The following is a 72089-nucleotide window of genomic DNA, read 5'->3' as shown; positions in this document are numbered from 1 at the left end:
ACACGTAAATAATTTATTGTATATGTGTCACATATCTAGATAGTTGGAACCGAAATATAATGATAAATAAATAGGAGGGAGACTCAGTAAATAGATCACAAATAGATATAAACAAGCAAAACATGTAATATTCGAAACTGAAAAATAAATTTATTTATGAACATATCCTCCATCAACATTGAAACACTTGTCCCATCGCTTTACCAATGCATTGAAACCCAGATAATAGAAATCTTTTGACTGTTGTCTCAGCCACTTCCGCACCTCCTCTTCAACCTCTTCGTTATCAGCGAAACGTTTTCCATCAAGTTATGTGCAGCTTTACGCAGCAAACACTTCCCACCGTAAACAGAAAGCATATCTTAATGAATATCCTTTTCCCTGAGTTCTTTTGCCCACAAAAAAAAATGCACAACAGAACGTTGCTCTACGGTAGTACGCACATCAAGCACAGTCGTCATTTTGACTACTAAAATCAGCCTCTGAACTTGAGCACGGGCGTCTGCTACCGAGACTGTAATGAAGCTGGATTTTGCTGCTACCCATTGAGACAAATAGAAAACCTGTTACTTCTATTACAGCTCTTTGACTTCCATTTGTTGCTTATTTACTGACTCTCCCTCGTATATCGAATTTAATATATCGCATCTTGTGTCTTAATAAATTATTATAGAGGACAACATGTTTCGGCCACGTATGTCCATTTCAATGGACATCCTATTACGTATAAATTAAAAATCTATACGAGTTGAATGAATTCATTTTTTTTAAATATATTTTAGATTTTAGCAATCAGAATATTACATAATTCTATAAGCTAAAGTGCTGATTACTCATTAGATATACTAATGACTAGTGGCATGAACAGGTTGATATCCAGCGAAATCACCTGTATAATCTATAATTAGTATCTATACATTAACTTAAGAGTAGTTCACTTGGCCACAGTTTTTTGAGTCTTTTGTTGCTTACTGGTTCCAGGAGTTGTTCCATGAGCTGATTGGGGTGGTTTTCTGTGGAGTTATGATGTGTGATGGCTTTCTTGCGTATTGCTTCTTGTACGGGTGGTACCTGTATATCTGTATGTAGTGTATGATTTGTTACGTACCAGGGAGCATTAACAATTTGACGGAGTATCTTGGATTGGGATCTTTGTATGATTGCAACATGAATTAATTCATGAATTAATTAAAACAGATGGTAAGAAAGGTAACACTATCTCTGTAACAGACCATGGAGGTCCATACGGTTGTGAGAGGTTGAGGCTGCCAGATTTTCTAGACAGTAGACTTACAGATTGTGGTGAGGTTGTCAGCCTTACGCGCCGGCCGCCCTTTACCCCCAGGAACATTTCTGGTACACGTTTCTGTCAGAGGCTGAGTCAACGCCAGGACCATAGTGCGGCTGGAAGGATTAGGTCAATTGAAAAATCAATGACGTCATTATATAAGCAAGTGAAGTATGAGTGTGGTATATATCGTGCTACTTTGCATCGTGTTTTATATATAGGTATATTTTAAATAATTCATCTGACTTATATAGTTAGTACATGTAAAGTTTCCTTCCACAATTGGTTGCTCCAAAAATAACCTGATATGGCCCGAATATTTCCGGCTTTATTATTGTTTATTAAGAAACTTGTTGCACCGGATTTTATTTTAATAATTATTTTAATGTAAATAGTATGTCGTCAGTATTGGCCTCCATTAAATGTGGACTTGAGGCAGAGGAAATAATGCGAAGTTGGAGAAAACTGCATAAGGACGAAATTCGCAATTTACATTCTTCTCAGATGTTATTGTGATAAACCAGAGAAGTTTAAATGTGGCACATGTAGTCTGAACACTTGAAGGGAAAACCCACTTGGTAGATGTAGACGTAACAATTAATATGTTGTTGGACATTAACCATCATCTTGTCTATTCTTATAAAACCGTCCTGTTTTTTTTTAAAAACACAGCGTTTCGGACACCGGATTCTGTCCCCGTCCTCAGGTGAAACCTACTCAGTTGGGTGCAATAGACAGAGCTAGCCCCTATCCCCGGACCGGTACTTGAGAATGATAATGAACCTTCTGGCTTCATAAAATACAGATAACTTCTAGAATGAATAAATAAATGTTAATAACACATACCCACCAGGCCCAGCAATATAACACACGCAGTCACAGGAGCAAGACACAACACAAAGCACAATATACACAAGAAAGTAGGAAGAATACTCCAATAGAAGAAGATAGGTGTGACTCGCGTATTGAGATACGACATAAGGATGACAAATCCTTGAACAGTTTTAATATTTTTAATATTTAAAATTTATCAATATATATATGACGAATATATATTTTAGTTATTTTAGAATAAAGACGACAGGGCATGCAATGCAGTAGTTCGACGTACATCAAAAAGCACCTGAAGATGGCACTTTTGTGATGAAACATGTAGTGCAACAGAGAAGAGTAAGGTGAATAAATGTATGCACTGTAAGACGGTCAGAATAAATAATGAAAATAACTGTTAGCTTTTCAAGGTTTCCTTTCCAGGGACTAAATTACATAATTACTTAGCTAGTAACCTAATTTGTAAGTTGATGTGTTGTATGATTAATGACCTCAATTCAGTAACTACTGGACACTGCAATGGAGGTGCCGCTAGGTTAGGCTTATCGGGTCTCAGAGTCTTACTACATGTAGAATTCGTAGAGGTGGTAGAGGCGAGGTGAAATAAACGTAGGGATTAGAGTGGGGCACATCTGATATTGCCTAAGGCTGCAGTCTCCGGACGTATCCATTACATAGGAGCCATGGTGCATATCCAGTCACAAACACATATACACAACGAACCAAATATTTGCCCAAACAACAATATTACATTACATATCCGTCTCCATCCGGTACAAGCAAACGCAAACAAGTGCAGTTCTGAGTATTTGTCCGCAGTTTTGGAAATTAAACTACTTCAGAATTAAAATGAGAGTGTGTTTATAATATCAAAATTGAGTAAGGGGTTTTTAAAAATGTTTGCAGTTCTATTACGCCTAAAAGTTAAAATATATAATTTTATAAATTTTTTACTGCTGTGAAGCTTGGTTTCTCGCCCTGAAAGAAGAACAAAAATTGAAGGTGTCTGAAAACAAAATCCAGAGGACCGAAATAGAAGGTACATTGTGAAAAATACCTAAAAAAGGTGTTTCATAATTATTACTTTTTATGAAAAATTATCATTTCAGCCATGTTATCATCATCATCATCATCATCATCTAGTGTTAGTCTTTTTCCGGTACCAACCTTCAACTGGGAATTATTCGCGTCATCTCTTGTATGGCCTAAGTATACTTTTTTACGATAAATGATATAATTATATAAACTCCGTCCCAAGTGCAAACAATATATTATGTGTCCTTGATCTTGCTCCTTTACACTACATGTTTCGGCCTCAGACGGCCATCATCAGGTGTATAACACTCACGTTGCTGTCACAACGCACCCAGCCCAAAATTTAACATTTAAAAACACTTTAAAAACACACACGTAGTAAAGATTAAAAGCGGCACGCACACAGGAAGACTACATAGGATAACACCTGTACAGTGTGGAAACAAGAACTAGCCGCTGCAGCACTTTAGACATAGGGCGAGTAACCCTAACAATTTTAAATTTTAAAATTTAGAGAAAATTTTTAAAGGATTTTAAAATTAGAACTATAAAGATTTTATAGTGCTACTACAGGAAAGTCAAAATTAACGTGTGTAAAATAATCTACAAACCTGACAGATATCAACGAAGTAGATGTTGATAATAACAAGGAAAGTGTTTTTAAATGTTAAATTTTGGGCTGGGTGCAGTGTGACAGCAACGTGAGTGTTATACACCTGATGATGGCCGTCTGAGCCCGAAACATGTAGTGTAAAGGAGCAAGATCAAAGACACATAATATATTGTTTGCACTTGGGACGGAGTTTATATCATTATATCATTTATCGTATAGAGTGCAACAGGATGCTTAAATATAATATACTTTTTTACATTTCTGTGCATACTGGTAAAACCATTCAGCAGGTTTGCTTCCGTTCTTGTCTCCCTGACCGTAAAACAAACTTGTTTCAGACTCTCAATTATTTTATTTATAATATTTATTTTTCTTAGATTATTTGCTTTCAAAAACGGTCTGACCTCTTGGAAATTACAGCAGCCCTTAGGAACCTCACTTGATCTGACTCAATTCACGTTTTCTGTTTTTTAAATGGAGTTCAGCATTCTGATTCGTATAACAAGTAAAGATATTACACAAACAAACAGTCTAAAGAGAAAATAACTTCCTCACGATACTCCATAATACAGTCATGAAGAAACACTTGTAATATAATTAAGCCTACGAAGCTGCTAATTAAGTGACCGTCTTCATCCTAAATTTACATTCTCTCCCCTCGTGCACTGAATCATCCCGGTCCTTGCTCTGTTGCTCGGCACGAAATATATCTCACAAAATAACTTCCCACATATTCGCACTTAACAATATTACACACTACGTTGACTGTTCAAAGTCATATATTTTGGACGTCCCTTAAATGCCAGTGATATGACGAGAGTTTTTATAGCTTTTGGACTTTTTACTTCACAACAAACCATTGTTGTGACACTTCGTCTTTGGCACGACAATAGATGTATTTTGTTACTAAATCTTTGAAAATTTAACACAAAAAAATTCTTATTATCTGTTGTATCTTGAAAAGTATTTACGACCTGGCTTTAATCCATTGATTTAGTGCTTACGCCCATACACAAACACACACAGATACAAGTATTCTAGGGCGCATAGTAAAACCAGATCTTAAGAGATTGGGCGATAAAGAATAGCAATAAAATATTCATATGGTATACGCGACTAAAAGCTTCCCACATCTAGAAGTTCAAAAGAAAAAAAAATAGCCTTTGGCTTTTAAAAATACTGAAAAGTCTGTAAATTGTGGGCAATTCCATTACAGAGATCATATGACGTGAAACTTCGAAACTAAAAACAGAGTGGGAATGATACTCATTATTCTCTTCGCGAAAAGTTAATCTTACGTAAGTTACAAAACTTCCAGGTCATATTCACAGGAGTTCATATATACCGATGGTAATGTTCCCTAATAAAATATTCAAAATTCTTGGTAATTTCTAGGAAGTGATGCGCATGATTTGAAAAGTTTTCTGAGATGAATAACTTTACAAAATAATGTTTCCCGAAAATTCTTAAAACACAGAACCAATGTTTGTCCATTGAAACCACGCATGTCATACGAAAGTCCATAGCATTGAAATGAAATATGCTTAAATAACGTTCTCTTCCCTTGTCTCTGCCTGTTTCTGGTGCACTGTTCCTTGATAAATTCACGTCAGAACTGGTGGCTCATTCTAAGGGAGAAATTGTGGTCGAGTCTACTTCTTGCTTCAAATCGGTCTATCTATTTTCCAGATGTTTATCAGATACAGGCGGGGGCACATAGTAGTGTAGTTGGTTCAGGCACTATGCTACAAGCCGGAAGGTAGCGGGTTCGAGTCCTCGTGAGGTGGATATTTCAACTACCCTAATCCTTCCAGCTGCACTATGGCTCTGTGGTCGATTCAGCCTCTAACAGAAATGAGAAACAAGAATGTTCCTGGGGGTAAAAGGCGACCGGTGCTTAAGGCTAATTAAAAATTCGCTTAGTGGATTGTGGAGTCCAACTAGGTCCACTCGGCAAGGCGGCCACTGATCGGCCTGTTGTTGCCTGCCCCGAGTGATTATGATGATGAAGAAATTTTGGTGGAATGAAGATTGACAGGGGAAACAGAAGTACTCGGAGAAAACCCGCCCCAGAGCCACTTTGTCCACCACAAATCGCACTTGACCAGACCCGGGATCGAACCCGGGCCGCCGCGGTGGGAACCCAGCGACTAACTGCTTGAGCTATGGCGCGGTCTGCTTAATGCTGACAGTCTTACCGTCATTTGTGAGCCGATTGTCTAGAAAATGTGGGACCCTATGGGCCTTCACGGCCTGTTACAGGGATGGATTTACTTTTCTTTTACCTTATATCAGAAACAGGTTGTTCCATTCAAAACGTTGCATAAAGAGGAGCGGCGTTATAACTGTTCTTCCCCTTTGGTACTACAGCCCCAGTGGGCCTAGGCCTACCTCCATGAACTTCTCCGTTCACTTCGGTTTTTCTAGATCTTACACATTCGGTAGGACTCCTTGGGCGGGTGATCAGCTCGTCGCAAGGCCTCTGCCTGTACACAAACACAGAAAAACGCACACACACAAACTAAACATCCATGCCTTGAGTGGGATTCGAACCCACGATCCCTGTTTCCAAGAGGGCGAAGACAGTACATGCTTTAGACCACTCGGCTACCGTGACCGGCCATCATAACTTATTCTTTTCTAGAAATATAATTTGAATGATTAAGTCAAGGAGAATGGGATTTGCAAGTCATGTTGCACTTGTGGGAGCGAATAGGATTGCATACAATGTTTTGAGGGGAAAGTTTGAAGGAAAGATACCACTACGAAGACCTAGACGTAGATGGGAAAACAGTATTAAAATAGACCTTAAAGAAATAAGATGGTTTGGTATTGACTGGATTCATCTGGCTCAGGATTCAGACCAGTGGTGGGCTCTTGTGAGCACTTAGATTTACATAAAATGTTGGGAAATTCTTGAGTAGCTGGGCTACCTTTGGGTCCCTGCAGTTCGGAGTTTCTCTACGTATTCAGCTGCTGTACAGCTAACTTATGCAGTCCAAACTGACGTTACACTGTGTCTCAACTCAACTACCGACTATTTATCGTTATTGTCTCACACTCATGAGGTTCAGAGTTCAATTCTTGGAGCTCTACTGACATCATGTATTTATATAATTCCTCCGTTGTTGAAGGGCAGATTCTGGGATAGTTGGATAGTGTGTTGTAACACATAAGGACCACTGCCTTCCTACTGTATAAGTAGCGAAATTAAATAAACTAAATTCTAATATATATATATATATATTCATGATTTTCATACGATATAAATAAGGATTTACAACTGGCTATTTGTGACTCCTTCATAATTTCATAATTTTCAACCCTCTAGCCTATGTATCTATACTTCGGAAATGTTGCATTGTTAGAATACGCACAGAATTATCTGTTGACTGTGGCCTATCCGAGATATGTATTATCCGGGTAATTCCCTGTAGCGTAGGGTAAAGTTGCTTAAATAATTAAGCACTACGCTATGAAGATGTATGGGAGGGGTGGATGGGGGACAAAGGAAAATCTCAAGATATTCCTTCTTGTTACTTGTTTGCTTTGTTTAGTCTCCTCAGCATTATTCTCCGAAAAGTCGGCTATTTTTTATGAGACTACAGTCCGTAACTTCATAGAAGCTACCTCTTCGAGAAACTCAAATTTCATATAGCCTATTCGCATTCATTTTCCCATTTCAAATCCAAAATTTGAGACAGATTGACCCTGTTCCGAATCAGAAATATTTTTGTTCGATTTGAGGTTAGAAGTAACTTTGAATTTCTGAAATATAAACTTAGTATGTAGCCCGATAGAAGTCCACCGACTTTTACGAGGAACACACTGCCTCTATCTTCAGGGTCGAAGATTATGTCACGCAAGGAGCCTACATGAAGAAAGCGGCAAGCGCTTGCGTTCTGTTTGTATCACACTTCATGGCGTTACATCATAGATTATAATACTTCTTATTATTTTAATAGATTTTCGATATATATATATATATATATATATATATATATATATGCTTGAGTATGCTAGTGGGGTAGGACTAAGTCCCTTATACTGCGGCCACTTCTAGCCTATTGTACCAGCCCCAGATTGACAGGGGAAGCCGAAGTACTCGGAGGAAACCTACCGCAGCGCCACTTTGTCCACCTAAAATCATACTTGACTAGACCCCGGAATCGAACCGGGGTCGCCGCGGTGGGAAGCCAGCGACTAATCGCTTGAGCTATGGCGCGGCCTTATATAGAGCTTACTTGAATCTCTCTTACTCAGTGGCTTTAGTCCGCAAACAAACTACACCGACCGAGCGACCACCGATTGTCGGCGAAGTTAGTGCCAACTTTAGCGGATAGAGGATGTCGCATGGTCAGCGCAACGAATCCCCACAGCTGTTAATTTCGGTTTTATAGACCGGAGCAGCTACTTCCTTGAAATAGCTCCTCAATTATCCCCACAAGTCTGAGTGGATCCCGTTCCAGACACAATACTCATAAAATCTGGTAGCGCCGGGGATCGCACCCGGGACCCCTGGATCTGTAGCCAGGAACTCTGACCACTAGACCACAGAGGTTGTTTGAATCTGTCTTATAGTCTGAATAAACAATACGTTATTATAAAAGATAATTAGATTTAAATATTCCTCTTTAAATCACAATGGTTTATATATGTACCACTTTTCTTAGCATTAAGAAATTCAGAATTTTACCACAGAGTTATTTAAGGGTTTTGATTCCTAGAATAAGCTGCGANAAAAGATAATTAGATTTAAATATTCCTCTTTAAATCACAATGGTTTTTATATGTACCACTTTTCTTAGCATTAAGAAATTTCAGCATTTTACCACATAGTTATTTAAGGGTTTTGATTATTTCTCAGTACATCATTGGTCAATTTATCTTTGTGATAGACACTCAGGTGTGTTTTCAATGAAGTAAGAACTGACTACAAATTGTACTGCTCAAAAAATACGGATGTAAATTATACCTATATGTCTCCATAACAATACCATGCCGTTTCTTTAACGTCACAGTGATGCATAATACGATTAGATTCCAGCTGTAAATCAAGTCTGCCACTTTTCCAGACGACTCTCTGTTAAAGTAAAGTTTCACCTAAAACTTGATACACAAAGTTCTAAGTTTTCCAATTAACCTGGAGGTCTCGCATATTTCAAGGTGCTTCTGTGTTATGCCCGCCCCTCCCCTACCACCGTCCTGTCGTCTTGTATTGTACAAAGACGAATACGAGGACTTAGTTAAGACTTAGTCCTGGTGTGAACTTCCACTCAACTTCTACTCTGCGCTAAATCAAGACGTTCGGAAAATAAGGACGTATGTCCTTTTGTCAGTTAAACTGCATTATTTGCTGTTTCGGCATGCGTCACCCTCAATTTGTACACACCTTTAAAGTAGGTTACTGATTTTAGGTTCTCACTATCGTTAAATATCGTTGTCATTTCTTTTTCTTCTTCTTCCTCTTACTCCCACTTTGTAGCATAGGGCTCATTTCTCAGTTTCATTGACCATTGTTACAGACGGTAGGACTCCTTGGACGGGTGATCAGCTGGCACCAAGGCTTCTACTTAAACACAGAACAACACAAACACAGAATAAACCCGTACATACACCAAACATCCATGCCTTATGTGGGATTGAAACCCACGTTCCCGGCTTCCGAGCGAACGAAGACAGTACATGCCTTAGAGTGCTCGCCTACCGTGACCGGCTGCTAATTATGCTCTTGGGTTGTTACGCCGTGTGGTTGTGGGCGACGTTGCGGTCGTTTCAGAGTCACAGGCTGCTTGCATATTCAGTGACAAAATAGACACTGAAGATAGAGACAGCATGTACCTCCGAATCATCGACAACATAGCCACAACCGAACGGTGCAATAAGCCAAGAACTGAATTAACATTTAAAGGAGATGCTATTTTCTTGGACAAAAATAGAAGTATCAATATATATTTATATGTATGAGAAGTTATATAAATATTTATCAGACTGTTAAATTCACAAAAGAAGATACATGTAACAGCACTCGGTTGTAATCTTGGCTGGATTGCAATTAATCCTAAAGATGATTTTCGTGATCATTCTCAGCTTATATTATTGAATTCCTGAAGGGATTATACCGTTGAAACGCCCAGGCATAGATAAATCGGTAATTAGTGGTGGATATTCGCTTTGTAGGTCAGAAATATTTTAACCACCTGACCGATAGGTTCTGAAAAGTGACACATATTAACGGAATAAATTGTAATATAATTAGAAAAGTACTGAAAGAAGAAGAAACATGAAGAAATTCGATTCAGAAATAGTAATATGTCCGTTGTAGTGTCTTGCGTGTGTTAAAAACACATGAAAACGAAGACTTTCTGTTACTGCTTACCTAACACGCCACACTTTGTGGTTATTTGATTTTTATTCCTATACAAAATTATATCGCATTAAGTGGAGGAACTGTTTTGGAAGAGACTATGGACCTGTCGTCTTGACAGATACTGATGATGGTGACAAAAATATAAGTAATACATTTCCAAATTTATAACCTGAAAAAGACAGTAAGTCCTGCGAAAGGTTCTACTGTACTTAATTTAGCACTTAGATCTCAGTAAATTACTTACCATGAATTTTATGTGATGATGGAAGATTTTGACTATTATTACGTTCTTGTGTACGATTTTAACTACGAAATTTCAGTTAATGTAATTATGATACCATTTTGATTTTAATGATTCACAAGAGTATTATGGTTTATGTTATATTTAAAAATCTTGTTTATGCTTGTCATAAATAATTACGCCTATGAATTATTATATATATATTTGGAGAGTGTAAGACATAAAATGCCGGTCCTCGGAAAACTCGCTACGTTTTTAGTGGCTCCTGAATTATAAAACGCCAAGAGCCCCTTTTGTATTCATTACACAATACATTTTCCTAAGTGTCTACAACATCAAAACCACACGGCTTAATAAATTCGAAGTGTTTAATTTTTTTATTTGTAGTCATATAACCTCATTAACTACTTTAAGTGTTTACTTTTTGAACATACGTTTTCGAATTGTTTGAGTCCATGTTTATAACAACGTAAGCCCTTCTGTTTCAGTCTGTTTGTTTTACGATCCCCAATTAGGAACTAATTCAGACAATCTACATTAGTTTATGTTTAGAATTAAACTAAAAGAGAAGTGTAATTGTTACTACGTTCAGCGTATGGTACTGAAGCAAATAGTTGTCTTTTTTGTTTAGAAATTTCCAAATCTGTAACTTTGCTGTTGTTATGGTGACGTCACAGATCACGCGCATTGTTTGACTTGACTAACTTTGAGGGACTACATCTCACAAGCGCAGCAGTATAACAGTACTTCTGCTGGTAAAATTCATCCAAGCGTTAAGAGTACACAAACTCCAGACCCAAACGCAAACAAAAGGAGATTACTAGATGTCTGATGTTGTGTTATCTGAGCTTGTAATGTTCGGTGGGAGCTTCTCTGTCTTTCTATGCCTTGCCTCAAAACTTGTATTCAAATCTGGGATCTAAATAATTTGGTAAACTATGTGATAAAAGTAGACGGCTCGTGTTTCGGACACTTTTGATCATGTAATTCGCAATATTCTATTCCTTTTTTATAAGTTTAAGTTTTAGAGTTGCTGTTTATGAAATTTCTGGGTTCAAGTTGGATTTTTGAAAAAAAAATTCCAGGAATCTTATCACACTTATCTCGCGATATTGAAATTAGCGTGAATTACGAAGATAAAAGATGAAGAATCACTCACTAAGCCTTGCTCCTAATTAATGCTGTGGTTACCTTTTGAAGAGAATCTATTAGTATCTTAGCTGATCAAGAGATTAACAAAATTTTGTGGAATTAGAGAGATAATTATTGTGTTGACAATAGTTTACCTCTGCCGAATATTTTGAGGCATGTATTTATAAAGGACAAACCGTTACACTATATTAATACTATATACACATGTAGACTTCCATATAGCGTAAATACTTTAATAAATAAAGAATATTTCCCATTCTCCCGCACATGTTACGGCCACTATTGGATGTCATCAAGAGGAAAAACCAACATTATGAAGACATTAATGTGCCCAAGTTATTACAATATCACTGAAGAGACTAGTGGTAAGTGTGGATGTTACAACTAGGTAGATAAAACCGATTTAATATATTCCGAATCAGTGGCATTAAGTCCACACATCATTTATTTATGATATATTTTAATACTAAACTTCCATTAGCGTCTGGATCCCCCACGTGGTCTCTGCTCTTCAGAATTTCCAACTTAAACTTTGTAAAGAAGTGACCTACACCCGTACTCATTGCATGGGACTTCATTTAATCATCATAATAATATTCTATCGAACAGTTCAAACTGCGAAACTCTCAACAAAGCCTGAATATACCGCGACAGTGTTTGAATAGGCATTTCTATCAGGTTTGTGTATATTTGTGTACTGTCACGAGCCTACATGCCATAGTATGTTACTGAATACTAATTATTTGGAATTGTTTATAATCCCCACCCACACTTTCATTCTAACAGCATGCAAATAAATTACATTGAAAGTAAAACAGGAAATGTTAAAATATTTTAAGGCTCTTTTGTTGAAACCTGGGGGAAAACAGCAATGAAAGTTAGTTATATTCTGAAATTATTAAAACGTCAGCGCAGAGAAATAGCAGTGAAAATTAATAAGCATTATTATATACTCTAGGCAACATGCTACAAGCCTGAAGGTAGCGGGTTTAAGTCCCGATGAGGTAATTGGATTTTTTTTCAATTCACCTAATCCTTCCAGCTGCACTATGGCCCTGGGGTCGACTCAGCCTCTAACAGAAATGAGTACCAGGAATATACTTGGAATATTCTTGGGGATAAAGGGCGGCTGACACGTAGGGCTGACAACTTAACCGCCATCTATGAGCCGATTGTCTAGAAAATGTGGGAACCTCAACATCTCACAACCCTATGGGCTTCCACGGCCTGTTAGAGGAATAACTTTACTTTTATTATATATTCTTTGTTGTGGCAAACCTTAGTACTCCTGGATGTTTGAATATGCGATGACTTTCTGCATTATTTTTACACGCTTAAATTCCCCCACGCTACCCTGAAGATGAGGATGTATGAAGCAAAATTATGTCAGTTGATTCGTATGAATGTAAGAACTCTCTCTTCTTCACAGCGACCAGGCCGATTCCGGGGCCAACCCAGCCTCCTACCCAATGGGTACCGGTGGCCACTGGTCGAAGTAAAGCCTTCCTTCTCGAACGGGTATGCAGAACATGTGAAGGTATTCGTGATGGGAGTTTGTTAAGCGTATTGACAAAGATTGTTTAAATTAGGTTTACTTCGAAGTACAAGCACTGCAATAACAAGAAATAAATTGCATTAAAATATTACCAGACCTGATTTGGCATCAACCACCATTAAGAAACGCAGAAATAAATTACAGTGAAACTACAGCAATCTGACCCCATTTCAACTCGACCTCCATGTAATTCAAAGTGACTAACAACAAACAGTTGACACCTCCAAAAGTTACGAATGTTATCTAATTATTTTATATGCTAACAGTAAAAATGGATTTTTGTGAAATCTGATATTATATGTTAATGTACATACTCCTTTTTATGCCGGAGAGACTAACCTGGTTATATGATTGGTGGATACATTAAAAAGTATGAATTTTTACATATTTTTTTTGTTTATATAAAAATTTGTCTATGGATTAATTTTTTTTTAATTGAAATCCAGTAATTCGAAAGAGAAGACGGTCCGGACTCACCAATATTTCAATTAGCTTAGATTTTCGACGTTTCCTTCCATAATGCATTCCTGTTTGTGTGTAATGATTTATGGTATTCACGCAGAATTTTGTTGGGAAAGGCAGAAGGAAAGAGACCACTAGGAATACCTAGACGTAGGTGGAAGTATAATATTAAGATTAATCTTCAAGAGATAGGCTGGGATGATATGGATTGGATTGACTTGGTTCAGGATAGGGACCATTGGTGGGCTTTTGTGAATACGGTAGTGGGCCTTCGGATTCCATAAAAGTTTAGGAAATTCATTAGTGACTGCGCAATTGGCAGCTTCTCAAGGAGTGCTGAGCTCCATGGACAGTGTAGAAGTTTATAACCCTTAGATATACAATATGCTGTTAGGATCACTCTTGACTTTCTTAAGCCTCGCGATAAAGAAAAGCAACCATATATGAGTTATATAGAGAACACTGTAGGTTACATCCTGGTACTCGCCTAGAGAGACCAGATAAAGCCGTGCAACATAAAAATTGACCTGTGGTCGTTCTGAAGTTTGCATAATTTATTTGAAATCTCTTGTTAATCTATGGTTAAATAAGTTAAAGTTACTTCAGGTAATTTGAATTGTATGAAAATGTCCAAATTACACTAATATACAGTGAGTTTGCTGGACTGTTTTTCAGGAAATCCAACTTGTGCGTTGCTGATCAGTGCAAATTGATGGGAGTATCATCCAACTTCTCCGCCTGAGTGAACACTCCCAACGAATCTCACTGTACTTTCACACACGGTTATAGAAAAATGCTTCAACTTTAACTTTTACATTCTCAGTAAAGAGCTTTACATTTCCCCCTAAGTTTAATCTACGAAGTTGAAGTTCATAAGCTACTTTTCAGAATTTAATAAAGTGTTTCGTGTTTTCACTTTCGATTCTTTGTATGAAATTAAATAGATGATGGTTCTCTCGTCTGCTAAGCCCACCACGTTCATCTTTATTGGGATAGCTTAAATGTTAGCGTCAGAAAGTACATTTCTTGTACTTTCTTTTGGCCTCGTAGCCAAGGCTTTTAGATTATTCAAAATGAGAGCTTTCCGTATTCAAGACTGAACTAGTTCGAGCTTTTCAATTACCACACGTAAGCTTGCGAACTATAACAGGCTGGTGTTCTTGTGGTGAGGGCGAGAGATAAGCAGTTATAATATATACTCCCATCAGATTTGATGAAATATTGATTTCCTGGAGCAGCGTTCTCCTTGAGAAGCCTATAGTCGCACAGCCAGTCAAGAACTTATCCACATTTTCTTCAACCTGTATTTTATAATCTCTGTATTCAGGAGAATTTGCCATTGGCTTTCTTCTGAGCCCGTATCTTAATTACGAGGGTCGTACTGAAAGTCATGAGCAACAATTTTTTGTAAAGTAACATGCTTTATTATTGACAAACCAAATACACCACCTCAATATACAGACCTTTCTTTATTTTTCCACATAATCGCCACTTCTTTGTACACATTTCTCCCAGCGTTCTGGGAGTTTGAAAATTCCCCTTCTGTAAAATTCCGTTCCAGCCATCCGAAGACACTGACGCACTGTTTTCTGAATTGCCTCCCTTGTCTCAAAACTTTGTCCACGCAGCTGATCCTTCACAAATCAGAAAAGATGGTAGTCGGAGGGTGCCAGATCAGGGCTATAGGTGGGGTGTGGGAGAACTTCCCACCCCATCTTTGCAATTGCTTCCAATGTGAGGCGAGCGGAGTGGGGCGAGCATTGTCATGCAGGATGATGATGTTTCGTCCCGGACGTTTATCGGGCAATGCACGACGGAGCTTGTGCAGCGTCTGTACATAACGAGCAGCATTGATGGTTTGCCCAGGTTCCAGGAATTCGGCCAGAATAAACCCCTCTGCATCCCAGAAGACTGCGCCTATCACCTTCGCAGCTGATTGCACTGTCTTTGCCTTCTGTTTTGATGGAGAATGAGAATGGTGCCATTCCATACTCTGCCGTTTCGTTTGAGGCTCGAAATGGTGAAACCAGCTTTCGTCAACTGTCACAATACAGAGCAAAAATCATCGCCTTTGTGTCGATATAAGACATAGCAGGTATCGAAATCTAGCTACTTTTAGTGAACTTCTAGCTTTATTTTCTTATTTTCAAAAAGTGAAAAGAGTTCCGATAGGGTCAAGAATTTTCCCTTCTCCATGTCGTCCAGACCGGGTATGAGGTCCACCCAAACCTATCCAATGTGTACCGGGGGCTCTTTCTTCTGGGAAGGGCAAAGCGGCAGGGGCCTCAAACTGACCACTCAACTCCAACTAATGCCGAGGTAAAGAAAATGTGGATTCATACATCCACTCCCCTACCCTCCTTCACAGCGAAGTGCTTAATTAGTTAAGCACAGGAACAGGAGGCTTAGTCATCAAAATAGGGCGGTTGAGATTGCTGGGACAGCTTTTTAGAATGTAGGAGCAGAACCCTTGCGGGAAGTTAACTCAGCATAAACCAAAGGAACTCGACGAGTAGGCAGACCTGCTGTTAGGTACCCGGAGTCAGATGAAGATTTGAAGTCAATGGGGTTTAGAAATTGCAGATGATAATTCATAGAATTGGGACCAATGGCGAGCAATTGTAAAAGAGGCCAAGGTCCTGCATGGACTGTAGCACCGGCAGAAGAAGAAGAAGAAGAAGAAGAAGTCTGATGAGATTATCTTACTGAGGCCTCCCCCCCCCATCTATCTATTTATCCCCTCATAATTCTTGAAGTTTATGATATCACCTTGCTCTCTGTCTCTATCCTCGTCCAAATTTTGTTAGATTGTTTATGAAGTCACCTTATATTCTGTGTGTCTGTTTATCCCCCTATTTTCTTTGCGTTCATATCATTTCAAGTAGACTTATGAGATCACTTTGCTCTTTGTGTGTCTGTGTGTCCCACCTTAATTTTGGTGGCTTAGATAACCTTACCTCCTGTCTGTCTGCCTATCTGTGTATCCCCCAAAATATTGTTAGGAGATCTCCTTGCTGTCTCTATGTATATTTGTGCCCCTCCTCCACAATTTTTTAGTTTTCTATGTGTCCGGTGTCGTATCGAAGGAAAGTATGCGATAATTTTTCCCGCAAATTCTTGTTTACTAACTTGCAGGGAAATATACGGCATAGAGATCCATTTCTGTGCTTTCTTTCAACTCAACTGGAATCAGCACGAGTTGAAAGAAAGCACAGAAATGGATCATTATATCTCGAAGTTTCGAACCGTCTCTGTGATTGTAACTTTTGTCGTATTGTGACGTGCCATCTAAACGCCGGACTATGGAGCATATTTTTCGATCCCGGGTCTGGTAAAGTGGGATTTGTGGTGGACAAAGTGGCGCTGGTGCGGGTTTTCTCGAGTACTTCGATTTCCCCTGCAAATCTTCATTCCACCAAATTCTCCATCATCATAATCACACGGGGCAGGCTACAATAGGCCAAGCAGTGGCCGCCGTGCCAAGTGGACCCAGTTGGTCTCCACCCCCACTAAGCGAATTAATTAATTAAATTAATGGAGCATATTTCAGCGTTCGTTGCTGGTCAACGGATAACATTTCCAAGACATCGGAATGGAATGCAGCATTGGAAATCTAACAGTGAGCTTCCACGGTTACAACGAATTGTTCAACAACGGGAAAACCAAACTGTTGAGAAAAGTGTTCCATAAGAGGTCCGCAAAAGGCCTATTTAAGGAGGTTACCTGTGGAGGTGGGGTCGAGTACCTCCACCGTGACCCTGCGAGTCGTAGGAGGAGACGAAAAGGGAAGTCTCAAATGTGAGACAGTAAAATATGGTCGCGAGTACCACGGGACTGCGACCCGAGATAGACTGCGCTGGCAAGTGTTAGCATCATATACAAAAGACAGACCCGTCCTCTCGTCAGAGAGGGCGCCCCACAAAAACAAGACCGTAACTGTCAAACAGTAATAAATATCTGGTCATGGGCCCCAGATGTGGCTGGACACCAAGACTTACTGGTTGACTGACCGACCGTCAGTCGCAATGTGACTTTGACAGACAGACAGTTGAGTTCTGGAAGTTTCGAAGAACAGTTCAGTTTATAGTTGACCTTAGAAGAGTAGTCAGTCTTCAGTTGGCTTTCAAGCAGTAATTGTGATTGTGAATAATTGTACTTTTAAGTGTAAAAGTGTGCGTCCAATAAATATTCGCTCAAATTCGGAAACCCACATGAATTTTTGCCGCGCTACCTTGGAAACACGCGACAGCATTAATAAAGGCTCTAATGGAATATGTGATTGCGCATGCTCAAGTTTCGCAGTTGAAGTATAATTTCATCGCCATCATATTTAGAAACCTTCAATTGTGTTGGATGTCTTGCACCCGTACGTCACTCCCTTACAATTTAGTTCGCTTAAATCTCGCTCGTCACGCTACGCATTTCTGAATCGCATCTTCCTTACTTGCTTTTCTTCCTATCTGCCCGTCAATTCTTGTAGGTTTTCAGATCCTTTCTTTTTTCCCCTATTTATCGGCAGCTCGATGTCGCCCTAGTGGCGCTTTCACTAAATTATATTAGGGAGGAAGGGTGTCACGATGAGGGAGGGGGCTGGCAACGGAAGGGGAGAAAGAAGATGAGGATAAAATACTTTGTTACTTCTTGATCAGACTTCAGATCTGTCTTCTCTCATATTTTTAAAACATTTAATAAATGTTATTTTTATTTAGAAATGCTTGACTTTTTAATTGCAGGTATGAGGTAAATAATTGGTGACGGTCTGGGTTTTGATCTCCTAATTGAGCAGTTTTTTATCATCATCATCAACTTCTATAAGTCTATATACTCCTATAGTCCTTTTTCGCCACATAAATGCATTTACTTGTTTACTTTGGCCGCGCCATAGCTCAGGCGTTAGTCGCTGGCTTCCCACCGCGACGGTCCGGGTTCGATCCCGGGTCTGGTCAAGTGGGATTTGTGGTGGACAAAGTGGCGCTGGGGCAGGTTTTCTCCGAGTACTTCGGTTTCCCCTGCCAATCTTCATTCCACCAATTGCTCCACAATCACCCTCACGTATCATCTGGGGCTGGTACAATAGGCCAGAAGTGGCCGCAGTACAAGGGACTTAGTCCCACCCCACTAGCAATAAAAAATAATACTTTACTTTTCTCACCTATTAATGATAACTTTAATTTTTCATGGAATTATTAAGTTATTGCTATTATACAGACTACCTTATTTTGTATTTTCTTTGTTAATTTTCTTGTGTCGTACGTAAGCATGATAACAGTCTAATTGGCCTCTGAGCTGTTAAATTTGCACGTACATAAACAAAAATCAAACTGAATTATTATTATTATTATTATTATTATTATTATTATTATTATTATTATTATTATTATTATTATTATTATTAGATTTTTATTGCTATTTAGATTTTTTAATTAAATTATTACTATTGCTTTGTTTGTTTGTTTACTTCTCTGCATTACTGTGTTTTTCTTCCAGTGCTTGCCTATAATTTGCCTTTGATTTTTTGTTGTGTTTGTCCATAATATAATTACTTGTATCTACACTGTGCTGCGTCTGTAATTGGCCTTATGGCTATTGACTCGGCACATAAATAATAAATAATTTAATTATTTTTGTTTTTGTTGCTTCTGCCGTTGTTAAACGTACTTTATGGTTAGGAAAGGTCTGCAGTAAATAAGTGGATTTATACTATGAAAGTTAGGTGAAATAGTATTCTAACAAAATTTAAATGACAGGAAATAACTGTAGGCTTCACCAGCTTTTCCCTTAGTTATGAACACAGCATGCAATATAAATTAATATTAATATGCAGGGTTTGAGGTCGTCACAGCAGTGGTTATGAAGAATTCTGTCTCCTGAGATATGACGCCGTGTAGTCAGTTTAACGTCAAATTTCCTGCTATCAGCTGTGTCTCGGGTTTCATGCTTGGCTTATTTTTCGACCCTGAAAATATATGCGACATGTTCCTCCGAAACGTCGGTTGACTTTAAACGGACTACACTGCGTTGTATCCCAGAAGAAAGCCCCGTTAATAATAATATCAATTCATCTAATTACTCAGAATAATGAGATGAGTAAGTAGTTATTTGGAATGAATCGGTCGTGGCCTATTTTATGAGGGTCTTCTGTTGTTCGCCTTGAGGGAATAAGATAAGGCGTCAGTCGGGGTATCAGGTATTAGAGGTGAGATTCTGGCTGGGTATTTCTCTCCCAGCAGCACGGCGGTACAGCTACACTACCCCCCCTCGCTCCGTGTGGCCGATAACCTTGTTTCAGGGAAAGGTTTTAGCGGCCAAATCACTTCATATATATTCGCATAATGGGAGACGGTTTTCGACTGTGTATGTGAGTTATCTGTCTATGTGTGCATGTTATATCGTCCTCATTCCGGGATATTTTCTTCTTGTTTACACAGGTGACAGCTCTGTACTTGAAGCTGTGCCATCTGTGAATAAAGATATAAATTAATTCAGTGCTTTAACGGAGAAAGGAGGAAGTATGATAAAGATGAAAGGGGCGAAGGAAAGGAAGAAGTGAATTGATGATGAAAACACGAAAGAAATTATTCCCCGTTGAATTTAAACGAAGTCTTCCACTAACAGATTCATAATCATAATTCATAGAAACAGATTAGAGTTAGTTTCCTGAGGATGAAGACAGTGTCTAGTCTAGGACAATTTGTAATATTAAACTTTCAGTTATTTTATTAATATACAGCCAATAGTAACTTTTAGATCTTACTTAATTATTGGCATTTTCTTTTTCTGTTATTAGAAAACTTATTTAATAACTAAACAGTGAAAAGTCCTTTATGAAAAGCATTATTGTCGTTCACCGCCGTCAGGAAATCCAAGAGTTCATTGCTGTACTGAGAGTCATCGACCTGAGCACAATTTCAATTGAATCCAATCCACATTCTCACATTCTCTATCATATAAATGTCCTTCTTCCATCTGAACCTCAATATTGAAAGTCGTTTTTCTTTATATGTTTTCCGTCACAACGTGTGTACAAAGAAAATCTTATATTCTGTTTAGAGAAGTATTTATTTGAATAAATCAAATAGCCAATTTTCACGGAATGGAATTTGAAAGTCGTGCAGCCCATCTAGTCGTCATATATATTTAGCCAAAAATGTGTGCCGTTTTGTCGTTGCTCGTGAATACTCGTACAAGTTCCTTAAATTTGTATGTTAAATTTAAAAACGGAAACGTATACTTGTCGCAAAGTTACTTTAGAACTGTAAGTAATTACGGTAACTGTATAATTAAGGTTCTTTTCGATATTGTGACGACGTTTAAGTGGGATTAGCAACATTATCTCCGAAAATATTTCTAAATTACAAAAATATAAACATAAAAGTAAGACGTGTTGTTTATAATAATGCTGTCCAAAAACTTGTCCATTCTTTTACGAATTCTGTTTTATAATTTTCTGCAACATTCATTTTACAAAGAAAAAAATATTTACATATTCAACTTTTAGTATCTGAAATAAAGTGTTATGGCATACAGACTCGTCTGTAGGCAGCGACCACGAAACGAAGAATGACACAACATTCTGTGCTATTTAACAGGGTTTAATAAGCAAAATAGACGGCCGCGGCTAGGTAAACACGATCCCACGTAAACGGATACGCATACAACTATAGAAGAACTGTTGGAAACGATGTCTTCTGTGCAGCTCGTGCCGAGATGTTATAAGCGGGACTGTTTGGAACCACGAGCTCAGTGCTCAGTTGATACTCAGGAGGTTGGTTTGCTATGGCTGCATAGTCAGTTGCTAGGAAGGCAGGCAGTCTGAAGGGAGCCGCCAATCAGAGAGGAATAACCACGGTTGGAGGCGTTACCAGGAGACATTCAGTGAAGACTGTAACAGACTGAAAACACTAATCTCTGTGCTTTAGTGATATGTGAAGCGTGGAGACCAGCGATGGCGCTATAATTAAATGTAATTACTAGTTGTATGTTAAACTTGTAGATAATTCCAATATCCATTCCAAAACCATATCGAGAATCACTTTAATATGTGACAGTATATTATTTCATTTCATCTAACAGTCTTAAACAACTTGCGATTTATTAACACTATGATTTCAGCGAATTATAATATGTTAATATTTATGTTCTGTCACATGAAAGTAAGTCATCCGCTAGTTCGTTATATTCATATACAGTTCCAACAGATTATGCCACTTGGAAGCTTGGATTCCTTCTAGCCTCCTGTCCAATGAGTACCGATGGCATTTCCCAGGGATTAGAGCGGCCGGGACGTGAAACTGACTACTCACTTCCATCTAGTGCCGAGGTCAAGAATGGTAGAGCTATATGTTCACTCCTCTATGTGTCTTTTTGGCGTGATGCTTAATTAATCAAGCACATGTACAACTTTACCTTTACTTTCGTTCTACACTGATCTGGAACACATGCCCATTCGAAATACGCCACTGGTACCTCGTTATGGCATCCGTTTCATTTCACTTTCCTCTCATTTCGCTCCCGCTGGTCCAGACGTAGAGACTGCACCACCAATCGGAGAAACAAAGCTCTTTCTTGCTTGCCCCTCTGTCTTCCGTGTACGTGGTAAAATTAAATGCAAGCATTTCTAGACGACGCTGACAAATATGTTGCAACGTCGCACTGAATAGAAGGGACTTTTCCTTCTCTCTCTCTCTCTCTCTCTCTCTCTCTCTCTCTCTCTCCCACCCTTTCCGTCTCACTCATTCGTTCTATCTCCTTTTTGTCCTCATTAAATACCACTTCTTCAACACTGGATTCACTTTACTGAGTATAAACCACTTTCCTCTGTCTGTATGCTTGGCTGCATGTCTACCCGTGCACCATCCTCCATCCCACATCTCTCTTGTGCCCAGAAATGTAATATGCCAAGTTCATATAGCATCCTTTTTGATATGCTATCACTTACAGAACGCGTATACTTTTTGTATTATATATAGCTTAAGTTCTGGATTCGCGAGTTAGAATTTTGAAGTATGACTTTCATGTGCCACACTTTTTTTTAAAAAAGAATAAAGCTGTCCTTAACAGAAATATTTCTAGGAAACGCTGCTGGAGGAAATGGATGCTTAGGGACTAGTGCCTGTGTGTTCACAATCTCAATATAATTACACTGGTCACTCACTCATGAAGATGAGCCATTCTCAAGAAGCTGCCACTTGTGTAGCTACTCAAGAATTTCCCACCATTTTATGGAACCCGAAAGTTCATTACCGTGTTCACAAGAGCCCTTCAGTGGTCCAAATACTGAGCCAGATCAATCCAATCCATACAGTCCCAATCCTATCTCTCTAGATAAATTTTAATATTGACCACTCACCTAGTTTTGGTCTTCCTAGTGGTCTATTTCCTCTCTGGTTTTCCCACCAATTTCCTATATGCATTCCTCTTCTCCCCCGTTATAATTACACTAGTAGAAATTTATATTGCATTGGTTACTTCGCTTTAATTTACGGTAGATTAATTAGCAAACTCTTCTTCGCCTCTTGTGGATTATACAGAGTTACTACAAATGATTCATTCCATTTCAAAACACTATTCGTCGCCCCGTGCTTTTCCGTTTACACAGACAACCAGTATCCTTAAACTGTCAATACTACCGCAGAATGCTCTGTTCACATGGTGGTTCTTTTCTGTTCTCTGCGCTGAATGCACGCTGCACTGCAATAACAGACGAACATCTCGCATATTCCAACACACAGAAACTCTTTTCCAGCTTCGTCGCCATTTTGTGAGGCGCTGCATTGATGCTGCCAACTGGTGTATCACGTAGAAAACTTGGTGAGTTTACGGTTCTTTTCATGTATCAATCATATTTGTATGTATAATGCTTTGGTACCCACCTTGACACCTTCTGCCTTACAGGCGTGCAAACCGAGTCGTCTGTTGGATTGGTACCCACTTGACACCTTCAGCTCTCAGGCATTCCAACCTACACAACTCATCCTTCCTTTTCTAAACAGCCTTCCACATACTTTGTATTTATAAATAAATTCAGACTCTCCTAACTCGATAGAGTCCTCATTTAAACGCTAGTAGTAGCTAAACTGGCCCAGAAACTTCGAGGATTTTACGGCTCTCAATTATTAGTTGTCATTTCCACAAGAGTCCGCCATTAAATCTCGTGTCTAGGGAGAAGAGTCAGCAAATAGTCCACAAAATTGGTATAAAACTTAAAATATGTGATATTTGAGGCTGGAGAAAACAGTTATTTCTCGACATGTCTTCCACCACCATTGATACACTTGTCCTATCGCTTTACCATTGCGTCGAAATACGCAACATAAAAGTCTTTAGGCTGTTCTCTTAGCCACTACTGCACCTCCGTTTCATCATTCGCGACTTTCGAAATTCCATGAGAGAACCTCAAGCAGGAAATATTTCTTTATATACGTCCTCCGCACTGAGTCCTTCCGCCAACAAAAAGGCACAACAGAACCCTTCACTTCGGTAGCACACACCTTGAAGCACGGTCGCCATTTTGATTAGTGAAACCAGCGTCTGAGCATGCGCATGAGCGTCTGTTACGTAGATTGTCATGAAGCTGGATTGTGCTGCTACCTAGTGATACACATAGAAAACATATTACCTCTATTACTGCTTTTTTACTTCTATTTATGTTCTATTTATTTACTCTCCCTTGTAAATAATTTAATTCTGTTTATACGTTTTTAGTATCCACTTTAATATTATCCTACAGTTTTCCGCGTTTATCTTCCAATTGATATCTTTCTTTCAGAGTTTGCGACTGTATTTATTAACGCTTTTCTTGCATCTCGCACACATGGTATATGCTCCACTCACCTCATCAAACTTGACATGAGTATCCCAGTATTATTTCGTTTGAGAATACAGACTATAAACGTCGCCATCCTCTTAGGTCACTTCATCTGTCTTAAATCCAAAGACACTCATTCACAAAGGAAATGAATCTATATTCTTTTCGTAGTCGAGAAAAGTTACAGGTTGTTTAAAATATTCGTTTTCTCAGAATTAATTCTGAGTCTTTAGATCCTAAACGCTCCTAATTCGTAGAACTCTCTTGAGAAACCATTTAACGCGTGTCACTGAAGAAAGAAATCAGGAGCTGATGTTGCACGATAGCTTCTGAAATGTGAGGCAGATTTGCGAGGCGATGAGTTGCCGAGCTCCCTATCAAGAGATTAGGAAGGACATGCACACAGTGAGCTACTGTTCTTGTTAAGCTCGCTCTCCACTTCTCTCTCTCTCTCTCTCTCGCAGAGTAGTTGTACATCACTGGAGCAGCTCATCAGTTCCCCAATCCAACCCTCCCCATTACTAATTCCAGTTTCACCGGAGACCTGGACTGCTGAGCCGCCCAATAACTCACTTAGGAGAATCTACCCTGGCACCGTGATGTCTGCAGTTATTTCCTTTCTACATAATAAACCTCAGTGACAATTCCATTCCTATTTTCGTTTCATGCGGCTTAAAATGGACGAAATGTTTTAATTACTTATGAACAGAACGATGTAAGAGTTCGAGTGAGCCTGCAAAATGAAATAGCCCCAAGCATTACTAATACAGGGAAATTGTGCTCAGAAACAGGTGACGAATTTCTTTAGTCTTTTTTGAATTCTCTAGGCTGGAGGAGAATGTGTTCTGTATAGATATTTTACATAAAATGGATGCAGACTGGTGCATGTTGGGTTCCGCAGAACACTTCCACAGTTGCTTTCAGGACTGCTTCGTATCTTGTCTGAAAACTTTCTTAACTTCTGATATTAATGTTCCTCTGCTAACACAAAAACGAAATATTCTTACGTACAGACTGCTTGCTAGGCAAAGACCTCAAAACAAACAACGATACAACAACCGTTGCTATACAACGGAGAGGTAAAAAACGACTCTACAAATATTGGAAACTGTTTTCTACTTTGTCCGAGCAAAGTGGGTTATAAGGAAGATAACTGGGACGACCCAGTCAGTTGAGTTCTACAAGTGAGGCTGAGAAGAGATGGCGCTATAATTATATTGACAGTTCGGTTTTGAAGAGATAACCAGCGGTCAACGGCGTGACAAAAGAAGAAGAATAATCTCTATTGTTAAGATTCGGTACAAGGAAACGACTAGTGAAAGCAGATTGAGAAGACTAAAGTGTGGAAATCAGCGACAACGCTCTAATTGCTTGTAGTTCCGAATGGTGTGTATAAGTGGTTAATAAATCCATTCACCAATTCACACCCCATCTATAGGACACCCCTAAATCATGACCATATAAATACCCACATTTCATACTGTTTCTTATTACTGCAAGCGAAGCACGAAGAGTCTCAAAACATATATTTTTATTGTGCTGTGTTTGGGGTTCCTGCAGAAGTGACCATGAAGATTTCTGTCTTCTGGGATATATGGTACTCTTATGGAGTGAAAGTCAACCGACGTTTCGGAGACGATATTGTCTGAGAAACTTTGGCTGACTTTCACCGGGCAACATTGCATAATAATCCAGAAGTTTCAATTTTGCGATCGTTTTACTGTTCATAAATATGTCGTTGGGAGCCATTTACAAACAATTGAAGTACAGGTTCATATACGAGCGATAACACACAACTGAAACTCATCATATCACTTTTAGGCCACAAAAGTATCCGCTATTGTAGTTCGCCAGAACAAGTGATTTGTATAACAGAAGAAGTTTTCCACACCCCCGAGAGATTTATGTGCTCTTAGCTTCTTCAGATATCATCATCATCATCATCATCATCATCAATATCATCATCATCATCATCATCATCAGTAATCTGTCAAGACGACAGGTCCACAGTCTCTTTCAAAACAATTCCTCCACTTAATGCGATCTAGAGCTTTCTCCTTCAAATGACAGTATCCTCTTCTGTCCCCAAGGTCATCCAGCATCTTCTTACGTCTTCTTCCTCGTCTTCTTGTCACTTCTATCCGCCCATCTATCTTTCCTTCGATAACTTCTTTTAGAAGGCAGTTTCTGCGTAAAACATGACCAATCCAATTAGCCTTCCGTTTTCTTCAAATATATCAGAATTTATTTATTCTCACGTCCTTCACAGATGATATAGGGATCCCTTTTATAAAACACTCGACTTACGAATGTTTGCTACAATGAAGCGTGTTAATTTGTATTAGTTTTTCAATGAACTAATTTTATTTTCGCGGCAACGAAGAAATAACATTCACAGATATTCCCACTTACGTCCTTCTCATTCTGTTCGAGCCACAGTGTGATCATACAGAATTAGCGATGTTCTTCATGCCTACGTTATATATATATATATATATCTGTGTTATTTGTGCCGATCATGGCCCATCATGATTACGAGTACAAGACGTGTTGGTAAGCCAGAGAAAGTAAGGACAACATTTAAGTTAGGCTGAAAATTGCATCGTTGCGTTACGTCAGCTATGAGAAAATGGACAATATAATATAGTTCTTCTTGAAGCAATAATATTATAAACAAGTAATACTGTCCTTATTGTAATGTTTATTTAGTATTAAAACCTGAGTTTAAAATACTGAGAGGTTTTTCTGTGACCCGTGAACTTTTACGTCTAAAGAAATGGGAATAATATTTTGAATTTACGAATTATCACGTTGATGATTTTAATTTTTTTTGGGGGGGGGGCTTTTACACAGTGTGTCTGTGGGCGATGATTCCGCCATTTTATATGCAGCCTCCATCATTAGGGTGAAGGCAACGTTTATCTCCGTAACGTTGGCAGCAACACCGGCAACCACACGGTGTAAAATCCAAGAATATAATTGCAGTCAGTAATGAACTATTCAGCTTTATATGTCATTGAAGGAGTAATGGTTAGAAATTGTTGTCTTTAGAAAGTATAAACGTCATTATAAACTCGGATATTCGCAGTGCACTGAGAATAGTCTCTATATCTGTGTTTGTTCTCTGTGGTTTTCGGCAGTTGTGTCAGATTTATTTCAAAAAGAAATCTGGACTGGTGCTTTCAATTGGTAATGACAACTACACGTAATTCAGACAACATTCATACTCAGCTTGTGAAGAAAATACAACAGACCTTAATGGACATTTCTTTCCCATTTCTGTTCCCACTGAGCATCCGTACAAATACAATCATCTCTGTATCTTTGTAGAAAACATTGTAAGAATTTAAACTGTATAAAAAGGAATATAACATACAACTCTACACATTTTGAAACTGTCTGTGTTCAGTTAGTATCGGCAAATTTGTTTTATTGCAGTGAACGAGATAAGTTGGCGATTTTACAGTGAAATAATGTTGTCACCCGTAGGTCACATACAAATCTCATTACTATGTATAACTTGAGGTCCTTTCTTGCTCAGAGTTACTAATATTCGCTTTTATTTTCTTTTCCGTGCAACGAAGAATGGACTGAGGAGGGTGATATAAATTATGGCAGGGTCTGTAACTTGAATTCTCAACAAAACGCAGGAACCTAACTTACAGCAGTGTAAACAATGCAACAATAGTGCCTGCCAAGCATCTGTGCACTGAATAACAGTCTACTACCAGGTCTTCCTTAAATAATGTGGAGTATCAATTGCTTTTTTAATGCCACTATTTCATAGACTTATATTTGTTCCATTTGCGGGCTTCATTTTGAACTTCTTTCTTCAGTTTCTTCTGAATGATTAAGCCCTCTCTCCTGATTCCATTTCGGAACCAATCTCAACACTATATGCATGTTACAATGTTGATAGGGCCCCTTAGATGCAGATCAGCCCATCGCAAGTCCGCTATCTTCACAAGACAAAAAACACAGAAAAAACGCATATATCCAAGCCTCGAACGGGATTCGAAGCCATGATCCCAGTGGCGAAATGGCCTGTTTTTCAGCGGACGAACATTTTTCGCGCATTAGACCGCTCGGCCAATGAAATCGGCATTTAGAGGTTTTAAAGTAGTAAAAATGGCCTGAGCATATATAGCGAGGACTCAAGGTAGAGGACAGACCGTTTCGGTTGTAAATCTTTATGAAATTAAATTTTTAGGCCAGAATATAGAGGACATTCTTAAAATTCATTTTTGTTAAAAACGTAAAACAAACTGAACTGACGTAGGATATTGTACAGGAATGGGATTTCTTTTTTTAATACTATGAAAATGTATTTCATATATACTATTGAAAAGAGAGCCTATATATTGATTTCAGGGCAGAAATCCTAGAAGGAAATTAATTTGTTTCGTTTACATTTTGTTAGATACTTAAAATTTCTGTTAATTCCATAATTCCTATATTTATTGATGATTTATATTATCACATTCTTGAACATTTCTACATTTTCTGTTACGTGTCATAACAATTCCTCTCATAACTTTCGCCACGTACTTTACCGTTACCAAGGCCATCACAATGTGCTGATCACTCCACGGCCGCTAAGTTCATGTCCTCTCTAGTGCTTTACCTCACAGTTACCGTTCAATGTTGTGTTGTTTCAGTGTAATCCAAATTATTTACTCAAGGTTCGAGTTTACTCAGTAGTTTGCGACGTGTGTGTCCAACTTCAAAACGACTCTTTACATCCCCCCCCCCATTTCCACCAAGCTGGATCTTCATTTACGCGCAGTACCTCTCAGTAAAACATGTTTCCTATCCGTCCCTCATCCGCCGTACCTCTCAGTAAAACATGTTTCCTATCCGTCCCTCATCCGCCGTACCTCTCAGTAAAACATGTTTCCTATCCGTCTCTCATCCGCCGTTATATTCAAACAATATGAAAATGCTCGTTCACAATCGAAGTGTAATCAGTTCTTTCATATCTTCATTCATCATTCTCTTTCGACCTTTCCTTTATCCTTTAATACGTTTATCTCTCTCTTGAACCAACTTACTTCGTCAGATGGCACATTTTCGAGCGTAGAGCTGACACGTGTGTCTCTACATGGAAACTACTTATTTCTATGGAAACAGCATGAGAACGACACAGCACGCACTCACACGCACACACACACAGTCACAAACCATATCTAATTATATAGCCTCATGAGTTTCTTTCTTTGTCCTTTTATGTTATTGTCGTAACTCAGTCTTTGTAGATATTTCTAATGGCTTTGCTAAACAGTTCACATTAGTAGCATAATGTGAGAGTTAAAGCATAGGTTTTGATCTGGTTCTTCAGACAAAAATCTTGATGATTCCTCCTTTCAGACAAGTTAAAAAAATGTATATATTTCTTAAGAAATCAACAATTCTTATTTCTCGTCTTGCCATTTATAGCCAGCTTTCCGTCCAACATTCGGAAGTGCTTAAGGTCTGCAGTTTCTACAGCACTACTGATAACAGGCTTAACACCACATTACAGAATAATTTAACTTCCTGATGGTTCCCCAAAAAGTCGTGCGGTCTCAGTGTTGTTACTTTAATTTCAGCATTGTTAAACACACTGCTACATCAGGTAAGCATCCCATATTCCGTGTTTAAATGAAATGGTCTTCTGGATCCAACAGCGAAGGAGCTGCCCCACTTGTCCTGCTCCCAACTATTCGTCCAGGCTTATGCTTCTTACTCTTTATTGGCGCTAAAACTTTGTATGGGGCCTTGGCCTCTTCCATGATTTCGTAAAAGTAAAATTTTCCTGGGTGATGTTATCGTCTCGCCCAACCTGGACGACCAGGGACTACACATAATCTGGCTCTTACCCTTTTACCTTTCTGGCATGTGTTGCTCTACCAGCAGCGTGCTCTTCCGCCAGCATAGCTCTCAGGGACATTTCGGTGCGCAAACCTCCTCTCAAAGATAAGGCGGTAGTCTTCGAAGTGGCATTCGTAAAGCAGTTCCTTCAAAAAATTTAATTTTTTTTCACGCTTCTTTTGTGGTTTATCCAAGTGTGTTTTGCGGTTCGTATCCAGAATTCCACTTCAGGAGTTATAATTCTGGTTTTACCTTCTATTTCATTGTCCAACTTTCACAACAAGATCAGTGTCTGCAAAATTGAGCTATTATAAATATATTTTCTAGTATAATTCTGGATTTTTACCGCTTCGAAGTTGTGTTAAAGAGGCCCATTGCTTTTGAAACGCTAGAAATATTTGTTCCCTTAAATCTTTCTCTCGGGGCACGCGGTAGCATAGTTGGTTGAGGAGCTATGCTACAAGCCGGAAGGTCGCGGGTTCAAGTCCCGATGAGGTCATTGAATTTTTTTCAATAGACCTTCCTGCCGCACTATGGCCCTGAGGGTTGACTTAGCCTCTCTAACTGTAATGAGTACCAGGAATTAATCAAATCATTTTCCTGAGGAGTAAAGCGCGGCCGGCGCGTAAGGCTGACAACCCTACCGCATTCTTTGAGCCGATTGTATGGAAAATATGGGTCTCGCAACCCTATGGGCCTTCACGGCCTGGTACAGGGATAGGTTTACTTTCTTTTTTTAAATCTTTCTCTCATTTATAAAACAGCCAGCGCCCAAAGTACTTCAAAGTACATTTTCAATGACTCTGTTTCACGTCTCGTAAGTGCTTAACACCATTATTTTTAATATTATCTTGAAATTCCGATATCGTATTTGAATGCTTATTTATTCACTTTATGAGCTGATAGTGCAATTCGACTTCTAAAATATAAATTGGTCATCTGCAAAAGAAAAGTTTATTAAAATATTTATTTCTTCAGAATCTAAGACACATTTAACCTTGAACACGACGAATTCGGTCTGTTTGCACTACAATTTAAGCTCAAAGAGAGAAAAGCATAACGTAATGACAGCCAAGTGGAGTGGAGTTAATTTGGTATTTAGGATACAGATAGGCAACTGTGTTGAAGATCAGTTGAGGTTTTCTTGCATGTTGAATTCCCTTTAAGAAACACCTTCTTAGACAGCTGAATCACTACAAACTTCTAAAAAAAGACTGTAAAGGTGAAGTTAAAACAAGTTAAAGTTGTCCCAGTGCTTAATTAATGAAACACCATGCCATTACGATGTATGGTGAAGTGGAGGTATAGCTCAACCATTCTAGACCTCAGCACTGAATAGAATTGAGTGGTCAGCAACAATTCCCGACCGCTTTACCTTTGGGAAAATATCCCCATTTTCCCTTTGGCTAGAAGGCTTGGTGGGCTCTCCAGAGTCGATCTGGACTCTGTGGATTAGAGCGAAATCGTTTGCCTCTGATGAGAATTGAACGTCGGGCATCCAGCTAATGTCCCGAGGCTATACTGACTCAGCTATCATGGCTACAAAGTTACTTGTTTTATCTTTAAGCTTTAAGCCTATAAGTTTCTTGATATACAGACATATAGATGAAAATGGCTGTCTTCTGGGACTGACTCTGGGTAGTTTGATAGACATTTACCGATATTTCGGAGGACAATACTGCCTCAGTCTTCATCTGTAGAATTATATTCATATACTGAAGATGGAGGCATAGTTTTACTCTGGAACACCAGTAAATACTTATCAGTGTACACAGTGCCACATCCCAGAATACACTAATCTCCATGATTGTCAAAATGAGAAACTAAAATATCAGACTGAAAGTTATCCGGAGATTTTATAATTAGACTCTCATACCAAATTTCATAGTAAATTTTACAGTATTTAAGAAGAGAGAAATATAAGCTCGAGTACGACCACCCCTATATTATTTCTCTCCCTTTACTTTGTGCAAAAATACTAAATTGTCTTTGAACTACAGAATACTCATAGTTCTAAGTCTCAAGATAAGGTTCAGTGTCGTGTGCAATGCCCTTTCTTTGTTCCAAAAGACGGATCTATGCTTTCAGCCCAGCCACCCTCGGTGCACGCAGAACTAATGAACCTTGTGTCCGCTATTTGGCGCTGCACTAAATCTCTACACGTTAATCCGACATTAACGGCTCCACTAATTGCTGCCTGCCAGCCACGAGGCTTCGCCTGGGCTCCGTGCTCGATTGCCAGATTGTGAGCAGGGTGGCGTGCAAGTAGATATAAGTCACACCTCAGACTTATTTGAAAGTCACGGAGAAAAGGAATATTTGAAATCGTTCATTGTGTGATTGCAACGGAGAAACTTATTTCGCACTTATCAGATAATTAATATTGCTGGTGAAATTAAACGTAGAAGGTTTCTATAAAGTTACTTCTGTGACTGATCACCAAGAAATTGAGACGTATGACGGTGAAAAGATAAACTGAATTCTCTCATAACCTCAGTGTTATATCGGTGTGGGCGTCCAGTACCTCTCTCCTGTCATTTCACATCAGGGGAGAGATTCCCCAACACCCTATACTTAGGACAAGGATCGCCACAAATCTGCCTGGAATCGAAACCCGGTCTTCCACCCCTCGTAAGTTATCATACTTTCACTTACTGAGCTATAGCAAAGCATAAGAGTAAAAAACAAGATAAAATTTTCCCTGTGCTTAACTAATTAAACACAACTCCATGATGGCGTATGGGGAGTGTATTCATAGATCCATATATTCTTGACCTCGGCACTAGCTGGAGGTGAGTGGTCAGCTTCACACTCCGGCCGCTGCTTGATGCTGCTTGATTCAATGTACGTATAAAGTCCTGGCGCTCTCCTGATGGAACAGAAGAAAGAACCAGTGGGGAAATGCATTGATGATAATTAATGTCTCTGCCCGAGATTCGAACCAAGTATTTGTGAATGGAATTGTGGGAGCTGTACAGTTTGAGCCAACATGCTCGCTTAGACCAATAGAACGCTAATGCCTCTCCCCACCTAGGAAGTTCCATGTTATCGATGCTAATATTACTGATGTTAAGAAATTATGAAAGAGCCTACAAAGGTATCAGATGTTAAGAGCAATAATTTTCTTGGTAATGTAACCGTCCTTCTTCGGTTCTGCTAGTCTCGGTAGAGCAATCCGACTCCTCTCAGGGCGTGTTGACAGGCCACGACTTGGGTGATTAGTGGGGCTTAGGTGTAGGGAAGTAACCTCAACACCGATTAACTGTATGGGGTCTTTATTTAATTTACACTAATTGGATAGAAACAGCCCGTATTGGTACCCTTCACAAATTCGTGGACGTAGGCTTACTGTTCTGGGGACGCACACTTAATAGTTACCACCGGCGTCTTTACGGGGATCAGCACACCTGTACCCCCGGTGAACGTAACTTTCCAAGTCTCTTTGCCAAGCACCCTCTGACTGGTAAGTACTTGCCCTGGTTACTCACAATTCGGGCAAAGGACCCCCGTCCCTTCAGACGATGATTGGCTGGACCGGGCAGACTGGGAGGTGGCTTATCATTCTCCTCCAATTAGGAAAGCGAATATCCACTAGTGTACAGTTTAGGGGTGAACTTTGCCACCTGCTGCGTGGCTGTCAAACTGAGATTTTGGGTTAGCAGGAAACGACGCTGCTAAATTTATGACTTCCCCTGTCAAGTTTAGAATTTCTAAAGAACTCGGCCTGGTTACGCATTAAATTAACTGATTTCGAAAGGGCAGCAGGCTTCAAGCTTGACCCAAGCCACTTGCTGCTTGTCTCAGGGGGAAGATTCCAAATTGTGAGGCGAAAGTGGGGAATTTCACAAAACCCTAACCATACACAAACATCAATTGACCTTCCCATAAACTGGACAGTTACAGTAAGTACCATGAAAATCTGTCCTTATTTCAGAAGTTGTTAAGAGGAACACATTTCCTTCTAAAAGAAATAAATTACAATAAAGAAAGGATTTGTACGTCAAATGGGAGCCAGGATTTTTCAGTTGGTATAGGGATGGACTACGGTCTGGAAGGACGGGATTCGATTCATGACAAGGGTTAGATATTTTTCTGTACAGCTTCGGGACCGGTTCTGAAATCCAGCCAGCCTCGTATCCAATGGGTATCGGGGGCCCTTTCTTCGGGAGTAGAGCGATCATAGCGTGAAGCTGACCACTAGCCTTCATCTAGTACCGACGCCAAGACTGGAGTTACCTTCACTCTTTCATATGTCTTCATGGCTTGGGGATAAGTTCACTGTTTTATCTTTGTAGATCAAGTCAGTTTCGAACAGTAGCACGATATGATATCTGGCATAGCTAACATGGCTGCCCATCTTCTTTGCTGGCGCTACAACCCTAAGTGGGTCCTAGCCTCCTCCTTTGTTTCGTACAGTAATTCTTTCCGGGGAGCCGTTAGCCCCACTCCGACCTCCAACCTGGAGGATTACGGACTGCACTTGGTCTGGTTCCCACCCTTAGATCTGTGTGACATGGGTGGCCTTACCACGAGCTGAGGTAATCGCCAGCATAGCTCTCCTGGTCATTGGGGCGTCCAAACCTCCACGAAAATTCGGTAGGCTTCAAGGAAGAACACGGGAACAGCGTGGGTGTGTTAATTTCGGTACAATCCCCTTTGAATCTTTTCCTCTTTGCGGAAGTGTAGTTTTAATCCTTCTAAAGGCGGTTTTACACTGGGCAACTTAAAGCAACCTAGCTGCCCTCCTCGGCTGACTATGTTTGCCGTCCAATTTATGAAGCAGCATGTGGCCAGGAGTAACCGTTGCCGCATGTGACCTACCCTATTTACACCCAGAGCGACTGGTTGCTTCAATTTTTACGTCAGCTTGTGTAGAGATGCCACTGCAAACAGTTGAAAGTCCTCTTTTTGGTGCGTCGACCTCAAGAAGGAAACTCAATGAAGGGAAGTGCACCCACTGATCACCTCTGGCTGATCCGTTCTTCTTCTTTCTTCTGAGATTTTTAACCTTTTCTTTCGCTTCCTTCACCGAACATTCAAACTTCGTGGCTAATTCCTCCCATAGCTTCAACTTCTTCCGATTGTCTTTATAATTGGGATCCCGCAAATCTCACAGAATGCTCTTTTTGCGGTATTCTTCTATAAGACAGTTTGCTTTATCCGTGTCCCAACTCATCACGCCGCATGCGAGTAGGCAACTGAACCCACTAGCGGCCTAGAGCAACCAGAGGACGCGAGACGCAAGCCGCATGCGAGTAGGCAACAGAACCCACTAGCGATGATAACCTTGCGGCCTGGAGCAACTAGAGGACGTGAGACGCAAGCCGCATGCGATTGCGCTACCCACTACCTGCAAGTGAGCAACTTGCAGCATGCGATCGTACCGCGTGCGGCTCGGTTGCCAATGGTTGCCTCAGTGTAAACCCGCCTTTAGTCTTCGAAGCTGAGTAGAGATTGTTAGCTTCATGCTAGAACCGCTTTACCCCCTGGGTACCCCCTCCTGTACCTATTAAAATTAAGGCTTGATGAGCCCCATATTCGATCTGAACCCGTCTCAGCCAGGATTCTAACTTCCTTTCTCGCCTCTGTCACACATACAGAATAGTCACAACACTGAGAGAGCTACCCTGCTCATAATATAATTCCAAATAATTTTCTGCGAGAATTTGTCTGTAGAGATCAGCAGGTAGAAAGTTGCAAACAAGTTCATCATTGCGCCTTAAGTCTGGGACGTGGAGGTTTATGGGCCATAAAACCCGGAAAGAAACATGCTAGAAAGAGGGATTAGAAAACATCCTAGTATAATGGACTTAAGATATATGTAGACATATTGAATTATGCAACCTTACCATATACCCTCTAATAATTTCCCAAAGGCCTCAGTAGCAAACACGAAGTTACTGGACTGATATTAATTCTTCAACACCATCATCATTTCATCAATATTATTACCGAAGGGACGAGCTGTTACGTCACTTGCAGTAGCTCTGGTCCCAGTTATCGCTACTCCATCATTACCTTCGTACCCTCCAGTAATTACCCTCTGTGTTCTAATATCCTCAGCAGAAAACATGATCGATTGATCAGCAAATCTGCTTCATCTTCCGATATATCCTCAGTTTTTCCACGCCTGGAATAACATTTTAAATACACCACGATAATTTATTTTCATATAATTCTCTTTTATTATTCTCAGCTTGTGGAGTCGGAAAACGTCGTTAAATGAACCAAGAAATAATTAAGCTTGTAGCTTCATATTATGACGGCCTCTGTGGTCAAGTGGTCAGAGTTCCTGGCTACAGATTCAGAGGCCCCGGGTTCCATTCCTAGCGCTACCAGATTTTCTGAGAAGTAGTGGGTCTGGAACGGGGTCCACTCAGCCTCGTGAGGATAACTGAGAAGCTTCTTCAAGAAAATAACGACTCCGGACTATAAAACCGAAATTAACGTCTTTGGGGATTCGTTGCGCTGACCACATGACATCCTCTATCCGCAAAATTTGGCACTAACTTCGCCGACAAGCGACTGTCGCTCGATCGGTTTAGTTCGCTTGCGGACTCCAGGCCAAGGTGTTTTTTTTTAACTTCATATTCTCCTGAGAACTCTTGTATCGTTTAACACTAAAGTAAGCTATAAGCAACATTAGCAATTGCCATAGTGGTTTGAACATGAGACGCCATCAAGTTTAAGGCGCATCCAGTTTTTGAATTTGGTCTTTAACAAATAAATTAGAAGGGTGCACATTCATCAAATTGAAGAAGCACCTCAATTATTCAGAAAGAAAAATACATAAAATGTCTGTCTTATGTTCGAAGAAATGTGGTATCTATATATAATAGTATTTACTTATGAGAGCACCGGAGGAAGTACAACATATGCATCTATAGTAAAAATTCAATTCCTCATTATCTGCAACGAGTCAATAGCTACGAGTACAAGGCCAATACAGACATAGCACAGTGTATATTGCCACGTGTCCCGAGTTCCATGACGAATAATAACGCGTTATTCATTGGGTGATTGGATTTATTGGCTCTTATACATTCACGCAGGTCAGGACTATAGGCAATTATAGCGCTATCGCTCTTCTACACACTTTCAATTCACCGTTGTACACGCATTAAAATTCTCAGTCTTCATTAGTCGTATCCTTGCAACGGATTTTTCACAATCTCACTACAACTCACACGTGACGTCTTCTTGGCACAGCCTAATTATTCTCCTGCCATTTCCTGCAGCTGCCAACTCCGAAGACTCTACCCAGTTCTCTTCCGACTACTGTTCTTCACTTCTACAGCTTCTGAACTCCCAATTCCAATTATCTAACCTCATTCCTTCAAATTCCCACTTCTTATATAGACGCGGCACGGACCTACAGAAGACATATGTCACACGAGTCACAATGCATGGCGCTGACCACGTAGAAAACACCGCTTCCTCTATTTTTGCAAAGACATATTTAACGCGCCGTTGCCTAGCAATAGAAGTTCCATTGTTGGGTGCATGTGTGTTGCGTGAATGTGTTTACCAAGCCGTTGCGTAGCAATTTGTAACACACTTTACAATATACTGATTACATTAAGGACAAACACAATACAAAAAGAACTGCAATACAATCATAATAATATTAATAATTGAAAAATCCAATGACCTCATCGGGATTCTAATCCGCGACCTTCCAGCTTGTGGCATATGGCATTAACCAACTACGCTACCGCTTGCCTCCTATAATAATATTAGTAATAGTAATAGTAATAATAATAATAATAGTAATATTAGTTATGATCTCCTATTAAACTGCACTAATCACGAGTGTTAAAAAGTCTTCTGGCATTTTGCCTTCCATCCTGCCAGACTGGAGACCTGAACTTGATTCATCTGGCTCAGGGCAGCGACCAATGATGGACTTTCATGAACATGATAAGAACCCTTCTTCTAATGCCTCTTCCAGCCCACTCAGGGCCCATGCCTCTAATTCAATTCCGTAATCATTTTTCACAATCGGTAAGACTCCTTTGACGAGTGATCAGCCCATCTCAAGGCCGCTACCTAAACGCAGGACAACACACAGTATAAACGCATACACACACCAAACATCGATGCCCTGAGTGGGATTCGAAACCACGATCCTAACATCCGAGCGAGCCAAGACAGTTCATGCCTCAACCGCGTGGCTACAATGACCATCGACAAGGAATCCTAGGGTTCTCTAATGGATGTAAATTTCTTGACCAGCAGAGAAACCGATATTTTCCAAAAAATGGACTCTCCGTGAAGCTGGTTTCCTTTGATTTAAGGAGGAACCCTTTTTGTATATCTCGTCCATGCAGCTGTGTTTACCTCTTCTCTTAGGTATTTTTTCCCAGTAAACGACTCTATCTTATGCAGACTTAGTGATCAGCAGCTAAACGATGCATAAAAAGATTCCAGCCATCTCACAGTGAATCTGAAAATGCAAATGGAGGAAGGCGCCTTGATATTTTCTGTACTAAGATGCTGCTATTTGCAATCCAAGGGAGATATAAAAGCAAGAACAATTTCACGAAACATTCCTAGTTGGGAAATTGTGGAGACTCTTTAATCTGAAGATGCAGCTGCAAATTTACAATGAAGGAGAGAGGAAAGGAAGAAATTAAAGAGAAAAAAGGATATTGAGAGTTGGGGTTCTGCTATGCAGGAAAATATTTTTGTGCTAAAGTGAATGCATTGCGCAGGTCCGTGGAACGAATTGGGAGATACCTGAGATGTTTGGTTTCATGAGTACAAGCACACTAAAGTAAGAATGATTGTAATATAATGTAAGAAAAATTTAAACTTACCAGATCTATTTCAGTGCTGTGGTAATTAATGCTTGTCCCAATGGAAACAACACATTTTTGGTACAAAGGAAAAACATTAAAACGAAAAGAAGGAAAAATAAACAGTTAAATCTTTTATACACTTATAGCCGTATCTACTCTCTTTTTGGTTTGGGGGCTTAGGCAATACAGAAATGTTATTTACGAATGCAATGCATTTCTTTGCAGGATGTATATTAATGAAGCAATGAATGCACGTATTAGAAAATACTTAGTATGTTTAGTCTGAACAAAAGGTAAATTGATATATAGACCAATTGAAAGAAGATTTAGAACGACAATACAGCAAAGAGCAGTGTAAACTGTGAGGGAAAATTTTGAGGCGGCGCAGAAAGAAATGATCTGGAGAAATTCGGTGTTCTTAATAAAAACAGAACAGACTAGTGGACTCAATTATTGCTGCAGAAATTGATATTGATTTTCAATTGCGTTCTTTTGAATTTTCACAGAATCAAAATTTGTTATGAATTCTGATTGACTAAATAATACTTTTTTTTCCCCTTTGGCACTACAGCCCCAGTGGGCCTAGGCCTACCTCCATGAACTCTCCGTTTCACTTCGGTTTTTTTAGAACTTACACATTCGGTAGGACTCCTTGGGCGGGTGATCAGCTCGTCGCAAGGCCTCTACCTGTACACAAACACAGAAAAACGCACACAAACATCCATGCCCTGAGTGGGATTCGAACCCACGATCGCGGCTTCCGATCTAGCGAAGACAGTGCATGCCTTAGACCGCTCGGCTACCGTGACCGGCTAAATAATACATTTACTACATATAAATTTGGCAAGATGTCAATCTTAAATATTGTTTAGTCAATACGCATAGAATTCTGGTTATAGAAAGGGGCTCAGCATACAAGTCAGAGATGGGAGTGTTAACAGTGGACTAGAAAAAATATATTATAACATCTTCGGGGTTCCGTGACGAATAAAAACGAGTTATGGATTGGATGATTGGATTTATTGCCACTTTTTTACAATTGCAACCAATTATGACAGCTCACAATCAATGTCTGTCTAAGACTCGCTCCATTCCTTGCTGGACTACGAGTGTTTTCTCTTCCACTGCAACTGGCTTGGTTCTGGTTTACGAATAGGTCATTTCTTCCGCTTCCGTTGTCCGCAGGTTAACACTCCACAGCTTAACACTGAACTTCCGATCTCTGAGCTCTCCTGCGAACCTGAATGGTTCTATAATCAGAGTCAGGATCAAGGTCAGAGTTACTTTACGACTGACGGTTTGCGGCCAGTCAATTTGCCTTGGCGACAATCCCTTTGAGATCCACGTCCAGAATTTTGATACTCTCTAATCAATTACATGTCCCCTTTTGATAATTTTTGGGCCAACCGAATATAAGTCAGTACTTCGAATAATTCTTTTATTCTTCTCTGTTTATTCGTTGCTGCGGAGTGTAGGTTATGTCATAGTTGTTTGACGTGGAGGATTGTTGTGGAGGTGCGGGATACTAGGTAGCGTAATTCTCACTTATTGATGTTGGATCTATGAAGATGGTTATCGCCTGCCTGGAACTAGGTGGTTGAAGTGCTGGGAGGCAATTCAGATTGTGTAAATTTTAATATTGTAGAATGTGGACTCGTTGCTAAATAATTACTCGGTAAACAACGCCCGCTGCTGGGCAACAGATTCCTAACAAGCAACAGTTTAACAACAATGAGGAGAGGTGTTTTCTACACGGTCCGTTCTGAGATATTTTAAGGCAGGACGACTTAATGAGTAAGTACAGTTGAGTTGAGTGGAGTGGAGCGAGTTGGTTGGTGAGTGACGGTCTCAGTTAAAGAACTACTGAGGTTCAGTCCTTGTGAGCTGCTAGTGTTAGAAGCTGGTAGCTGAGGCACAGGGATAGTTCGAGATCCCAGAGTAAGGGGAATGTCCGCCTCTGAAAACCGTTACCAGACAACGACTGGTGAAGACATCAGACTGAGTTGTCTCAGTGCATGCAGTAGTGAATTGTAGATTTGTGAATTAGCTATTAATATATAGTTATTTTTAGTTATGATATTTAATTGGTCAATATATCCAATTACCAACCCAAACCCCGTCTATAGTCATTCTAACGCGTGACAATGTTATCTTCCTACTTACTCCATTGTCTCTAAATTGGTGGCTTCACTTCAGGATTTTAGGGTCGAATTTTATACAAGTGTTTCATCTTTTTCTATGCTCTATATAAGCCTCGCGCAATGTAACGTATACATTGAATTAATCACAGATTTCAGCTGCAAGTTCCTTACGTTTCATTTCGGTAGATTTGTTTGTATACGGCAGCAATAACACGAGTGGCAGTGGGAGAAGCAGCGAGCAACATTTGGGTTGTTTGCGGAGGCAGTGAACAGAAATAAACGTAGGAGAATATTAATCAGGTTTCCTATTATTGTTCGTCATGGTACTTCCGACTTGATCAGTGTTTACTGTTCATAGTCTGCAGTCTAAACAAGACGATGTTCATAGAGACGTGAACATTAGTCTTATGGTTTGTGCTTTTGGGGGGGGGGGATGTTTGCGATCCGAAATCTGAGGGGGGTGTACTTCTGCACACGAATTTCAGTACCATGTGATATATGCTGAGATAGTGAAAGCTGTTGCACCGAATAATTTAAGACATGATTTAAGTTATTCATTTTTATTGAATCCTTAACCTAAAAGTACAAATTTTACCCACAGTGGGGCGCTTATGTCGGTTTAACTATGTTTCGTTTAAAGGCATGTAAAAATCTTTGATATCATAGTGTAAGGATGTTTTCTGGAACGTGATCATTTTTAGAAATTTCTTTGCATTGTTTCGGAGTTTCGTTATTTGTATATCTTCAGGGGAAATGGAGGAAGGATAAATATATCTTCAGTCGAACTTTCAGGCTGACACTATGCCGATTCATTTGAAATATTTACTCTATTTTCTCTACGAGGTTTTTTAATTTTACTATCCCTTAAGCTCACTAAGTATAGAGACTAGAATAAAGATTGGACGACGGTGTTCAATTCACGACAGAGACAGAAGATTTTTCACTTCTGCATAGCATCCAGGCCTACTCTGGGACCCACACATTCCTACATACAATAGCTACCGGGTGTTATTTCCCCCGGAATAAAATGGATGGGGCTTGAAGCTGACACAAACCCTCATCATATACCGAGGTTATTACTAAAATGGAGTTATACATCCAACCGACAATCTTCATCATGATATGGTGCTGGATTTACAGTAAGGAAAACTTTGCCTTATCTTACCATTATGTGTATTCGTTGGATTGTATCCTCTCTTGTGTTATGCAGAACATTATTTTGAGAATAGAACTATAAGGCTTATTTTGGACTTTATCCATCGTCTGGTATGTATAAGACAAAAGACCACAATGTTTCGGAGACTGGATCTGTCTCCGTCCTCAGGTGGATGGGGCAGGATAGACATACTCAGTTGGGCCCGTTAGAAAGAGCTAGTCTCAATCACTCAATCTCGTAGTTCTGTACAGCATACACCATGGTCAGAATCCTGTTCCAGAGCTCCTTCAGCCACTACGAATTTCACAAAAAGTCACTGAACTGAGACCAACATCACACAATGAGAAGCCAATCATGAATTGTTTGCGGTATGATGCGGTGCTTAAAAATATCATACAAATTTAAATTCTTTTCAATGAATGGCCAGTTTTATCGAAAATATAGCGAAATCAAATTCACGTGGCTAATTGTCAGTCATGTTTCATCTAATCGTAATCATTAATATCATTTATTCCACTTATGTCTTGATTAATTTGTCTTATATTTAACGACGATTGTTAGCAGCATTGATTAAGTAACGTCAAATTTCTGGATCACTGCGATTTGGAGACGATACTGAAGGAATCAACCTTGACCTATTTAAGATTCTGACGCAGAGTTTACTTTGAGACATTAGAAAACCACGAAAGATTAAGCCAGAAGAGTAACCATTCACTGGATCACAACCCACATGTCCCTAAGGGAAAACCACTTTGTGTTAATTTAGGACAAAGCTTCCTCGTGATATGACGATAATGTAAAGAAACGAAACGTGCTTTTGTAACTGTGGAAGATCCTGGCAACTTTTTGCGTCCCTAACCTCTAAATGCTATGGGTTCTTGATGCATCACGATGTTCCGGAAAACCGCATAGCAAGAAAGGGACCAGTCATCACGGTAAATGAAGCAGACGCTGAGAATGGCGAGCAAGAAAGGAAGGAGCCCCTTAATGTTGCAAGTGGGGAGAGCAAAGTCAGTATAGCGGCGGATTATGGGCTTGAGAGTCCGGGCTCTAATCCTGGTAGAAGCAACTTTTATCTCTTTTCCACAACGCCTAAGCCGGCGCTTGGGTTTACCCAGCCTCTTATCCAGTGGGTTTCGGCGGCGACTTCCTTAGAGGTAATGCGGCTGGGGCTTGAAGCTCTCCACTCACCTCCATCTATTGTCAAGGTCAAGAAAGGTGAAGCTATACCTCCACTCCCCCATAAGTCTTCGTTGTATAGTACTTAATTAAGCAAAGAGAAAACTTTATCTTACCTCTTAACGTTTAACAATTCAGCTGTACCAGCAGCCATGTTTATCATCAAGAAGCTGATCTAGCAGTTGCAACTGCAAATGGCCGATAATGTTTAATGTGTATTATAATATTGCGCGTTATAATAATGGCCGCCTACGTACAGTTAATTACGTTTATTAATGCAATATAGGCTATTTTACTTCTAGATGGTTGAGAGTCATTAATCTATATCAGAGACAGCCTCTGTGGTTTAGTGGTCAGTGTACCTGGCTACAGATCCAGAGATCCGGGTTCGATTTCCGGCGATACAAGATCTTTTCTGAGAAGTAGTGGGTCTGGAACGGGGTCCACTCAGCCTCGTGATGATTGAGGAGCTATTTCAAGGAAATAGCGGCTCCGGTCTAGAAAACCGGGATTAACGGCCGTGGGGATACGTTGCGATGACCACGCGACAACCTCTATCCGCAAAAGTTGGCACTAAACTTTGCCGACAAGCGGCGGTCGCTCGGTCGGTATAGCTCGCTTGCGGACTAAAATCACGGAATTTTTTAAATTTATATCAGAATATAAATAGCAAATTAAATAAAACTTTCGTTGTAAAATGCCTTCCAAATATTAACTCCATTAATTAGGTATGGTGTTCATTTATTACAGGTAAAATTCTTCGTGTGGCAGAAGTAATCGTGCTGTAGATATAACATTGACCAGAATCATAATTGATTTTATGTCTATTAAATATGCATCTCATCTCAAAATATTTAAATTAAAGTAAACATTGCATTTAAATTCTTTCACTAGCTTTTACAATAAATAAATGTCAGAAAATGGATTTCGTTCGTGAGATGCGAGATTCTCAAGTTGGTGTCTATGTCGTTCTGGGTGTGACGCCGTATAATCTGGTAGATGGGTTCCAACGTTTCTGGGAACCTAATTCTCCCAAGTCAGGGTTTTTTTTACTCTGAAGATGGAGGTATCGGGTTTCTCCGAAAATTTGGTATCATCCACCAAATTACACGGCGTCATAACCCATGAGACTCCCATCTGGGCCATGTTCAGTTTGAGCTACATTTGACTCGTCAGCTGACAGTGTATTTCTTTAGGATACCCCTCTGGGTGGCACCTGCAATGCGGAGCCCTAATTCAATCTGGGTTTATAATAGGGTCACAGGTGACAATCCTGTTCGTAATTTGTTTATGTGAATTGGGTCGTGGTGTGTGCCCCCGGTGTGACGCCCCTCATGGCAGCTTCTAGAGTCGACCATATACTATCTTGGAAACCATTTTTAGTGGCCTAAGATGAAACAAAATTATAATTTCGCAATAACTTTTAATGCAAATATCTAATATGAAACTTCAACGAAATCAATGCAGTAATTTAATATATGAAATATATCGGACATGCATGGCATCCCCATTACGCGTTCAATTTACGCCCTTCATGCAATGAACGCATGAAAACAGACAAATAAAATGAATAAGTCTTTGAATACATAGTAAGGTAAACAAGCAGAATTTGAGGTTCTTATAGCGGTAGTTATGAAGAGTTCTGTCTTCTGGGATATAACGCCATGTAGTCAGTTGAAAATCAACTGATGTTTCGGAGACAACGTCGAAGAATAAACCAACCAGGAAACCAGAATGAGAGCACGATATGCTTTCCACCTACTTTCACCCTGGTTTTTTGCTTGGTTTATTCTTCGATGTTATGTCTCCGAAACGTCGGTTGATTTTCAACTGACTACATGGCGTTATATCCCAGAAGACGGAACTCTTTTTAGAAGGTAAACATTTTTATAGGAATTTGATAGGATTCTTTTTTCCGGTATACTATCCGTTCACAAGAGAATGCAAGTTACCATCCAAGTGTATCTCGCTTATCGTCCGAGCAGACTATATATATATAGTATATTTGTATATTACAAAGATCCCGACAAGTTTCGATCTTACCAAGACCATCATCAGGGGTATACATTATTAAAAATATTTACAATTCATATGTGCGAAATATAAAAATTATTTCATAAAAGATTAATTTGTTCATGTAATTAATTAATTATTTAATTAAGGACCTCCAACTAGTGCCAAGGTCAAGAAAAATTTTGATCTCTACACCCGCTCCTCAATACGCCTTCATGACGTTATGCTTAATTAGTTAAGCATAGGGACAACTTTACCTTTAATTAAAAACCACGCCATGAAGAGATGTGTGATATTGCAGCACCATTCTTGCCCTCGATACAATATGGAAGTGAGCTGTCAACTGCATGTCCCGATCGTTTTAACCCCGGGGGAAAATTTCCCGATACTCATTTTATAGGAAGCTGCGTGGGCCCCAGATTCGACCTGGACGCTGTGAAGTAGAGAAAATATGGTTTCTAATATTTATAGTAGTACAAATATTCTGACGGATCTGATCAACGCGTTACCAGGCAACAGCTTCGTAAACAAGGCCCAACGCGCAACAATAGAGAGACCTATGTTTTCTGTAGATCCGACCGACGCTCCAGTAGACTGGCTGGATAGCGTTAACGTGATATGTGTTTACTGTAGGCCCATGTTCGTTCCGCGGCTGTATAAATAAGAGTAACAGAATTCGTCCAAGGAAGTTACGAGGAGTAAAGAAGAGTACAAGAAGTTAGCCTGTGAAGACTTAACGTATGATTTGCAGACTTTATGTGTGCTATAGTTCAGTGATCCTGGGATTGTGTGATTTAGTGAGACTTTTATAGTTCCTGTTTTATAAATGCATGAAGATTAGTGGAGATAGACTGAAGAGATTAACTTGGAGTGCTTTGTAGTGTTAAAATCAGTAACAGTGTTATAACTAATTGTATTTACAACCTGTAAGTTGTTAATAAATCCAATTACCAACCCGAACCCCGGCTTAAAATTAGGTAGTATGAATTACAAGACGTTGTAAGGTCTAGAATGGAATGTCTAATGAGTCAAGTGTCCAGTAGAACCCTGAGTCAGTCCTGCAGATAAGGGCAAGGAAGGCATGTCCGCATTACATGTAACAATTTGCATTCTGAGAACATTACCAACGGGAACAGGCGCTGAGTGGCATTTCGAAATTCTTCGAGTGAAGGAGACTCACTTGATGAAATGGCACAAGGTGGGGCAGAGGAGGGGATGTGCTAAACTATTCGAGGACGCGTGTTCTTCCTTCATTGCTTCTAGAGTAGAACCTAACTTCTCTTGGGAACCATTTTGTTGCTGATCATTGATCAGGCGTCATGGAGCTGCTCCAACGATGGACACGTTTGTTTTACCCCTCAAGCAATGGAAACGTTAGGGTAAATATTTACAGTTACCCATTGTACCTTGTCATTGAATCTGGAAGGTAATTTAAGAAATACTCGTAACTTGCAGTGCTGCCAACCCTTTATTAAGAATATCTCCAAAAGGAATTTTCAATTATAATTTTAATTCTAATTTAATTTTTAATTTTTACTTTAGAAAATGAAAATAAGACGAAAGCTGGTATTTGCATTTGCTTTTTCGTTTTTAGCTCTACCGCTGAGAGAATATGCAGAACCTAGAATGAAGATAGATAAAAATACGTGTACAACTTTTGAGTACAATACCTTTAATTACATAATTAATCATATGTATTGTAGAATTTAAAAGAAAGGGTGCATCTTTTGTGTTGTTGAGCTAGCTGTTTAAAACATAAAAATTAGAATATACACAAAAATAATTTTGCCTGTGGTTCTGTATGGGTGTGAAACTTGGTCTCTGACATTAAAGGAGGAACATAGACTGAGGGTGTTTGAGAACAGGGCGTTGAGGAGAATATTTGGACCGAATAGAGATGAAGTGACAGGAGGTTGGAGAAAATTGCGTAATGAGGAGCTTCATAACTTGTACTCTTCTCCAAGTGTAATTAGAATAATAAGGTCACGGAGGATGAGGTTGGCAGGGCATGTAGCACGAATGGAGGAGAGAAGGACTGTACTTAGGATATTGGTGGGAAAGCCGGAAGGAATAGACCACTGGGAAGACCAAGACGTAGGTTGGTTGGCAACCTTAAAATGGATCTTAGAGAGATAGGATGGGATGGTATGGATTGGATTGGTTTAGCTCAGGATAGGGACCAGTGGAGGGCTCTTGTGAACACGGTAATGAACCTCCTGCTTCCATAAAATTGTGGGAAGTTCTTCAGTAGCTGCACAATTGGCATCTTCTTAAGGACGGCTCAGCTCCATGAGTGAGTGAGCTTAACACCAGACACACAGATATCTCGCATATATTAGGCCGCTTAATACGGTCCGACGCCAAAGTAATTTGCACATATGAAGTAGGAATGACTACTTTTATACTCCGTTGTCACCCAGTACACTCTGATTTTAAATAACAATATTATTTTGAGCAAAGATATGTGAAAATATTTTAAATAATTTATTTAAACCGGTGTAATTTTTTTAATGTTAGTGGGGTGGGACCAAGTCCCTTGTACTGCGGCCTCTTCTGGCCTATTGTACCAGCCCCAAATGATAGGTGAGGGTGATTGTGGAGCAATTGGTGGAATGAAGATTGACAGGGGAAACCGAAGTACTCGGAGAAAACCTGCCCCAGGGCCACTTGGTCCACCACAAATCCCAGTTGACCAGACCCTGGGATCAAACCCGGCCGCCGCGGTGGGAAGCCAGGGACTAACCACTTCAGCTATGGCGCGGCCTTAAACCGGTGTAAAGTTTCCTTTATACTATACGGTCGCTTGTGAAGTTGGCTATAAATAGCCGAAACATGTCGGACGTCATAATCATTTACTGATTAAAGAAACTGGTTGCACTAAGTGGTAGCTTTGAATTCAATATGAAGATTACATCGGTAATATTGACTTACTAGTTCAGTTCAATTCAATTCAAATATTGCTTANATTCAATTCAATTCTTTATTATTTATGTGCCAAGTCAACAGCCGCAAGGCCAATTAGAGACTTAGCACAGTGTAGATGAAAGTAATTACGTGTAACATTATACAAACATTAGACAAACACATTATAAGTCAAAAATAAATTACAGGAAATAATAATAACATTAATAATAATAGTGATAATAATAATTCCTTTAACACAAATCAAAATTAACATCAGGAAATGAGAGAAGTAAAATATAGAATTTGCTCTGACACAGCATTTCAGTTAATAGAATAACATGAAATAATTTAAGTTTTGAACATATCGATTTTTAGTAGCAATGATCATAAAACAATATGTTTTTAATTATTGAATTACAAACAAATTTATGAATAAATAGGGGTCATAATAATTTTAGATCAGAACCGGATGTCAGGCGAAGAAAATTATAACAACTTCACTGTAGTCCATTAGAATCTGTCAGCTTTGTCGGACATGAGATGACGAGAACACATCATATTTCACGATTTCTCAGCGTTTTCTGACCGTGTAAGTTCGGCTCACCTATCATGACTTCCTGTCAGTTTGCAGTCCTATGTATTATGCAGAGTACTACGGTCCTTGTTACCAACGGATAAGTTCAGAGCTTGCTGTGAATTACAGAGCGCTGCAGCGTGCGTTACTGCTATGCATAACCTGACAATGGACCCTCTGGGAGACATTCCAAGGTGGAAGTACACCTGCCTGCTTGATGTTGGTGGTGGCGCCTCTCGCCATAAACAAAAGGGGAACGTATTTTAAAGTAATTGATTCGCCCTGAGAAGTTGAAATTTTAAGTCCTGAGGCAGAAGCAAATGCTGGCAAGCTACATTACTGCCTACATCAGAAGGGGGAGACAAGACTGGGTAGGTCAAGAGCCGTTGAGGACTCTTCGTACATTACAATTCAAATTATGCCATGCTCGCAGAACTTTATGACTCACCTCAATATAGTTACAAGTAATTTAAAGGGGCACCTTCAACTGGTGAATTTACACCCAGGCCATACTTTTATTACACCTCCGTAGATCCTTTCGGATTGAGAAATATGTAACTTGTATTTCCATTAATGTAACAACAGTAGTTTTAGTTGGTAGCCATGCTGCACGAATTATACTCGCAGTTATCAATTTCAGGGCGAGTGACTATATAATTTGATTAGTTTCACCAGCATTTTCATATGTTGTATCGGTTCTAACTAGGTGTGTTTTTATATAACTTTTCTTCTTTATCATCGTTGAATATGTTGTTAGACACGTTAGCGTAGTTGGTTGAGGGGCTATGCTACAAGCCGGAAGGTCGCGGGTTCAGGTCCCGATGAGCTCATTGGATTTTTTTCAATTGACCTAACCTTTCCAGCCGCACTATGGCCATGAGGTTTACTCAGGCTCTAACAGAAATGAGTACCAGGAATGAATTAAATAATTTTCCTGGGGAGTAAAGCGCGACCGGCGCGTAAGGCTGACAACCTTACTGCCATCTTTGAGCCGATTGTCTAGATAATGTGGGACCCTCAACGTCACACAACCCTGTGGGCCTTCACGGCCTGGTACAGGGATTGCTTTACTTTTACATGTTAAATATATAACAAAATAATTCTTCCATTGTTTCAGAGGTTTCCATAAAATTATTTTCCACTTGTGTGATATCGTAAAATATTTTGTCACACTTTGTCACAACCAATCCTGTTCCTTCCAATTATTCATGTAGTGTTCTACTTTTTATCTATGGAATTTTCAGTTTTATAATTTCATCATGTCTTTTATTTCAGCATTCTGTTTCATTGAGGTATAACATAGTTTTGTTTTCCGTCTATATTGAAACAACATTAATTTAACAACATAAATTCACACTTAAATGTCATTGAAATTATTAAAATATATGTGTGCATTTGGCGTTTTTGCTGCATGTATCAGCCGCATAGGGCCATCATCAGGCAACAAATTTTTAAAGGAATCTACTGCACTGTGCACTTGGTCAAATACGTAGTATTCATTAAGGAATTCGTTGTTGTTATTACTATTTTAATTCTGATGTTGTAGCATAATTTTATAGGACGATTTTCTCCCTATCTTATGTATTGCAGCAGTTTTCGTGTCCCAACGGGTGTGCCGCTCCCTTAGCTGTATTTAAATAATTATTTTAAAATTAGTTTCTTATCTCAGGAGGAAAATATTGCATCTCCATTACGAAGATAAGATTATGCTTATGGAAGCAATAAATGCTTTTTATCTTCGAATAAACCCCACGTACAAACCCTGTTAACAAAGTGTTACTTTATTTGATTTTAAATTAGACGGTACACATAAGGTCATTGCTAATTTTTTTTTTAATTCGCTTAGTGGGGGGTGGAGTTCAACTGGGTCCACTCGGCACGGCGGCCACTGATTGGCCTATTGTAGCCTGCCCCGTGTTATTATGATGATGGAGAATTTTGTGGAATGTAGATTAGCAGGGGAAACCAAAGTATTCGGAGAAAACCCGCCAAAGCGCCACTTTGTCAACCACAAATCCCACTTGACCAGACCCGGGATCGAACCCTTGCCACCGCGGTGGGAAGCCAGCGACTAACAGCTTGAGCTATGGCGCGGCCTAAGGCCACTGCTTTCTAGAGGCGCCGGTCAGGGTAGTAGAGCGGCCTAAGGCATATACTGTCTTCACTCGCTCAGAAGACGGGATCATGGGTTCGAATCTCACATAAGGCATGGATGTTTGTGTCGTTCTGTGTGTAGGTAAAGACCTTGCGATGAGCTGATCATTCATCAAAGGAGTCCTAGAGTCCGTAAAATGATCAAAATGATAAAATAACCTCGACACTACAAGGGTATAAGAGGAACGGACCAAGTAAGTGAGTTTTCTAGAGGCTCAGTTCGTAGAAAAGAGGAGTACGTTAATATCCCAGTGTGGTCACACCATTATTTTCCTTAAAAATATGCAATTAAAAATTAATTTCTAATTAATATAAAGAAAATCAATTAGCGACAATGTGACTGATAGTGTCCATGCAAGAATAATGTATCTGTGGCTCTGCAGTCCTTTGTTGGATCTTGGCCGCTTTTTCAGTTTCTTAACCCTATAGAGACAACCGGAAGGACTTCTTGGACGTGGGGTCAGCCCATCGAAAGGCCGCTATCTACACATGACAATACAAACACAGAATAAACGCAGAGAGAAGACATGCTTCGAGTAGGATTCGAACCCACGATTCCAGGGTTCGAGCGATCGAAGACAATTCATGCCTTAGATCGCGCGGCCACTGTGATCAGCTGAAAAAATTATAGAGAAGATAATTTAGTAGAGCAAATTTACCCACTGTCGTGACGTATCTTATTCAATGGCACTATACTCTAAATTCGCCACGAAATTATGTAAATATTCCAATTTTTGTTGTAATTATTCGTCATAGATCATTCCGTTAAGGAGTTCCATAACAAAAAGGGCATATAGCGCTTTTATTTAACACCGAATGGCGACATTTCGCTGATGTTCGAGTTTCTGAGCTACGCTTTCCGTTTCGTAGTTGCGAAAACTACCGTAATCAAAATGGGTTCTTTATGTTTTCACACACTAACACGAAATTAAATTAAGGTTCGTACTTTCCAAACAAAGTACAAACTGTTAATTTATGGTTGAACTTTATAAGTGCGATAGTGAATTAGTACATGATCGAAAACAGGTCGTGAGCAGTGTTACTTTACCACTGTTATGCCATCCTTGTGATCAATTAGGCTTACGTGTTGAAGGCTACAGAAGGTGCCGACGCGGTACAAATGGCACTTTCAGCCTTATGCAGTCCAAAATTTAGATCATTGCCTATATAATTAGCTTTGTGAGTTCTTCATAAATAACTCTATAGAGCAGATTTCCTCTTCAGAAGCTAAGGGTGGCTGAGGTAGCCAAATCTGATCGTCCTCTAAAGAACCCGAATATTCATTACCATTTTCAAAGTACCCCGCTACTACAACCAATAGACAGCCAAGTTTATTTAGTCCACTTTCTCAGAGAATATTTATTTCAGACAATTTTAATAATATCTTCTTATACGTATACTGCGTCTTCCTAGCGGTTTTGTGACTAATAAGTTTTATGGGTCGATGCACGTATCATCTCTCCCATGCTTGCTACATTCCCCACCTATCTCACCCACGTGGGTTGATCACTGTAGTAATATTTAATGAGGACGAACTGTGTCCCAACGAATTTTGAGACTTCTGCGACCTCCCGTTATTTCAACCTTTTTATTTGTAATTATTCTACTGAGGACGGTGCTCTGTTCTAAGACGTACTCGATCTCTGTCCTTCTCTCGTGGTAATGAACTAATATACGCACGCATACAAAACAACAAAAAGAATTCATATCGTGATTTTTTGGTTATGAGACCCTGATACAATCTGGCAGGTGGATACAAACATTTCGAAGCCCATCCATCTTCGAAGTTGAGGGGGTGGACGCTGCATGCTCCTCCAGAATTTACTAATTACCTACCAGACTACACAAAACCCATAAGATCACAACTTGAGTTTTATAGTATACCGGACTATGGAAAAGTCCAAAAACCCAGAAATTATATTTGAATCTTCATTGCCATGAAAACTAAACTAAGAAACTAAACTCCGTGGCTTGAGTCCGCAAGCGAACTATACCGACAGAGCGTCCGCCGCTTGTCGGTGAAGTTAGTGCCAACTTTAGCGGATAGAGGGTGTCGCGTGGTCAGCACAACGGATCTCCACGGCCGTTAATTTCGGTTTTGTAAACCGAAGCCGCTGGAACCTTGAAATAGCTCCTCAATTATCCTCACGAGGCTGAGTGGACCCCGTTCAAGACCTACTACATCTCAGAAAATATGGTAGCACCGGGAATCGAACGCGGGACCTCTGGATCTGTAGCCATGAACTCTGACCACTAGCCACAGAGGCCATCCCATGAAAATTTCAAACCTTATTAAATGCGGTATGTTGTAGTTCCATATCTTAGTCTGGAAACGCGGAAATATAACATTCTTTAATCTTAGAGTCATATTAGGGAGAACGGCTCAATTTGTATCTCTTACATGACTGATATAAACTGCTTCATTCTGGGAGGCCTGCGTGTTTCTAGAAGTAGACACACCCTTGCGAGATGGAAGTCATGAGAGAAAAAAATGGCTTTGTGGTGGCGGTCACAGTACAAATGTATGGAGCGCGTGTGTAACAGGTTCTGAGAAAAATTCTTTTCTCTGAGGAGGTCTACATATGCATTCAAATTCTTTCTTTGTTCCAAACCTGAGTTTCCAGCCTCTGCGTATAGACGACAAATCGGATCCAAAAGAAAATGAGAAAAATTCCACGTCGGCAGTTCTGAAGCACGTGTTTCATAATGAAAAAAAAATGAAGATTATTTACGTTCCTTCTTTACGCACAAAAACATATGAAGTATATAATAATAATAATAATAATAATAATAATAATAATCATGACAAAGTTATTATTAAAATAAACATTTTTATGTTGATTAATTTATTTTAATTTTAAAATATCACATTCACACGCGATACGTAATTTTGACATACATAGCAACAATTTTAGCAGATAGAAGACACCTCAGTATGTCCGTGTAAGCCGAAACATGCAGTGAGAAGGATAGGGGACCACAGAATAAGTTGAATCTAAGAAGGAAATATATACGAAATAAAGTATATGAAGAAGGTTGCAAGTATATAAATTCGTACATGCTATCCAGTATAAAGCGCGTACCGCTTTAGAACAACTGAACAATGGAATTGCAGGTTCAATCGTGGTCGCTCCATGAGTATACGTGAGGCACTTTTTGTGGTTGATATACACCTTGTATGTAAAGGTCTAGAAATTGGCAGATGTGTTATCTATGGAGTCCTATCAATTATTTAATGAGTAATAGATATTCAGAATTAATCCTCAATTTTAACAGAGCAGGTGACTTAATCTGTGAGGGCTAGAAACGAATAACCTCCCACCTATTCAAATTTCACGCGTTTACATATAGTTACATGGCTATAATGAAATAAAATCACTTCAAGTGATCGATAGATTGTTAATATGTTAGGATCAGTTGCAAATCTCAGAGAAGTTAATCGTATCGAAACAATAAGGGGGTGACTGTTTGAACTTAATTCGTTCTGAAATTCTATTATCCTTGGCTCTAAAAGTCTACAAGTGAGGTGGTCACGTTCAAGTGGCTGTTGTAAGTTCGCAGGCAAAGCAAAGAAGAACAAAGAAGGAACAGTGTTCAAGAGTTAAAGGGGATGTCTTGAGAGCGTGATTAGTGAACATATCTTTATTCTAAATGAGCACGAGTTGAACATTTACACACGTGATATTTGGGGAAATTTCGCATTCTAATCTAGTGAAAAGTTCATGTTCTAATATATGTGGAATATTCATATTCTAATACTTCTGAAAGTTTCACATGTTTAGGCTTACTTGTGAAGTGTTCAAATTATAGTACTTATGAAATGTTAGCACTGATGAAAGATCTACACTCTGATACTTTTCAAAGTTTCGCATTCCAATACTGCTGAAGCAGTCATATTATGATATCTTGAAAAGTGCCACGTATGTGGAATTAAATTCGAATCACCATTCAGTCTATTCTAAAGGTTTCTGATGATTGTATATAACGTTTGGGAATATCAAGACATATTTCTGAAACAGACCCATTTTCTGAAATATCGTGTTCTTTAGAATATTGGCTAATGGACAAAGTCGAAAATTTCAGTAATCCAAGAACCCAGTCCATAGAGCCGGCTATTGTGTATTGTGTGTTAACAGAGAATTCGTCTGGATGCTGAACTCCTATAAAATATTATAACGTAGTGTGTAGACTCGTTACTAAGTATGACTCTGTAAGCAGAGCCCGTTGCTGTGCAACAGATTCCTAACACACACCAACGGACTAACTGGGAAATTGTGTTCTCTAGGCTCTCCGTGCGACAACTGCGTGAGGAGACAATAGAAGAACTGTTGGAAGCGGTGTTTTCTACGTGGTCCACTCCGAGGTTACTTTAGTCTACCGACCCAGTTCAGTTCAGTTCTGTGCAGTGGACTGGGGGCGAGTTGAATTGAGAGCCGACAGTTGTGGGAAAGTCGCCAGTAGGTAAGAATGTGAGCACTGAAGCAGAGGAGATTGTCGAAGACAGTACCAGAGAACCGGTGAACACACAGGAGACTGACAAGACTAAAACCTGTGCTGTAGTGAACTGCTGAGTGCGTGAATATATTTACTTGTAGTTAAGATCCGTAAGTGTTCGGTAAATCCAACTGCCAGTTCAAACCCCACCCACAGTCACAGACATACGCGTAACAATAGTGTATCTATAAAATAAAGCGATCGTTTAAGATCGCATAGATTCAAAGGTAACATGAGTCTGAGTGAGAAAGAGACGAGAGTCTATTGCAAGATGCTAACACAACAATAGCTTGTTCTGACTGAAATATCACATACGATGTATATACATTTACACTCATGGAAGATTCTCTCTTATCCTGAGTGCCAAGCATGTGGCTAGTCTTATGGGCGCATTTCCTGTCTATATCGTCACTTGCTATTGTCGTATAGGCATACCTAAAAATCTCAGACGCTGGAAATTTTATTTGAAGTTACAGAAATTGTTATGATATTGGATGCGTTAAATAAAATACAGAACTCGTGCAACGGGTTTCAGATATGCGTGTTAACCCATCAGGGTGACAACTACCATTGCCTCCTCACAAGTTTTCCACCTTAATCTTCAGAAGTGGAGTAATTTGACGAATCCACAAACATTAGGACAGAATTGCGAAATGTGTAAATTGTCAAGCCTCATAGGTTTAGAGAGCAGATCATTGAAACAGGTACATTAACCACAAAGTACGGTATAATAAATACGTCAAATCCATGGACCTATTTCATTTTCAGAGAAGCAGATCTGATCATATATTTATCTGATGATAATTCTCTTCAAGTTTGCATGGCTTCAATTCCTATGAAAGCTCAAATGTGAAGAAAATCCCACAGGAAGTTACTGTAGGTCGTGGCTTTCCGAGCTCTCCTGTATGTATTTGAAATATAGCTAAAGGCGCGTCCACATTACTCGTACTCGTGCTCGTCGGGAGACTCTTTTGGGTTTACTTGTGCTCGTAAGTCTTCGTCCACACTACTTCAGTTGCTCACCAGACTTCGGCGCTTGAGGATCCATATATTTACTCGTAGTGTGTATAGGCTGTAGTCTATTTTAATTTATTGATTATAGTTTTTAAATTAAAAATTTAAAATCGGCTTGTCTCGTGGCTTGTCATATCGCCCACATTACTCGCGAGCATAGCGAGTCACACGAGCACGAACACGAGTAATGTGGACGTGCCTTAAGATATATCTGTGTATACAATTGAGTGTATATGGGTTTTTATTTTCATTTATATGTTGAGAACAACCATTAACTGAGCACTTTTAAGTATTACTAACCATAACAGTGTTCAGAAAAATACATGCATGTAACAGTTAGCACGGTTATAAATTTATGCCTGTTACTTCTTCCTTGTATACAGAAATGTTAGTAAACCTATATAGTATATTGTTCCAACTACTGAGCGATTTATAAAACTCATATAAGAATGGAAGTAAATGAGAGAACAGAACAGATACATTGTATTACAAACAATAACACACTTTGTTAATACCCATATGAAACAGAGCTAATCTCAAGGAACTATTAGTAGCTATTCTGGTCAAGAAGTTCCCCACATTTTATGGAAACACAAGGATCGTCGTCATATTCTTGACGGCTTCCTGCTGGACTCTCTCATGAACCAGTTCAATTATTTTCAGGTCTCACGTCCGATTCCCGTAAGCTCCTGTCTAAGGCTGTCTATGTTCCTGTCTCAGGAACATAGACAACATAAATAAAAATGAGATGAGAGTGTTTATGCTCGCTTAACTTCCTGTCTTTATTTAACTATATATTCAGCGGGTTTTCATTTTAAATTTTATTATTTCTTAATTTTCACATAGAGCTAAATAAATTTAAGAATATAAATGAGTGTCTGAATGATATAAAGTAAACTGTAGTGACTTTCGCTGAAGAATCACTCACTGTTCAAATTAGCAATAGACCTGATATGCATAAAATACCTAAATCTTTTCTGGGCTCTATATTCATGAAAGAGCCACAGGAGACGAGAAGCCTGGAGGAGTTTCCGATGACCGTAGCAACTGAAATTCCGGGTAACTTGCCATTCATTTTGAACACTTTATGTCGAGCTTTATGTTTTCTGAGTAGGTGAGTTGTACACTTGTCTTTCCTGCTACTGCTCATGCCACTCTGATATTTTTTTTTCAGGGAACCACATTCAGACTGGACAATTTATATTCCTATGATAGAGTATCTTCTTTTTTTCCTCCAGAAATTAGTCTCAAATATTTTCCGGGCTCGTACAAATTTTAGTGTATGATAAATTAGGATGAGGCATGCACTGTCTTCGCTTGCTTTGAAACCGGGATCGTGGTTTCGAATCCCACTCAGGCCATGGATGTTTAGATTGTGTGTGGGGGTTTTTCTGTGTTTGTGTACAGGTAGAGGCCTTGCGACGAGCTGATCACCCGCCCAAGGATTCCTACCATATGTGTAAGATCTAGAAAAACCGAAATGGACGGAGAAGTTCATGGGGCTGTAGTGCCAAGGGGGGGGGGAAATAGGGTGAATCGGACCAGCGGATGAATGGAAATTTTCGGGTCAATTTCCCTATCAGCCTTACTGGTAGAGATATTGGGTTTTCGGACTTTATCCATCGTCCTGGTTTTAAGATAACTAAGAAAAACACTACGTTTCGGAAACTGGATCTCTTTCCGTCCTTAGGTGAGGGAAAACACCTATTCTGTTGGGTTTCTTAGAATGAGCTAGCCTCAATCACTGGGTCCAGTGTTATAGACCATCGTCAGAATCCTATAGTAACTACTAGCCTTACTGGTGCTGTACCATCGCTGGTGTAATCTGCATGCAGAGTTTCACTGGAGCTTGGGGTTTGGGAAATTATGCATGAACTGAGGTGTGTGTTGAGTGATACACTTCTTTGAGCTGCTGTTTTAAGATAAGCTAGCAAACAGTTTCTAAACATTCGTGGATGTTAACGTTACAGTTTAGGCAGACATTCGATCCTGAATTGCAGTTTCTTGTTATTGTTTGAGAGATTAAAGCATACTCACGTATTTTAAGCGCAAATCCATTATTAATACACTGCCAGCGATACCAGTTTTTCTTTATGTCAGTGAACTAGATCGGGTGAATATGTCCGCTTAGAGAAATTTAAAAGTTTCGATTTTAAAATGAAGTTTAATTTTTCTGAGTTCTATTTCCCAATAAACGTCCTGAGAAAAGTTCTGAAACTGTACACGCTTTTCGGGAAGGCAGAAGCATTAGGTACGCAGTAGGCTTTTTCAAAGCCAAGTGAACATACTAATGGTGTGGAACAATTGCTAAGAATGGTACTACTAAGTCAAAAGGTGGCTAAACTCTATTCACCCCTTGCAATAATAATTACTCCACTCTGTGAAGTAACGTTTTACGTAGTTGACTACTGAATTCGAGGTAATGGGACAATGTAATGCCTTTAGATAATTCGATACAGCACTTCGGATTGGAAAACAATCAGAATAGAGAACACAAACACGTCTTAGGGGAGGGTCAGCCTTAGCGACAATGGAGTAAGGACGAGTACGGCCTACTGGTTATTTTTCCTTCTTGTGGTCACATTTTTCCGCAATTGGCCTGTAGATGTCTCTGTATATCTTTACTCTGTTTCAAACAGCAAGTATGAGTGAAGAGCGCTATGCTTCGGGACATGACATAGTGTGGCACGATAGATGTTTATTGACGTTTCGAACGAAAGTACTGCCTTCTCATTCAGGGTCGATAAGTAATTCATGCAAGCAAACGAGCGAGCACCGAACAGACTGATTTTTCGCTTGTTGGATTTACTCTTCGGCGCTGATGATGGAAGCAGTATTTTCTTCCTGAAATGTAGGTAAACATTCTTTCATTTAAGGAATTTACTCTTAGATTTGTATATGAAAGAACAAGACTGTATATGCATATTTAATTTTGTCTATCTTGGCTGCGAACACTATACTTTTTAAAATTGTAATTTCTTCTGTTTAAATTGTGCTGACATTTTTATTCCGCTCAGACCAAGTTTCCTTTTCTACAGATTTGTGGGAAGTTAAACCACTTTATATAATTCCAAATTTACGTCTTTGTTTTCTTTACAGTTAATTATTTCTTTTTAGTCATCTACATAATTATATCGTTGCATTTGAAAGTTTCATGTTAGTAAGTTGGGAACATGTGAGACAGAAGAAAGTCGTCTTCTGGGTTTAGGCGCCGTGTATTCTTCGTTTTGGCCGACGTTTCGGAGGAACGTATCGCCTCCATCTTCAGAGCAGGTGAATGGCTTGGAATGCAGAGAGCAGTAGCTGGTACAATATATTAATTAAATTCATACATACGAGTAATATTCCAGAAATGCAATTTATCAAGAAAAGTAATTTCTGCATCAACGTCAAAAATTCTCGTTGTCTCCGATTTCGTATGAATAAACTTCTGTAACTTTATTTTCAAGGTGTCCTATTTTAATAAAAGAATTCCACAAATTTGTTTAATTTTGCTATTATGAGAAAAGGACATGTCTCGAAACTCTTACGTAATGTACAAAGTCGAAATATTTATATTGCTTGCCACATCGGGCGTCATATTTTGAACCAGCTGCTAGGGAGCATTTGCTTTTATCAATCAAAATTGGCATATATGTATATGTATATCACACGAAAATGATTTATGTTTTCAGTTCTGTTAGTGAAAGAATTTGCTTGCCGTCGATATAAGCGATGCTGGAACTTATTCGTGTCTAGAGAAGGGAAGAGGAGCCACTATTTTTCAATTCAGTGGGAAAAGTGACTCGAGTGATATTCTTTTTCACAGGCATCGTAACTTTTACATATTCGACTTAATGCTTCCACTTTTTTTCTTCTGTCTCTGTTTAAGGAATTACGTGCTACTGGCTTGTAGTTGATCATGTGACCAGACTATAGACCCACTTGACATGCTTTCGAAAATATTACTGGAACTTTCATATACACGTATTTTTCTCGAATATATTTCTATTCCTTATTATATATACGGTCTGTCATGATATTCGAAAGCTGATGTCCTATAAACGATCGTCTTTCGGTTTACAGTTCTTTGTAGTTCGGATTCACTCTTAGACCCTGATAATTGAGACGTTGTTTTCCTCCGAAACGTCGGTTTATTTCCAAATTATAGGCATTAAAATCCAGAAGGACCTTATCTTCCTGATTTGCATGAGGATTTTGATGAAATAAGTGAACAAATTAATTCTAGAAATTGTTGCTATTTTCGAAAACATTCCATTTTCTGTTTAAACGCCACAAATAAGAACGTTTCAGAATGTTTCGTGTATGTGTGAAACGTGATCAGATGCTCTGACGGAAGGACTTCAATTGAAAGTGTTTTAAAACAAAATTGTGAAGATAACATTTTGACATAAGAAGGATGAAATAAAGGGCCAGCTTATGATTTCAATGCGGACGGGTACGTCGTTTACAGGCCCATAGGTCACGTATAACTTCAAAGCTTGTTAGGTTTGGAGTTCCAGATACTGCAGAGAGTTGAATGGTGCGTTAATATTGCATTAACGTGCGCCCCTTTTCCTTGTAGGATGTGTCTGACCGCATTGCAGCTAGCGTAGCAATGGACGTTACTCTTTTGTTATACTCTCTGTACTGCACACCCCAAAGGAGGTTTAAAACTGCTGCTAAGGCTTTGTGCTCCGCAAACAGATGCACTTTCTCAGGGAAAATCATTGTGAGCTACTTTCATATATGCGTTACACTTGCAAACACTCCTTGCTACTAAATGCTATTTCATTTGTAGTTGGGAGAAAGTATAAATATTGCGTGTTGCGTGTAGGGTGCTACGCGCGACAAAATTGACAGGTTCTAGTTCGGATGATTGGATTTTTTAACACTTCGGGTACACGCGTGCTCGTAATTACACTTAAATAAAGGCAATAGAGCTCTATCGCTGATGTACACACTTTCCAGTTCACCGTTGAACACTCACTAGGATTCTCTGTCTTCATTAGTCGTCTCCTAGCAACGGATCTCAACACAAAAAACTAAAAATCTCACTAGATTACACACTCCAAATATCACTGTACTATCCTAATTCACAAGCAACTTCTTCACAGGCCAACCTCCAGTACTGTCCTGTGCTCCTGGTTTCAATTCGCTCTTCCAGCTTACTGCTTACTTTAATAGGCGCGGTACAGACAACGCATCACACTATATACATGTCACGTGTTCGCTACCAGCTACTGTTGTGTGATGTCACAGCGCGTGCTTTGCATAGCAACGGTCTGTCAGCGTACATAGAAAACACTGTTCCTGTACTGTTGGCCGCTTGTGTATTGCGGCCGTTGTCTAGCAACGGCCGATATTTACAGATTCACTGCCTAACAACGGGTCTACAGGCCATAGTGTGATAACTCTTAATTTTCCACTCTACTTGTTTAGGCACCGGACTGTGAAGATACATGAAGGAATGGAATAAAGACATTTGCATTCGTAATCTCGTCACTAGATGGGAGAAGCGGTCACTTTCACCCTCACAAAATTTAACCAAGGAGAAGAAGCCCTTAGTGGGATCTGAGAAGGGTGAACACAGAAGAAGCTTCTCCTCTACCCAGACCGATTTCCGGTTTCTCAGCCTATTATCCGTCACTGTATCGACACCTGTCTCGGCTAATGTTCCGCTTGTGAGGAATTTGGATTCAATTTTAGAATTTGCAATTCCACAGGAAATTTGTATAGCCTGATTGCGACACAAAATGCTTTCACGAAGCTCTGAGAGACGATGAGAAAGTCACATTCTGTATATCCTGATGTTCTCATGCGAAAGAAAGTCAAATGCATCAGTTTTTACTTAAAGAGTATTTTATTTCTTTAAAAGTTTGTATTTTTTTCGTGTAAATGCAATAGGACTCCTGAATCAGATGAACCTATTTCATGGCCGCACCATAGCTCAAGCAGTTAGTCGCTGGCTTCCCACTGCGGCGGCCCGGGTTCGATCGCGGTTCTGGTCAAGTGGGATTTGTGGTGGACAAAATGGCACTGGGGTACTTTTTCTCCGAGTACTTCGGTTTNTTCATTCCACCAATTGCTCCACAATCACCCTCACCTATCATCTGGGGCTGGTACAATAGGCCAGGAGTGGCCGCAGTACAAGGGACTTAGTCCCACCCCACTAGCAATAAAAAAAATTCGTATTCTTATATTCTGTTTCCTGCAGTTCTCCATCTACTTCTAGGTTTCCATGTGGTTTCTTCGCTTTAGGTTCCACGACTCAAGTTCTTAGCCTACTATCATATTTCGAAAGAAAAATAAAGGTAGGCTTATGAAATCAACATGTTGTCTGTGTCTCCATGAATTCCCCCGCTCTCATAACTTTTGAATGGCTGAATCAATATTTATGAGCCCTTCTGAATGGCATATTTCATAAATTCCTCCCATCAGTCCGTGTCAGTATGTGCATATTGCTAGGCAACAGCTCGGTAAATATATTACCTCGCGAACAAATGCACACAAAAATATAATAATTTTTGGACGAGTCGTTTTCTATGAAGTCCGTATCGTATCAAAGGAGATTAGTTTGGGATGACCGGGTTGACTGTGTATACCTCTACCGTTGATAGGCAACGGCTCAATAAACACGTTTCCTATGCAGTCTGTGTCGTATCAAAGGAAAGCACACGATTAGTTCTTCCAAGAATTTTCCTTTTGTATATTTTTATTCTCTCCCACTCACACTACCAGCCGTGCGCTCTTCATGCGCTCTGTTTCGTAACCCTATTTTTTTTTCTGGCGAAGTAAAGTTATTGACATTCACAATTCTTCTATAACTCAGCTTCTATTACGTTCATATATTCTTCTCAGCAGCCTGATCCAAGCTTCTGCTCCTGTTTCCATGGAAGTAGTCGTACTATTTCAAATTCATGTAGGCTCTATTATACTCAACTAAATTATACGTGTATATTAGGCCGGTCTCGGTAGCCGAGCCGTCTAAGGCATGTACTGTCTTCGCTCGCTTGGAAACCGGGATCGTGGGTTCGGATCNCTGTGTTTGTGTACAGGTAGAGGCCTTGCGACGAGCTGATCACCCGCCCAAGGAGTCCTACCGAATGTGTAAGATCTAGAAAACCCGAAGTGAACGGAGAAGTTCATGGAGGTCGGCGTAGTTCCACTGGGGCTGTAGTGCCAAGGAAAGAAAAAAGTTATGTATTAAGTCCTCTGCGAATACATATTGTTATTTCTATATTGCTTACAGCCATATCTCTCAATATTACTTCACATCAATGATTTTTCTTGAACCCGTTTGATTTTATTACAGAAGCATTATAAATTCTCATGTATAAGTGAAAATTATCTCACGTATGAAATTCCAAACGTGAAACAAAAGCGGTTCTTAACCGACTGTCCGAAAACAATGTATTTTTTCGCTGTGCAGCCATGATACCTTTTACGCGTACCGACAAGAAAAAGAAATAATAGCAATGTCAGGCTTTATCTTAATATTTGTTATCGTCCTGTTATTTCTGACTGAAAAAATCTAATAAAAATAGAACGGGATCGCCAGTTTTCTTTGTATCACTAGTGTCATGAAAATGCGAAGCAATTAGGAAGGTAAGTAGAGATGATTTCAGAAAAGGAGGCCAAGGAAAAGCAAGATCTTAATATATGCTATATGTAACGTGTAACCTATTCATTAATCAAAGCTTTCGCGAGCGAGTACGTTATCTTTAGGTACTCGCTCTTTGCTTCCCTTCCTTCACACCAGACGCCTTTTAATCTGTACAGCTTGCCCATTTTGTTAATGAAGCCTTTATACATGCTTCGCTCCAAACGCTGTTACAATGAAGAGCAGCAGTCGATCATGGAGGTTCTCTACGCCTTTTTGTCTTCAGGATCTATTCACTTGAGCGCCTTTACATGCAAGCAGATTATATCTCAAGTTCCACGGAAGAATTATAATTCTGTAATCGTAGACACCCCCTCTTTGGTGTGTCTACTTTATCGTGGTGAGGGGGTTTGAGTATGCCAAGGACCCTGAGAGCTATACCAGCGGTAGCGTAGCTACTGGCAGGGCCTCCCTTGCTGGACAGGTCAAAGGGTAGGCATCAGACGAAGAGAGACACCAAAAACCAAAAACTGATGGCGGAAGCAGCGTCATCAGCTGCGACTTGAAGCACAGAACAAATGATGCTCGAGATGGTTCAAGTTCGTATAGCAACAGGCGTGACCAGAGTGGTTTGAACGGCTGCTGTACTGCGATGTGGAAAGCAAATGGAGAAACTACCACATTATCACTTTTCCTGGATAGTCTCTTTCCAAAAACAGAGATACCATATATGCGAGATTAAACTGGAGGAGCGGATAGAAGCGACTAGAAGACGAGGAAGAAGACATAAGAAGAAGCTGGATGACCTTCGGGACAGAAGAGGATATTTTCATTTGAAGGAGAAAGCTCTAGATCGCATTAAGTGGAGGAACTGTTTTGGAAGAGACTGTGGACCTGTCGTCTGATAGATTACTGATGAATGAATGAATCGTAGAGAGTCACATGACGGAAAACGTGTTTTGAATAACTAAGATCAAATGTGTTCTTGATGTGACTAAATTTATGTATATATATTGATTCATATTTAGAGATGAAATGTTGAAATTTAAGTCACTATTGACTAGGGTACAAACGCCCCTGTGGATCACCTTGGATATGTTGAGCGAACTAAATAATGTGGCACACAGAGCCGTTGCTAGGCAGCGGCCCGCAAACAACAGACGGTGTTTTCTTCACGGTCCCGGTAAGCAACAATTGAACAGCAACAGAAAAACGGTGTTTTCTTTACGACCCATGCCGAGATGTTATAAGCAGGATAATTAGTGGGAGTTAGTGGAATGGAATGGAGTCGGTTGGTGAGTGAGTGAGTGAGTGAGTGAGGTAGAGGACTGCTGCCTTCAGTCCTTGTGAGATGTTGTCTGTTAGAAGCTGGTAGCTGAGGCAGGGGACAGTTCGGGGACCCAGAGGAAGGGGAAAGCCTTTACCAGAAAATAGGTGAAGACAGAGCAGACTGAAAAGACTTCGTGTGTGCTCTAGTGAATTGCAGAGTGTGAATTAACCATAACGCTACAGCTACTTGTAGCAGTGAGCTGTGTGTATTAGTGTTCAGTAAATCCAATTACCAATCAAAACCCCGTCTATAGTCACACTCATACACGTGTCAGTGTTTCTAGTAACTGCGTGACAAAAGCCGCGCCATAGCTCAAGCGGTTAGTCGCTGGCTTCCCACCCCGGCGGCCCGGGTTCGAGACCGGGTCGGGTAAAGTGGGATTTGTGGTGCACAAAGTGGCGTTGGGGCGGATTTTCTCCGAGTACATCAGTTTCCCCTGCCAATCTTCATTTCATCAAATTATCCATCATCATAATCACCCGGGGCAGGTTACAATAGGCCAATTAGTGGCCGCTGTGCCGAGTGGACCCAGTTGAACTCCAACCCCCTCTAAGCGAATTTTAATTTAAGTGCGTGTCAACTGCCAGAACACTGTAGCTGCTGTTTTTTTCTTTATTTTTTTTTTTTAATTGGCGCTACAGCCCTCATTTGGGTCTAGGCCTACCTCCATGAAACTCTCCGTTTCACTTCGGTTTTACTACATCTTAGACATACGTTAGGACTTCTTGGGCGGGTGATCAGCTCGTCGCAAGGCTTCTACCTGTAGACAAACACAGAAAAACGCACACAAACATCCATGCCCTAAGTGGGATTCGAACCCACGATCCCGGTTTCCGAGCGAGCGAAGACAGTGCATGCCAGCTGCTGGGTTTACTCCATCCGAAATGGTCTGTAGCATCAGAACCGCGTCTGCGCAGTACCTTTCAACTTCAGGCGTTCTCTTACTACCTTCTCAATTATCCTCGCGAGGTTGAGTGAACCGCGTTCCAGACCCACTACTCAGAAATTCTGAATCGAACCCGGGACCTCTATCTGTAGCCAGGAGCTCTGTCCACTAGACCACAGAGGCTGTCGAAGAAAAGGAATATTGAAGATAACTAAGCAGATGTCGGAATGGAAGGGACAGAGGACTTTGTCAGCCCTCCTATTGTTCACTTCTTGACTTACATCTCGTGGGGGGGGGGATATGATGCCAGCATCAGCACTTGTGTTGCCACCATGCAATATGCATACAACGTGACACTAAATTCATAAGTTGTCTAGAACATAATGTATCATATGTATAATTTCGTGAAGGATGAAATAAACAATGGACTGTGAAGAAAGCAGTCTTCTGGGATTTGGCACCATATATATGTGGTGTTAACCGACGTTTCGGAGGAACGTATCGCAGGTACACCGGTTCTCACGGTCTCTTCGCCTGCGGATTTCTTATATTTTTCCTTCTACCCTGAAGATAGAGGCGATACGTTCCTCCGAAACGTCGGTTAACACCAGATATACACGGTGCACAATCCCAGAAGACTGCTTTCTTCATAGTCACCGCCGTGAAAGCCTCAAATCTTACATAAACAATGGACTGTTGGTCCAGTCGAAGAAGACGTGAAAGTACAGCTACAACAAGAAGAGTGAGACTCCTCAAAGTAAATTATAAAAAATGACAAATTAAATTAAATTGAAATACTTTAACTTTCGAGAAACCTTAATCCGTATATTGAAACGCCCGGAAACCGATTTTAATTAACTAACTCCATGGACCTGAGTCTTTTTCTTGTGAAACCGCCAATAGTTCGGATATGCAAGAACTTCCCAGCATTTTAAGGAAACGGAAGTTTCATTACCGTGCTCCCAAGAGCCAGCTGCTGGTCCCCACCCTTAACCAGACGAATCCAGTCAATACCACCCCAATCGTCATATTATCCTCCCGTCTGCGTCTAGTTTTTTTTTTTCCAGTGATCTGTTTCCTTCTGAATTTCCGATTGAAATCCTATAGGCATTACTCGTCTCCCCGTGCATGCTATATGCCCTGCCCATCCCGTCCACCTTGAATGTACCGTTCTGATTATATTTTGCCCCGGAAAGCTCACCTACATCTATAAAAATAACCCAACATACAACAAAATCAAAATAAGTTACGAAACATTCTGACAGATGCCTCTAGATGCGGAAGCGTAGGGCAAAGAGTAACAATACCAGACCAAGCCTGCAATTCAACCTGGTAGATCAATTTCACGAAACCGTAACTTTTAATTTTATCCCTTAAAGAATTTTGCAAACCGGTCACGGTAGCCGAGCGGTCTGAGGCATGCACTGTCTTCGCTCGCTCGGAAGCCGGGATCGTGGGTTCGAGTCCCACTCAGGGCATGGATGTTTGTGTGCGTTTTTCTGTGTTTGTCTACAGGTAGAGGCCTTGCGACGAGCTGATCACTCGCCCAAGGAGTCCTACCGAATGTGTAAAATCTAGTAAACTGACGTGAAACGAAGAGTTTCATGGAGGTAGGCCTAGACCCAAATTGGGGCTGTAGCGCCACAGAAAAAAAAAAAAGAATTTTGCGTGACCATTCAAAACACTTTCACTTCTGTGGTTTCGTTATATGCTTATTTTTTTGTGTTTCATCTCTGATTTCGTAGCCATATGTCAACAAAGACCTCACTATTGTTTATACTCGTATATTCTCCGTTTGGTGTCTTTCGACTGGTTCCTGTTGGTCCGTATGTTGCTGTTTAAGCATCCGGATGTTCTACTGGCACTGTTCGCTTGATTAGTATTTTCATCAGTTAATCTACTGCTGCGCCGGTCACGGTAGCTGAGCGGTCTAAGGCATGTACTGCCTTCGCTCGCTTGGAAACCGGGATCGTGGGTTCGAATCCCACTCAGAGCATAGATGTTAATTTGTATGTGTGCGTTTTTCTGTGTTTGTGTACAGGTAGAGGCCTTGCGACGAGCTGATCACCCGCCCAAGGAGTCCTACCGAATGTGTAAGATCTAGAAAAACAGAAGTGAATGGAGAATTCATGGAGGTAGGCCTAGGCCCACTGGGGCTGTAGTGTCAGGGAAAAAGAAAAAAATCTACTGCTGCTGTTGATTTCTGCTCCAATCTTTTTAATATTCTATTAATCTAACATTTAAAGAACTTAACTCCCATAAGTTTAAAAATTCTTTGCAGAATACTATGCATTATATCACAATTCTAATCAGCTCGCATGTGCGCAAATAATGTTAAATAAGCAAATATTTCATACAATCGTGTTGAGTAGAGATGTCAGACTTATTGCTAAACTTTCTATTTTCATAAAACCAATTTTCACTAATAACTATTCAAAGTCTTGAACGTAATTCTTTTGTTGAGTAGGATATGTCAAATGGCTTCTGTGTGCCTGAGACATTTTGCACATCGGCTCAAGCTGATATTGGTAACATTCCTTACGTATGAGAGGCTTATTTTAAGAGCACGGAATTGTGGAAATCCCTATTATTCCATCAAATAAATGTCCTTCCTTAATTAAGGAATACTGCCTGCAGTCCCTGTGTTATTAGGCTTATTTATTATGAAGTCCATTCCATATTTCTTTATTTGGCATGTTTAAAAGACACCAATTCTTTGCATAAGAAAACCTGACTTAAATACCAAAATAAGGAAAACACGATCTTGAAAGAAGCTTGAAATATCAGCCAAAATAACAAAAGAGTACTTATACAGTTTCGAGAAGAGCGCATTCCGTAGGAAGCCCCATTACTATCCTCTATAACTCTTAAGTGCATCCGAATGGATTTTAAAACTGAGGGAAAAGAAACAAAAGCAAGTGCGCCTCCAAAAGACTGGGATTCTTTTGTCGCAATTTACGACCGATTTCTTTAGATCTACCATTACGGTGTTTAGAATACCCTGAAGTTTTTATAAGAGACATAGAAATTCAGTCCATTCAAAAGGAGACATAAAAGCTTACATTTCGGAATAAATGAAGCTGTCACAGTTATCAATTAGTAAACATTTAAACAATAAGTGAAGTGCATATTCCATATTCTTTGACGTATTCATATAAACATCCCTCGTATGACTTTGTACAGAACAAGATATTGTGACATGTCAACGCATTGCTAGGCAACGGGGTGTTAAACACTTTCCCGCAGAAGTAAATGCGCGGGCAAATAGGACGTCTTTTGCTAGGTAACTCCTGCGTAGGCAATTACGCCCCCCATCGTGGATAGAGACCATGTGACGTGTTTTCTATAGGTCCACGCCCGAAGATTTAGAACGAACAACAAAATTCGTTTGTGGGTAGTCGTAGGCTGGTAGTGTGAGTAATCATAGCTGAGAAGCCGTGAGTCAAGGACGCGAAGCCATCACGAAAAGAGAGTCCAGGAGGATTCAGCAGTTGAGAATACAAGGACGAAAATGGAGCAGGTCCTTAGTGAATTTTGAAGATTAGTTGAATAGAGATTAAGTCAGAGGAGTACAGAGCCATTGAAGACGAAATAACAAGAAGACTTCATAGTGATTTGAAGTGCTAGTTTCTGTTTTGAGATCCGTTATCAGGAGACGACTAAAGAAGACGGAGAATCCTAGTGCGTGTGTAACGGTGAGATATAAATTGTGTAAATCAGCGATATCGCTGTAATAATTGTAATTAAGAGAGAGAGAGAGAAAGTGTAACCGAAATGCTAATAAATCCCATCATCCAAACTAGAATCCGTTAATTTCGTCACGCGTACCCCCATACACGTGACAATATATTTTAAGAATAACTTTCCACGTTTTAGATTTACGTTTGTTTTTTATTCTGAATCTTAAAAGAGCTTAGTAACAGAAACAAATCCTCATTAACAAAAGCCAAAGATAGCAGTATTACAGTTAGTACAGAAAACATTTAGTATGTGACCCATGAGTGACATGTGACAATATGTGACATGTAATTAACTTACTGGCAGTTGAATGTTTGTCTTCTTTGCTGGATTTAAACAGCTTATGATTTAGAAATCAGAATTTGATGAGCGGGTCATGGACAAAACTATTAATAGATTCTAAAGGCTTTTAACAATTGTGGATAACACACACAATTACTGGGTTTTGGGACTTTTTCAGTCGTCAGGAATTCTAGGAAATAGAAAACACGACGTTTCGGAAACTGAATTTGTTCCCGTCTTCAAGTGAGGAACGAAAACACCTACTCAGCTGGGCCACTTAGGAAGAGCTAATTTCAATCACTCCAGTGAAACATCGTGTATTCTATTTCGTAGAATTCCGGACGATGGAAAAAGTTCAAAACCCAGTAAAACTATAAATGTTTATAAGATTTTAGTCAGTAAACCAAAGCAAAGAAGACTACAAAGGAGAAATATGCATTGTTGAGAAGGAAATATTAAAATATGTTAGATAAATAGTAATGCGCGTTATTCGTGGGAGATGGCTTTCAATATCCGTCTCGATGTATCATTCGATAATATGTAGGATTGAAACGAACATGCTAGAAGCTAGGGTATGTAAACGATGCGAAATATAATCCAGCAAACAATGAGTCTTCCCTTTGAAATCTGAGCTGATGTTACACGAGTAAGACCTACACGCAGGACCGCGCCATAGCTCAAGCCGTTAGTCGCTGGCTTCCCACCGCGGCGGCCCGGGATCGATCCCGGGTCTGGTCAAGTGGGATTTGTGGTGGACAATTTGGTGCTGGGGCATGTTTTCTCTGAGTACTTCGGTTTCCCTTGCCAATCTTCATTCCACCAATTGCTCCAGAATCACCCTCACCTATCATCTGGGGCTGGTACAATAGGCCAGAAGTGGCCCATGTACAAGGGACTTAGTCCCACCCCACTAGCAATAAAAAAATTACCTACACACACGAACTGTTATTTATAGGGAATGATTACACGTCGTGGAAGAGATTAGTAGACTGAAAATTGTTTACGTTATTGAAATCTTCTTATATTTGACCACTGGTTGCGAGAAAGAGGCATTTAGACTATCCGGTGGACAAGATGGTCGTACAAGGAATTTCCAAAGAGGCTTTTTCGTCCACGCGTGAGGATGGTTACGACGACAGCAATGACATGCGGGGTAGTAAAATGGGAGAGGAAGTGGAGGTCCTTTGAATTCTTCCTCTATCCTGGATTCCTGGTATAACGTAGCAGCATTGGCTTTTATAGGCGTTTCTGAACCGTGGCATAAAACAGGGATAGGGGATGGAAAATGAACGAAGTGGAAAAAGAGAATGACAAGGTTAAAAATAAAGGAAGGGAAATAAAAGAAAAAAAGTTCGGTACTAGAACTTTATAGTCGTAGAAGTCAAATCCTTCCTTGTTCTTAGCACTGGTTTGCTTTTATAAAGCTTATTTTGGGCCTACTTCTGTGGATTCTCCTTCGGTAAATTCCATTAATCAAATCTCAGGGAGGGAGGGCTTCTTGTTTGTGACTTTCTTCAGTTCAACATCTCAATCTTTTGCTGCATTGAGAGAGGGACTGGCGGTTGGTTGTACTGTTATGAGTTTAGCGTTTTTAGAAATTGGTTCGAAATACTTGTGACCTATTTGAAGAATATTTG

The sequence above is a fragment of the Cryptotermes secundus genome, unplaced genomic scaffold, assembly GCF_002891405.2.
Source record: "Cryptotermes secundus unplaced genomic scaffold, Csec_1.0 scaffold22, whole genome shotgun sequence".
NCBI classification, from domain to species: domain Eukaryota; kingdom Metazoa; phylum Arthropoda; class Insecta; order Blattodea; family Kalotermitidae; genus Cryptotermes; species Cryptotermes secundus.
Note: the sequence above shows the minus strand (reverse complement) of the source record.